Source organism: Triticum dicoccoides, chromosome 3A (genome assembly GCF_002162155.2).
Source record: "Triticum dicoccoides isolate Atlit2015 ecotype Zavitan chromosome 3A, WEW_v2.0, whole genome shotgun sequence".
NCBI classification, from domain to species: domain Eukaryota; kingdom Viridiplantae; phylum Streptophyta; class Magnoliopsida; order Poales; family Poaceae; genus Triticum; species Triticum dicoccoides.
In genome coordinates, this window is record NC_041384.1 from 666950130 (window position 1) to 667022218 (window position 72089).

Consider the following 72089-nt stretch of genomic DNA (forward strand, 5'->3'; position numbering starts at 1 on the left):
GTGTGTTTGAGAGAGAAGCCAGTCGATGGATTAGTATCAAGATCGAGGTGTCACCCTACTCCTTCGGTGTCGGGAAGTGTGTGTGTGTGGGTGGGGGGGGGCAGTGACACTTACATATCTCTACTCTTATAAAAAACAGAGTTGGTGATGATGGTGTTCCTGCCATCCTGCAATATAGGCCATCTGATTTATATCTGACAGATAGGACGGAAACTATGACAATTTTGCAAAAAGATACCCACACCCCTCTCCACAGTTGCAAATAAGGCATTCCCTCGTTCATCCTTTTCTCCCACAAGATAAACTACTCATACAAATGCATCTTGATGTTTCGTGCAACGCATGGGCATCTTGCTAGTAGGGAGAAGGAGTTTGTGTGACACATATCTATATTAAGGGATAGGTAGATAGGATGTGTGTGAGGCATACTTAAAGCATCATAGAGATAAACAAACGGTGTGCATGCGAGTGCCGGAAAAAATGAAATGACAAACAATGTCTACGCGCGCGCGTGTGCGTATGTGTGTGTGTGTGTGTGTGTGTGAGAGAGAGAGAGAGAGAGAGAAATCTCAAAACAAAAGGTGCTCTGCTGGAATCCCATTGTATGTATTCATATGGTTCCGGAACTCGAGTTAACCTTAGGCATATGTATGAGAGACATAATTATCCTTTGAGACATTAGTGGCTGTGGGTGGGCGGAATTAAAGGGGTGGGTGTGTTCGATGGACAGAGCGTGTGTGTTTCTGTGTGAGAGACTTGTAGGACGGGGTAGAAAGATGAATTCTAACCTTGATGGAGGGAGAGAAATACACGAAGTGCGCGTGTGTGATTTTGATGCCCACGAGGAAATGAGATATGTATGCGTGTGTGAAAGTGCTAGTGATCGACTAGAGGGGGGTGAATAGGCGATTTTTATGAAAGTCTTCAAAACATGGAAGTTTCGAAGACAGACGATAAAAATGAACCTATTAACATGCAGCGGAAAGTAGACTACACTAGCCAAGCCAGAGTCAAGTATTCAATGAAGTGAAAGCACAAAGACTAATACCAGCTAGGCAGTATGGATCAGGATGGAAGATAGTATGAAGCCAATCAGAACAAGCAGTCACACAGTGAAGACAAATAGATAATGCAAACAGGCAATGACTTCACAAGGACCAATCGGCAAATAAAGAGATGGGAAGGATAGAACCAGTGGCTCGTTGAAGACAATGATTTGTTGGACCAGTTCCAGTTGCTGTGACAACTGTACGTCTAGTTAGGGAGGCTGAGATTCAACTCAGAAGACCGCGTCTTCACCTTATTCCCCTTGAGCTAAGGACACCCAGTCCTCACCCAATTACTCTGGTAAGTCTTCAAGGTAGACTTCCAAACCTTCACAGACTTCGTTCACCGGCGATCCACAATGACTCTTGGATGCTCAGAACGCGACGCCTAACTGGCTGGAGGATTCACAGTCCTCAAGTGTAATAAGTCTTCAGATCACACAGACAGGAAGACTTCAGTGATGCCTAATACTATTTGGCTCTGGGTGTTTAGGGCTTTATCCTCGCAAGGATTTCTCTCTCAAAGGCTTCGAGGTGGGTTTCTCTCGAACGACAAAAGCTGTGCACTAACTCTGAGCAGCCAACCAATTTATGGTGTAAGGGGTGGGCTATTTATAGCCACTAGGCAACCCGACCTCATTTTTCCAAAATGACCCTGGGTCACTAAGGAACTGACGCATGTTCCAACGGTCAGATTTCAAACACACACGGCAAATTTACTTGAGCTACAAGCAAAGCTGAATTATCTAGCTCTGGATAAGATTTGCTCTCATTGTCTTCGCTCGAAGACATAGGATTTTGGTTAAGCATCACTTCAGTCTTTCTGACTGGTTCACTTGGACCCCACTTAACAGTACGGTGGTTCCTATGACTCAACAAAGAAGAAAAAGAACGACAAAACAACTAAGTCTTCGCGCTCCATAGTCTTCACGTGATGTCTTCTCTTGTCATAGTCTTCAATGTGAATGTCTTCACATACCACCTTTGACTTCAATATCTTCATACATTTTTAGGGGTCATCTCCGGTAGGAAAACTGAATCAATGAGGGACTTCTACCTGTGTTATCCTGCAATTCTCACAAACACATTAGTCCCTCAACCAGGTTTGTCGTCAATACTCCAAAACCAACTAGGGGTAGCACTAGATGCACTTATAATCTCCCCCTTTTTGGTGATTGATGACAAACTGGTTGAAGTTTTCAACGGGGATAAAAGTATGTGAAATTGTAAAGGATTGAATTATTGTGTTCGTAAGTAGCAGGAAGGCTCCCCCTGACGATGTGCATCTAAGTATTTGCTTTTGAATGCAAATGCACATGGCAGGTTGTACTTGCGGAGCTCCTCTTTTACTTATGAAGACAATTCATCATGCATGAAAGGATATATCGAAGATAATGACATGCATAATGGAAAATGGACGTCTGCCAAATGACTTCGTGCGAAATTTATCGTCGCACATGCGGAATTTATCATCGCATCACATAGTGTCGAAAAAGTAGCAAACGACCATCAAGTTTAAGTGTTACAACTCAAAAACGAACCAAATGTTTCAAAAGCGAGAGCTGTAAGCACTTTGCAAATGTAGCAAAAACTAAAGCAACCACCCATATGGACCCGCTTGAAGACTATCAACTCATATGCTTCTCCCCCTTTTGTCAGTAAGGACCAAAAAGGTTTGAATACATAGAGCTTCTACTCGTTCCCATGAGGTGCAGGCGAAGCAGCAGGGTCGTCGTTGAGGTCCGTGGTGCAGAAGAACTCGATGCAGTGTCGACACGCGCTGAAGTTGGAGGTGGTGTAGTGGCATCATCTTGGTCATCAATGACTTTGGCATTCACCGTTGCAGCTGAGGACGAATAGTCAGAGTCTTCAAGTGAGGGAGTCCGACGCAAGTGAGAATTCCTTGGAGGAGTGGAGTCAAACTTGAATCTTTCTGTGAAGCCATCGTCTTGAAGATCTTCTTCAGCAGTGAGCAAAGTCAAACTCTTCCAAGACCTTCGACAGGTTTCATGTGTAACAAAGGCATTCTTGGTGGCAAGATTGTGAATGCGATTGACGTCCACCAAGAGGCTTTGCATATGACGCTTAAGCCAGTCATGATGCTTATCCTGTTTATGATGTAGCACGACGAGAAGCTCTCGGTCATTGAGAACACGAGATCGCTTCCGAGGCCTTTGGGCAATGGTGCTTCCAGTTGCGTCATTTTGGGCGCGAGGGGCACGTGTGTTACCATCGAATGGATAAACACGAGATACTACCTGAACTCCTTCAATGGGCTGGGTGAAGCTTTGATGATCAACGTTGTGAAGATAGATTGGATCCTTAGCAGTCTCTAAGTAAATAGCTTCAACAGACAGATCAACCTCTGGCAAGAATACAAGATGATTGCGCACATACGGCTGATAGTTGAAGGCAGAGTGAAGCTTGATAAGGCGCATGACCCATGGAGCATAGAATTTCATACCAAAAATGTCGGAGCCAGATGCAACCAACTGCCTAATGAAGAAGTCTTGAGCATTGAAGCTTATGCCATTGAAGATATAGAAAACCAAAGTCTTCATTGCTCCATCAAGCTTCGCTGTAGATGAATGTCCTTTGACATGCCATAGAGTTTTTCTGATGATATGGTAAATGGTGCGGGGCAGATACTCTAGGTCTTCAACAAGGAATTCGGTTGGGTATTCAGCGTCGTGAGGTAAAGGCTTCATCATGCTCAACATTTGGCTCATGTTGGGTTCTGGCTTCTGGAAAATGCTCTCCAAAGCATTCTGGTGTTGTTGACAACCTGGTTCATAATATTCGCCAAGAATGGGCAAGGCTGTGAGCTCAATGATGTCTTGGGCTTTAACTTCATGATGAACATTGCCTGTCATCCACTCAAGGATCCAAGTCTTCGGATCCCTGTTGTATCCACGAATGTGGAGGGTAGCATAGACTTGAAGCAGAAGTTCTTCATTCCAGTGTTCCTTTGTAGTCACAAAGTTGAGCAAACCCGCATCACGGAAGCAGTCAAGGGCTTCTTCAAGACATGGCAGTCCAGCAATGGCTTCACAATCAAGATGCATATGAGGGAAGATGCGTCCCTGATTGTACAAGATGCATGAATAATAGCTTCGCTGCTGATAACTCCAGAATTGGTCCAAAGAGATTCTTGGCCTTGTGTAGGGGTTCTTATCACTGTCGAAGAATGTGTTGTGTGCCTTGAATCTATTTAGATTAAATGATCCTGGTGAAGTTGCAGTACCTGGAAACCGTGGTAGCCTTGGCTTTGGCTTCTGGACCTGAGGCCTGTGCTCCACATGATAGGCAAATTGAGGTCCGGGAGTAGGCGGAGGAACCAGAATTGGCCAGCGGACGGTAAGAAGCTGTCCATGATCATATGCTTTCTCAATTGTGGGTGGCCTTGGAGGAGGTACAGGAGCAGAGGCATTGGCTTCAGGCAGCGGATTTGCTTCGGGTGCTGCACTGGCTTCAGGTGCATTCACTTCTGGCACCACATTAGCTTCAGGTGCCACATTAGCCTCAGCCATGACAACGTCATTGGCTTTAGTGTTGATGTTGGTGGCCGCCTCAGTATTGGTAACCTCCACTTCAGGAGCTAGAGGGTCGGACACGTTCTCCTCGAGAACAACTTCAGGGTTGGACGGGGGTGTACCAGAACGTTCTTCTTCATAGTCATCGGCTGATGCAGCCGGAATATCTTCAGCCGTTTTGGCTTCAGATTCAGGGATGTTCGCAGTAGGAGTGGCTTCAGGAAAGACTTCGCGTGAAACGGATTGGCGCTCTTCTCCTTCTAGAACACTTGACAATGTAACCTGTGGCCTTGGTCCTTTGCGAAGGCTGCGAAATGCTGGCGATGCCTATGGAGATGGAGTTGGTTGGGCCTCAAAGTCTTCACTGTCAATCACCGGAGTGGTGACCTGAGGTGGGGGAGTGATTGGTGTTTCTTCAGCACGAGGGGATTCTTGAGGGTGATCGGCCCATGAGTCACCCTGAGCAATTGGCATCAATGGACGACCAATGCTGATGAGTTTGCTGTTCGTGAGAACAGGCGATGATACCAAATTGTGCTTGATCTGAGGAAGGACTTCATCATCTTCAACATTATTGTGAGGACCAATGTCTTCAGCTGTGGTGGGGTCAACAGCTGGATTCTCTTCAAATTCAGGAGCCTCTGTGAAAGCAGGCTCATGAACTAACAGACGACGTTCACGATGTTCAGATGCAGGACGAGCAACAGAAATTGGCTCGACAAGAAGGGGCTTTGTGGAAGCAGCTCGATCTCTCTTCTTTGTTTTCCTTTTCTTGGTTGGGGGAGCATCATCAGTGGTGGCTTTGGTCTTACGCTTTCTGGCTTCGGCTTCAGCTGCTCTAGTTTTCTTGAATTCTGAAGCCATTGTGGGGACCTTAGGCTTCGAGCCTGTCATATTGGCTGGGAAGACAATGCGAGGTTCTTCCTGCCTTGATGCTTCTGGTTCTGCCACAGCTGGCTTCTTCTTCTTCTTGGCAGCCATTCTGGGGTCGATGCTTGGTCGCCCCAAAGCCTTGCATTTTTCAGCTTCATTGTTGCCTTGAACACATTTGGCAGCAAGATTCTTCATGCGACCACGAGGACATTTTGCTTCTTCTCATTTCTTGTGGAATGCCTCCTTGAGCTCATGCATCATGACCTTGAAGTTTTGAATGTCTTCAACATTGAGCTTGGCCATGTGCTTCTTGAACTGAGCCTTTTCATAGTCAATCTTGTGCTTTAGCTCAACAATCTTCTGGGCAAGAGCCAGCTCAGGAGCAATGGCTCTATGGAAGGAGACGCCGAGGCCAATTGGAAGCCGAAGATCATCAAAACTGACATCTGGGTTGTCAAACCACTCATAAATAAACATGTACAGGATCTCCACATCAAAGAGAGGAAGATCATTGAAGATTTCTGCCTCTTGCTAGCTCTTTATCAATTGCTCTAGAGCGTCATCGCCAAGATCATCGTCGCTGGACAGATCAATGGCGTCATTCTCGTTTCTCAAAATAGCAGCAGGAGTCAGTGCTTGACCAGTGGGTTGCATGGGCTTTTTCAACTTGTTAGACTTGGAGATGTGTGAGAGATCTTCAGACTGCACACCTGACTTCAGGAGGTGCAGTGGCCAAAGGCTTCGCCCGTGAGACCTTTGGTGGAGAAGAGGGCTTTGAAGCCTTTGGTTTCTTTTGCTTCACAGGCTTCGGTGGTGTAGGTGCTTCGTGAGAATCAGTGTCATCTGCAGAGTGGTCCACGGCTGCCCCTTGAACCTGAATGTGAGTGATGAGACCTTCTAAGTTGTAGAAGGGCCCAATAATATTGGGTTTAGCTTCGCGTGTGCCGTCAGCTCGTGGTGCAGAGGGGCCTGGGTTGAAGTCTAATCCCAAAGACTTCTTGTTTTCCTTGGATGAGTTCTCGCAGCCTGATAGTTGCGCTTGAACAGATTATCTTCACGACACCATAACAGAGAAGATGGGTCGGCATTAGCAGGCTGAGGTCCACGAATCATGCAGGGGTAGAAGCTTTGAGCAATAGCTTTGGACTTTGACTTGGGCTGAAGACCTTAGTATATTATATCTCCCCAGGGTCCCTTTAAGGCATTCTTCTCAGGATACTCCTTGGTGACAAATCTGTACTTGAACCATTCCTCTGCCCAATGTCTTCGAATCCATTGGATTCGGTTCTTGCGCTCTCCATAGGTTTCTTCTGGATCTGACTTGTATAACTCATAGAGATCCGGTGGCAGGTCCTTAGCAGTGTTTCCACGGCATTGTCTGCCGCCCTTTCTGACTGATTTTTGAGTTATCATGAAGTTTAGACTGAAAGGCTTCAACACTGTCAAAGTCTTCCGTCTACTGGTCAGACAGGAACTGGCTTCAGGAGAATTTATGTGACGCTATAAGAACTCTTCAAATGAATGCAGACTATGAGAACCAAGGGATTCTCCCACGGACATGTACCTGTGACAGCTTTAGAGATGCGAGGGAAGGGGAAGAGGTCATATGCATTCTCAGATGATTTTGAAGATAAATCAGTTTAGAAGACATTGACCTCATAGTGTGAAGACATTCACTCATATGTAGAGAGTTGGTTCTAGATTTGTACGAATCCATGAATAAGTACAAGTGAGGAATCTAACTACTTTGTGAAGCATAAGTGAACATACTAGGCATGCTATAAGATGCAGAACGAGATAGATCCAACTTGTAGGAACAGAAACCACTTGGGGTTGAAAAGGATGAATCTATCGGATCAAAAGGACCGTAAAAAGAGTTTTAGTTTACCACACCAGGAACTGCTAGACAGAGTGGGAGAGGAGGCCGAGCAGTTTGATCTTCCGTGCCCTAACTTGGCGATGGAGGACACCTACGGCGACGGCGGAGAAGACGATGTCCGCGGCCGGCGTGAGGATGACGTTGGTGAAGTCACGGCAGCAAAGCGCTTCGTCGCCGGCATCGTCGAGGGATAGCGGTGGCGCTAGGGTTTGTGCGAGAGTGGAAGAAGAGATAATGACTGGGGTGAGGCGTGTATTTATAGGGACAGGGACGGCATAGTGTTATTACACAGGTGCCCCTGGAGGTTCACATCTGAAGGACACGTGGCGATCATGCAACACATTGGAGGTTGTTCCACGTTCCCACGCATGCCTGGATTGTCGGGTGGTCGTTCCCGCTTTTCCGGGCAGGCAAAAATGATTAAGCATTTAAAACAGGTTTAATGTTTGTCTCTGTATGTTCTGCTGCCAAGGACGCAGCGAAGACATTCGACAGTTTCAATAGAATGCATATGATTTGGATAGATAGACTTAAGACAGGAGCATAGAAAGGTCAGGGTCCGATCACATTCACTCAGTTCAAAAGATTCAACTAGAAGACATAGCTATAAGTGAATGCTGTAGAGGACAGAAACCAAATCAGTACATTGAAGATAAACATGAAGCCATGTTAACAATGAAGACAAACCAAATGCGAAGACTTTGCAAATGCAACACCAACAGAAAGTATTCCAAACAAAAGTTTGGTGGTGGTGTTACCCACCGTATAGGAAATATTAGACCCAGACACGGCGCACAATTATCGCGGCACTTCCGAAGTCGAATTCCGCATTGATGTATTCACACTTAGAGTGTAAGTCTTCATTAGTTGAAGATATATGTTACTTTGTGTGTTTGCACATCTAAGTCATCAACATGCATTAGTGTTAGGATGTTTGCATGATCACAGGACATTTGAGGATTCCATGATATTTAGCTCTGACCACAACTTGCAAAACCTTTTCTCATCCAAGGGCTTTGTGAAGATATCTGCCAGTTGCTCTTCAGTGCCGACGTGAATGATATCAATATCTTCCTTCATGACATGATCTCTGAGAAAGTGATGACGGATCTGAATGTGCTTTGTCTTCGAGTGCTGAACTGGGTTGTTGGCGATCTTGATGGCGCTTTCATTGTCGCAGTAGAGTGGCACTTGCTTCAGATGAATGCCATAGACTTTGAGTGTTTGCTTCATCCATAGAAGCTGAGCGCAGCAAGATCCAGCAGTAATGTATTCAGATTCGGCAGTGGAGAGAGATACACAGTTCTGCTTCTTTGAAGACCAACACACAAGTGATCATCCCAGAAAGTGACATGTGCCTGATGTAGTCTTGTAATCCACCTTGTCACCAGCATAATCAGCATCCGAGAATCCAACTAGATCTAACTCTGAGCCCTTTGGATACCATAATCCTAGTGTTGGGGTGTGAGCCAAATATCGAAGAATATGCTTCACAACTAAGTGATGCAATTCCTTTGGTGCCGCTTGGAATCGAGAACACATGCAAACACTAAGCATGATATCTGGCCTAGATGCACATAAGTAAAGCAAGGAACCAATCATGGAGTGGTATACCTTTTGATTGAACTCTTTACCATTGGCGTCAGAATCTAGATGACTGTTGGTAGGCATTGGCGTCGTGTAACCTTTGCAGTCTTGCATTCCAAACTTCTTCAGGCAATCCTTGAGGTATTTCTCTTGAGATATGAAGATGTCGTTGCGTTTCCGTCGTATTTGAAGACCAAGGAAGAACTTCAGCTCACCCATGATGGATGAAAGTGCGTTATATCGACTAGAGGGGGGGGGTGAATAGGCGATTTTTATGAAAGTCTTAAAAACGTGGAAGTTATGAAGACAAACGATAGAAATAAACCTATTACCCTGCAGCGGAAGGTAGACTACACTAGGCAAGCCATAGTCAAGTATTCAATAGAGTGAAAGCACAATGACTAATAGCAGCAATGTAGTAAGGATCAGGTAGGAAGATATTGTGAAGCCGCACAGAACACGCAGTCACTCAGTGAAGACAAAAGATAGTGCGAACATACAATGACTTCACAAGGAGTAACAGTAAGTAAAGGGAAGGGAAGATGAAACCAGTGACTCGCTGAAGACAATGATTTGTTGGACCAGTTCTAGTTGTTGTGACAACTGTACGTCTGGTTAGGGCCGCTAGGTATTTAAACCTTAGGACACACAGTCCCGGACACCCAGTCCTGAACACATAGCTTAGGACACCCAGTCCTCACCGTATTCCCCTTGAGCTAAGGTCACACAGACCTCGCCCAATCACTCTGGTAAGTCTTCAAGGTAGACTCCCAAACCTTCATATACTTCGTTCACCGGCAATCCACAATGTCTCTTGGATGCTCAGAACGCGACGCCTAACCGGCTGGAGGATGCACAGTCCTCAAGTGTAATAAGTCTTCAAATCACACAGACAAGAAGACTTAAGTGATGCCCAATTCTCTTTGGCTCTGGGTGGTTAGGGCTTTATCCTCGCAAGGAATTCTCTCTCAAAGGCTTTGAGGTGGGTTGCTCTAAAACGACAAAAGCCGTACTCTGAATCTGAGCAGCCAACCGTTTATGGTTGTAGGGGTGGGCTATTTATAGCCACTTGGCAACCCGACCTGATTTGTCCGAAATGACCCTGGGTCACTAAGGAACTGACACGTGTTCCAATGGTCAGATTTCAAACTCACACGGCAACTTTACTTGGGCTGCAAGCAAAGCTGACTTGTCCGACTCTGGACAAGATTCTCTCTCATAGTCTTCACTCGAAGACATAGGTTTTGGTTAGGCATCACTTCAGTCATTCTGACTGGTTCTCTTGGACTCCACTTAATAGTATGGTGGTTCCTATGACTCAACACAAAAGAAAGAGAACTACGAACGATCTAAGTCTTCGAGCTCCATAGGCTTCATGTGGTGTCTTCTCTTGTCATAGTCTTCAATGTGAATATCTTCATATACCACCTTTGACTTCAATGTCTTCATACATTTTTAGGGGTCATCTCTGGTAGGAAAACCGAATCAATGAGGGACTTCTACTTGTGTTATCCTGCAATTCTCACAAACACATTAGTCCCTCAACTAGGTTTGTCGTCAATACTCCAAAACCATCTAGGGGTGGCACTAGATGCACTTACAATCTCCCCCTTTTTGGTGATTGATGACAAACTAGTTGAAGTTCTCAATGGGGAATATAATCTATGAAATTGTAAAGGATAAGGAATTGTCTTCATAAGTTGCAAGGGCTCCCCCTGAAGATGTGCATATAAGTAATTTGCTTTTGGAATGCAAATGCACATGGCAGGTTGTACTTGTAGAGATCCACTTCAACTTATGACGACAATCCACTATGCATGTGAAAGTATATGAAGATAATGACATGCATAATGGAAAATGGACGTCTGCAGAATGATCTAAGTGCAGAATTTATCGTCGCACATGCGGAATTTATCATCGCAAAACAAGGTGGCAGATAAGTAGCAGACGACCATCGAGTTTAAGTGTTACAACTCAAAGAAGCAAATGTAGCAAAACGAGAGTTGTAAGCACGAAGCAAAATATAAAGCACCCACCCATATGGACCCGCTTGAAGACTATCAACCTCATATGCTTCTCCCCCTTTTGTCAGTAAGGACCAAAAAGGTTTGAAGACATAGAGCATCTACTCATTCCCATGAGGAGTAGGTGAAGCAGCAGGGTCGTTGGTGGTGTTTGGCAGTGCTGAAGAGCTTGGAGCAGAGTCGAAGCGTGCTGAAGGAGGTGGCGGTGAAGTAGCATCGTCTTCATCCTCGATCACTCTGGCAGTCACAGTTGTAGCAGAGGAAGAGAACTCAGAGTCTTCAAGGGATGGAGTTCGTCGCAGCACTGCCCTTCGAGGAGGTGTGGAGTCAAACTTGAAACACTCAGTGAAGCCATCCTCTTGAAGATCATCTTCAGAACACATCAGCATTAGCCCTTTCCATGTGCAGCGAGAGGTTTCATGGGCAACAAAAGCATTCTTGGTGGCAAGATTGCGAATGCGATTAACATCCACCAAGAGGCTTTGCATCTGACACTTCAGATAGTCATGATGCCTATCCTGTTTCTGATGAAGAGCCACAAGAAGCTCTCGGTCGTTGAGAACACGAGTGCGCTTCTTGGGTCGTGGAGCACTTGTACTGTCAGTGGCTTCAGTGAGAGCAGGATGTGGTGCACGTGTAGTGCCAGCCAACGGATACACACGAGTGACTGCTTCAACTCCTTCAATGTTCTGAGAGAAACTCTGATGCTCTGCATTCTGAAGACTTAGATGTTCCTTGGCAGGCTCAGGATAGATGGCTTCAATAAACATATCCACATCAGGCAGAAAATCCGATGATTGTGAGCAGATGGCTGATATGAGATAGCAGAGTGAAGTTTGATCAGCCGCATCACCCATGGGGCATAGAACTTCAAGCCAAACAGATCAGAGCCTGATGCAGCAAGTTAGCGAATGAAGAAGTCCTGTGCATTGAAGCATTTTCCATGAAGAATATAGAAGACCAAAGTCTTCATTGCACCCTCAAGCTTGGCATGTGGAGAGTGCCCTTTGATGGGCCAGAGAGTTCGCCTGATGATGTGATAAATGGTTCTTGGCAGATATTCAAGGTCTTCAACGAAGAACTCCGTGGGATAAGCAGCATCTTGGGGCAATGGCTTCATCATACTGAGCATCTGACTCATATCAGGTTCAGTCTTCTGAAAGATGCTCTCAATAGCTTCACTATGAAGCCGACAGCCATGCTCGTAGAGATCGCCAGGAGTGGGCAAACTAGTGAGCTCAATGATGTCAAAGGCTTTGGCTTTGTGATGAACGTTTCCTGTCATCCACTCCAGGACCCAAGTCTTCGGATCTCTGCTATACCCGCGGATGTGAAGTGTGGCATAGAATTGGAGCAGCAACTCTTCATTCCAATGCTCTTGGTCAGTAACGAACGGCAGCAGTCCAACTTCCTTGAAGCAATCCAGAGCTTCTTCCAGACAGGGCAGACCAGCTATAGCTTCAATGTCAAGGCGCTTGTGTGGGAAGATGCAACCTTGGTTGTAAAGAATGCATGAGTAATAGCTTCGCTGCGGATAGCTCTAGAACCGATCAGATGATATCCTTTCCCTTGAGTAGGGGTTCCTAGAGCTATTGAAGAATGAGTTGTCTTCTCTGAAGCCATTGATATTGAAGGAGCCAGGTGCTGATGCAGGACCTGGGAATGTTGGCAATCTTGGGATTGGCTTCTGTACCTGAGGCCTATGCTCAACATGATAGTCGAACTGGGGACCGGCAGCAGACTTAGGAACAGAAGTGGCGGGATCAGTGGCTTTGCTGACTTCTTCTTCCGTTGGGGAGGGCTCCACATTAGCTTCAGCCTCCACTTGACGAGCTGGAGGGTCGGTCACAATCACGTTCTCCTTGAGAACTGCTTCTTGGTGGGACATGGGAGTGGCAACTTGTGGGACTTCTTCTTCCGCGGCTGACGCAGCCGGATTGTCTTCAGCAGAGACTTGAGGCCTTGGACCATTGCGAAGCCTGTGCAATGCAGGAGACGCCTGTGTAGTTGGAGTTGGCTGGGCCTCAAAGTCTTCTTCCTCTTGTGGGAGATCCACCCATGAAGCATCCTGTGCAATTGGCGTCAGTGGACGACCAATGCTGATGAGTTCGCTGTTCTCGAGCTGAGGAAGGACTGCACCATCTTCTACATGGTCATGTTGACCAATGTCTTCAGCAGCGATGGGATCAGCTGCTGGAAAGTCTTCAGCTTCATGAGCCTCTATGAAAGCAGGCTCATGGATTGTCAGTTGGCGTTCAGCGTCAGGATAAACCATAGAAATGGGTTCAACTATCAAGGGCTCTGTGGGAGCAGCCCGATCTTTCTTGGTCTTCCTCTTCTTCTAGGAGGGGGCAGTAGGAGAGGCTTCAGGATGTTTCCTCTTCCTGGCTTCAGCCTCAGCAGTCCTCGTTTTCTTGAGCTCTGAAGCGGTTGACCGGCTTTTTGGCTTCGAGCCAGTCATTCTAGTTGGGAAGACAATGGGAACTGCTTCTTGCCTTGGTGCGTCGAGTTCAGCCGTAGCGGGCTTCTTCTTCTTCTTTGCGGCCATCCTGGGTTCAATGCCAGGACGCCCAAGGGCCTTGCGCTTCTCAGCCTCATTGTAGGCTTGCACACATCTGTCAGCCAGAACCTTCATGCGCTCACGCGAACCCTGAGCTTCTGCATGTTTCTTTACAAAGGCTTCCTTGAGCTCGTGCATCATAATCTTGAAGTTCTTCACTTCTTGCACGCTGAGCTTGGCCATATGCTTCTTGAACTGAGCCTTTTCATAGTCAATCTTTTGCTTCAGTTCAACAATGCGCTGGGCGACAGCTAGTTCTGAAGCAATGGCGCCTTGGAAGGCGACACTGAGGCCAATGGGTAGTTGCAGATCTTCAAAGCTGATGTTTGGCGTGTCAAACCACTCGTCAATGAAGTTGTGGATAATGGTTACATCAAAGAGAGGTAGATCATTAAAGATTTCTGCTTCTTCTTTGCTCTTGATGAGTTGCTCAAGAGCGTCATCTCCTAGATCTTCATCACTTGACAGATCAATGGCATCATTGCGCAGAATGGCAGCAGCTATTAGCTCTTGGCCGGTGTGTGGCAGAGGCATCTTGACCTTCTGGGGCTTGGAGATGCGTGATAAATCTTCAGACTGCACATTGTCTTCAGGAGGTGCAGTTGCCAGTGGCTTCGCCCGTGAGATTTTTGGTGAAGGGGCAGGCTTTGAAGCTTTAGGCTTCTTCAACTTCTTTGGCTTCGGCGCTGCAGGCGCTTCATCTGATTCAGCGTCAGCTGCAGGCTCATTCACTACAGTCCCTTGAACCAAGATATGGGTGATGAGGCCTTCAAGGTTGTAGAAAGGACCGATGACATTGGGTTCTGCATCTCGTGTGCCATCAGCCCTTGGAGCTGAGGGACCAGGGTTGAAGTCTAGTCCCAATGTCTTCTTGTTTTGCTTCGCCGAGTTCTGGGCAAACTGGAAGTTGCGCTTGAACAGATTGTCGTCACGACACCATAGTAGTGACGATGGGTGTGCATCAGTAGGCTGTGGCCCACGGACCATGCAGGGATAGAAGCCTTGTTCAATGGCTTCATCTCTGGACCTGGGTAGAAGATTCTTGTATAGGATGTCTCCCCATGGTCTCTTGATGGCATTTTTCTCAGCATATTCCTGGGTTACAAATTGGTATTTGAACCATTGTTCTGCCCAATATCTTCAAATCCATTGGATTCAGGTCTTGCGCTGATTGTAATCCTCTTCAGGATCTGTCTTGTACAGTTCTAAGAGGTCATCTGGCAGATCTCTAGATGTTTGTCCACGACGCTTTCTGCCACCCTTCCTTGCTGATTTCTCTGAAACCATGAACGTTAAATTGAAAGGCTTCAACACGTTCAAAGGCTTCAAAGGTTTTCGCTTGCTGGACAAACAGGAACTGGCTTCGGGAGAATTTATGTGATGCTGTAAGAATTCTGCAAATGAATACAGACTATGAGAACCAAAGGATTCTCCCACGGACATGTACCTGTGACAGCATTAAGGTGCGAGGGAAGGGGAAGAGGTCATATGCATTCTCAGAAGATTTTGAAGATAAATCAGTTTAGAAGACATGGACCTCATCGTGCGAAGACATTCACTCATAGATAAGGAGTTGGTTCCATATTTGTATGAATCCACAGATCAGTGCAAGTGAGGAATCTAACTACTTTGTGAAGCATAAGTGAATATACTAGGCATGTTATGAGATGCAGTATGAGAGAGATCTAACTTGTGTGAATAGAAACTGCTTGTGGTAGAAAGTGACAAAGTCATAGGATCAACGGTGCCGTAAAAAGGAAGTTTTATTTACCACACTAAGAACTGCTAGACAGAGTGGAAGATGAGGCCGAGCAGTTCAATCTTCCGTGCCCTAACTTGGAGATGGAGGACACCTACGGCGACGGCGGAGAGGACGATGTCCGCGGTCGGCATGAAGACGGCGTCGGAGAGGTTGCGGCAGCGAAGCGCTTCATCGCCGGCGTCGTCGAGGGCTAGCGGTGGCGCTAGGGTTCATGCGAGAGTGGAAGAAGAGATAATGACCGCTGTGAAGTGTGTATTTATAGGTACAGGGGCGGCACTGTGTTATTACACAGGTGCCCCTGGCGATTCGCATCTGAGGAACATGTGGCCATTATGCGGAATTTTGGGGTTTGTTCCACGTCCCACGCACGCCTGGATTGCCGGGTGGTCGTTCCTACTTCTCCGGGTTTTATGTGGAGGAATGAGCATTGAAAACAAACTTAATGGTTGTCTCTGTATCTTCTGCTAACAAGGACGCAGAGAAGACATTCGACAGTTTCAATAGAATGCATATGATTTGGAGAGATAGAATTTGAGATAGAAAGCATAGAGAGGTTAGGGTCCGATCACATTCACTTAGTTCAAAAGATTCAACAAGAAGACATAGCTATAAGTGAATGCTGTAGAGGATAGAACACTAGTATATATATATCTATATAATCAACATAGTGAAGATAATCATGAAGATATGTTGAGATTGAAGCCAAACCAAATGTGAAGACATAGTAAATGTAACGCCATGAGTGAAATACTTCAAAATAGAACATTTGGGGGTGGCGTTACCCACCGTATAGGAAGTATTAGACCCAGACACGGCGCACAATTATCGTGGCGCTCCGAAGTCAAATTCCACATTAATGTATTCACACTTAGAATGTATGTCTTCATTGATTGAAGATATACTTTACTCCGTGTGTTGCACATCTAAGTCATCAATATGCATAAGGGTTAGGATGTGTGCCTGATCACAAGACACTTGAGGATTCCAGGATATTTAGCTCACACCGTAACTTGCAAAATCTCTTCTCATCCAAGGGCTTGGTGAAGATATCTGCCAATTGCTCTTCAGTGTTGACGTGTATGATATCAATATCTTCCTTCACAACATGATCTCTGAGAAAGTGATGACGAATTTCAATGTGCTTTGTCTTCGAGTGCTGAACTGGGTTGTTGGCAATCTTGATGGCGCTTTCGTTGTCGCAGTAGAGTGGCACTTGCTTCAGATGAATGCCATAGTCTTTGAGCGTTTGCTTCATCCACAAAAGCTGAGCGCAGCAAGATCCAGCAACAATGTATTCAGATTCAGCAGTGGAGAGAGATACACAGTTCTGCTTCTTTGAAGACCAACATACAAGTGATCGTCCCAGAAAGTGACATGTGCCTGATGTAGACTTGCGATCAACTTTGTCACCAGCATAATCAGCATCCGAGAATCCAACCAGATCAAACTCTGAGCCCTTTGGATACCATAATCCTAGAGTTGGGGTGTGAGCCAAATATCGAAGAATTCGCTTCACAGCTAAGTGATGCGACTCCTTTGGTGCCGCTTGAAATCGAGCACACATGCAAACACTAAGCATAATATCTGGCCTAGATGCACATAGATAAAGTAAAGAACCAATCATGGAGCGGTATACCTTTTGATTGAACTCTTTACCATTGTCGTCGGGACCCAGATGATGTTTGGCTGGCATTGGTGTCGTGAAGCCTTTGCAGTCTTGCATACCAAACTTCTTCAAGCAATCTTTGAGATACTTCTCTTGAGATATGAAGATGCCGTTGCGTTGTTGTCATATTTGAAGACCGAGGAAGAACTTCAACTCTCCCATCATGGACATCTAATATTGCTCTTGCATCATATATCCAAACTCTTCACTGTACTTCTGATTGGTGCAGCCGAAGATAATGTCATCCACATATATTTGGCACACAAACAGTTCACCATCATATGTCTTCGTGAAGAGAGTGGGGTCTAGGGAACCAGGTATGAAGACTTTGCTCTTCAGGAAGTATTTGAGTGTGTCATACCAGGCCCGAGGGGCTTGTTTGAGGCCATATAGTGCCTTGTTGAGCTTGTATACCATGTCAGGATGTTTTGGATCTTCAAAGCCAGGCGGTTGTGCAAGATACACTTCTTCTTCAATCTTGCCATTGAGAAAAGCACTCTTCACATCCATTTGATATAGAAGTATGTTATGATGATTTGCATAGGCCAGCAGTATGCGTATGGCTTCAAGTCTAGCCAAAAGAGCAAATGTTTCATCGAAGTCAATGCCTTCCACTTGAGTATATCCTTGAGCAACGAGACGAGCTTTGTTTCTGACAACTTGACCATGCTCATCTTGCTTGTTGCGGTATATCCATTTGGTGCCTATTATATTGTGCTTCCGTGGATCAGGACGCTTAACCAGTTCCCATACATTATTCAGCTCAAACTGTTGAAGCTCTTCTTGCATAGCTTGAATCCATTCAGGTTCCATGAAGGCTTGTTCAACTTTCTTGGGTTCTATTATTGAGACGAATGCGAAGTGCCCACAGAAATTTGCCAGCTGAGTCACCCTTGAACGAGTGAGTGGACCGTGTGCATTGATGCTATCAATTATTCTTTCAATCTGCACTTCATTGGCAACGCGAGGATGTACAGGGTGAAGATTTTGCTCTTGTTGATCATTGTCGTTGTTAGAAGGAATGTCTTCAGGCTGAGCATTGTCTTCATGTTGATCAGGTGCTGAGATGATAAGTTCTTCTTCAGGATGAGCTTCAGAAGGTATAATTTCTCCAGTTCCCATTAGCTTGATTGATTCACTGGATGGAACTTCATCTAGCACATTTGGCAGTTGCTCTCTTTGTGAACCGTTGGTCTCATCGAACCGCACATCCATTGTTTCAACCACTTTGTAATGAAAGAGATTGAAGACTCTGTAGGAGTGCGAATCCTTTCCATATCCAAGCATAAAACCCTCATGTGCTTTTGGTGCAAACTTTGAGGTGTGATGTGGGTCCTTGATCCAGCACCTGGCTCCAAATACTCTGAAGTAACTGACATTTGGCTTCTTGCCAGTAAGGAGCTCATAAGATGTCTTGTTCAGAAGCTTGTGAAGATAACACGATTGATTGTATGGCATGCAGTATCAATGGCTTTAGGCCAGAATTTTCTTGGAGTCTTGTATTCATCTAGCATCATTCTGGCCATCTCAATGAGTGTTCTGTTCTTGCGTTTGACGACGCCATTCTGCTGTGGCATGTACGGGGCCGAGAATTCATGTGTGATGCCCAAGGTATCAAGATATGTATCAAGGCCAGTGTTCTTGAATTCAGTGACATTGTCACTTCTGATGTGCTTTATCTTGGCGCCATAATTGTTCATAGCTCGATTGGCGAAGCGTCTGACGACATCCTACACTTCAGTCTTGTAAAGGATTATGTGCACCCAAGTATATCTAGAATAATCATCAACAATAACAAAGCCATAGAGGCAAGCAATAGTAGTAAGAGTTGAGTAATGAGTGGGACCGAAAAGATCCATGTGAAGCAGTTCAAAGGGTCGAGTAGTGGTCATGATTGTCTTCGAGGGATGTTTGGCCCTCGTCATCTTTCCTGCCTCACAGGCACCGCATAAGTGATCTTTCTTGAACTTGACGCCCTCGATGCCTATGACATGCTTCTTCTTTGCCAGGGTGTGGAGGTTCCTCATGCCAGCATGCCCAAGCCTCCGATGCCAGAGCCAGCATTCTGAAGCTTTTGCTAGAAGACATACGGCAAGCTGTGGTCCTGCTGAGAAATCTACCACGTACAAATCATCTTTTCGATAGCCTTCAAATACTAGAGACTTGTCTGATTCCATTAGAACAATGCAACGATATTTTCCAAATATTACGATCATGTTTAAATCGCAAAGCATTGAGACAGACATTAAGTTGAAGCCAAGGGATTCAACAAGCATGACTTTATCCATGTGTTGATCCCTTGAGATTGCAACTCTACCTAGACCCAATACCTTACTTTTACTAGTGTCAGCAAATGTGATGTGGCTCTTGTCGGATGGACGTAAGGTTGAGTCCATAAGAAGGCTTCTTTTGCCAGTCATGTGATTTGTACACCCACTATCAATAATCCATTCTGAAGACACTGGTGTCGTACCCTACAGTGCAGTTAGGGGGATAGGCTTCACCAAGAGCATTGTGAAGCAAAAACATTTGACGAACCAGTGGGTTATGAAAGCTTAGATCCAGATTAGGACTAATAAGGAGAGTAGCAAGTGATTCAGGAACGAAGTACATAGTAAGACCATTTGGGCATTTGATCTTGCGCCCTACAAGATGTTTAAGGTCCCCAGCAATAGCGTCAGACGATTTTGGTTTTTTGTTGGAGACCTTTCCCTGCAAAAGAGAGTTAAGCTTTCTTAGCCACCCACATCTTCAAGGGTGGCTTAGAAGCAATAAGTCTAAGTGCAGCATCTGAGAACTTTGGCTTTGGAGCCCTAGCAAACAGTCTTGCAGGCGGATAATAGTACTCATAAGAATAAGCAGAATAGTTCTTGGTCTTATGAACATGGCGGTTTGATGAACCGCTCTCATATTCATATGCCTGAGTATGGTTTCCCTGCAAAACATTTGCGTTAGTGCGACTCAGGTGAGTCCTCTGTCTGTATGAAGCCTTTGGACCGTATGAAGCCTTTGGTCTGAGGTTTGTCTTCTTCATGTGAGGTGTCATGATGAAATTCATAGGAAGATTCTCCAGACACCTTTTCGGAACCCAGATTTTCTTCATAGGCGGTCCATTCCTGCAGTTAGTACCAATGTACCTGGCAAACACTTCACCATTCTGAATCTTAAACAGTTTATAGTTTGCATCAAGGGATTCATCAATGATAATGGGGTTAGCACAAGTGAAGCCAGATAGATTGGATGGATCTGCTGAAGGTTCCTTTGCAGCAACCCACGTGGTTTTGGGGTACTGCTCAGGTTTCCAGTAAGAGCCATCAGCATTCATTTTCCTTACGAACCAAACACCCTCTTTCCTCAGGTTTCGGTTCAGAATCTGCTTTTTGAGGACATCACATAGTGTCTGATGCCCTTTAAGACTTTTGTACATCCCTGTTTCAAGCAATGTCTTCAACCTAGCATTCTCATCAGCAATAGTGGTGGTATCCTCAGCAGAGGGGTTAGTTACCACATCAACAGTTGAAGATATTGCAACAGCAGTGGTAGTAGAACATTCAGCAACAGAAGTAGCATTATCACGCTCAATGCATTTAAGACATGGTGGTTCAAATCCTTCCTGAGCGGAACTGATCTGTTTGGCGTGAAGTGACTCGTTTTCCTTTTGAAGATCTTCATGAGCCGCTCTTAATTTCTCAAGATCTTGCTTCCTTTGAAGACAATCATAGGAAAGCTTTTCATGAGTTGTTGAGAGAGTTTCATGACGACTTTCAAGTTCCTGATACTTAACGTGAAGATTTTTTATGTCTTCAATTAAGGATTCAGATCGAGTCATTTCAGCACCTAATAGATCATCGCTTCTGTCTAACAGTTTTTGAATATGTTCCATAGCTTTCTGTTGTTAAGTTGCAATTTTAGCAAGTGTTTTGTAGCTGGGTTTTGAACCACAATCAGAGTCATCGTCACTAGATGTTTGATAGTGAGTAGTGCGTGGGTTTACCTTGGCACCGCATGCCATATAGCAGTAGGTAGAAGCGGAGTAGTCCTTGTCATTTGCATCGGTATCGGTGATGAAGTCATTATCTTCAGTGTTGAAGATGGACTTGGCAATGAAAGTTGTAGCCAGACTTGCGACGCCTGAATCGGACTCCTCCTCAGACTCCACCTCCGCCTCCTCAGAAGCGGACTCCTCCTCTGAATCCATTTCCTTGCCAACAAATGCACGTGCCTTGCCAGATGAGCTCTTCTTGTGTGATGAAGACTTTGAGGAAGACTTGGAAGAAGACTTTGAGCATTTCTTCTTCTTCTTGTCGTCAGAGTCATATTCCTTGCTCTTCTTCTTCTTTTTGTTCTCATTGTCCCACTGTGGACACTCAGAGATGAAGTGGCCAGGTTTCTTGCACTTGTGACATGTTTTCTTCTTTTAGTCGTGAGCAGAAGCTTCATCATTCCTTGAGCTTGATCGGGAAGACTTTCTAAAACCTTTCTTCTTGGTGAATTTTTGGAACTTCTTCACAAGCATAGCAAGTTCCCTTCCAATGTCTTCAGGATCATCCGAACTGCTGTCAGATTCTTCTTCAGATGAGGAGACAGCTTTTGCCTTCAAGGCACGAGTTCGCCCATAGTTTGGACCGTAGATATCTCTTTTCTCAGAAAGCTAAAACTCATGTGTGTTGAGCCTCTCAAGTATGTCAAACGGATCGAGTATCTTGAAATCAGGACGTTCTTGAATCATCAGGGCTAGGGTGTCAAACGAACTATCAAGTGATATCAGTAGTGTCTTGACGACTTCATGTTTGGTGATCTCAGTAGCGCCGAGGGCTTGAAGCTCATTTGTGATGTCAGTGAGTCAGTCAAATGTGAGCTGGACATTCTCATTGTCATTTCGCTTGAAGCGGTTGAAGAGGTTGCGAAGGACACTGATTCTCTGATCTCTCTGGGTTGAGACGCCTTCATTGACCTTGGAGAGCCAGTCCCAGACCAGCTGTTTTCAAAGCACACGGCCATACTGTAGAGTCCAGTAGAGTCCACAGATGATATTCTTGGCAGTAGAGTCCAGTTGAATGAATTTCTTGACAATAGCAGCAGTGACACCTTCTCCAGCCTTGGGAACTCCGTTCTCGACGACATACCATAGGTCGACGTCAATGGCTTCAAGATGCATGCGCACCTTATTCTTCCAGTCGGGATATTCAGTTCCATCGAAGATGGGGCACGCAGCGGAGACTTTAATTATCCCTGCAGTCGACATAGCTAAAACTCCAGGTGGTTAAACCGAATCACACAGAACAAGGGAGCACCTTGCTCTGATACCAATTGAAAGTGCGTTATATCAACTAGAGGGGGGTGAATAGGCGATTTTTATGAAAGTCTTCAAAACATGGAAGTTATGAAGACAAACGATAGAAATAAACCTATTACCCTGCAACGGAAGGTAGACTACACTAGGCAAGCCATAGTCAAGTATTCAATAGAGTGAAAGCACAATGACTAATAGCAGCAATGTAGTAAGGATCAGGTAGGAAGATATTGTGAAGCCACACAGAACACGCAGTCACTCAGTGAAGACAAAAGATAGTGCGAACATACAATGACTTCACAAGGAGTAACAGTAAGTAAAGGGAAGGGAAGATGAAACCAGTGACTCGCTGAAGACAATGATTTGTTGGACCAGTTCCAGTTGCTGTGACAACTGTACGTCTGGTTAGGGCGGCTAGGTATTTAAACCTTAGGACACACAGTCCCGGACACCCAGTCCTGAACACGCAGCTCAGGACACCCAGTCCTCACCGTATTCCCCTTGAGCTAAGGTCACACAGACCTCGCCCAATCACTTTGGTAAGTCTTCAAGGTAGACTCTCAAACCTTTACAGACTTTGTTCACCGGCAATCCACAATGTCTCTTGGATGCTCAGAATGCGACGCCTAACCGGCTGGAGGATGCACAGTCCTCAAGTGTAATAAGTCTTCAGATCACACAGACAAGAAGACTTAAGTGATGCCCAATTCTCCTTGGCTCTGGGTGGTTAGGGCTTTATCTTCGCAAGGAATTCTTTCTCAAAGGCTTCGAGGTGGGTTGCTCTCAAACGACAAAAGCCGTACTCTGAATCTGAGCAGCCAACTGTTTATGGTTGTAGGGGGTGGGTTATTTATAGCCACTTGGCAACCCGACCTGATTTGTCCGAAATGACCCTGGGTCACTAAGGAACTGACACGTGTTCCAACGGTCAGATTTCAAACTCACAAGGCAACTTTACTTGGGCTGCAAGCAAAGCTGACTTGTCTGACTCTGGACAAGATTCGCTCTCAATAGTCTTCACTCGAAGACATAGGTTTTGGTTAGGCATCACTTTAGTCATTCTGACTGGTTCTCTTGGACCCCACTTAACAGTACGGTGGTTCCTATGACTCAACACAAAAGAAAGAGAACTACGAAAGATCTAAGTCTTCGAGCTCCATAGGCTTCATGTGGTGTCTTCTCTTGTCATAGTCTTCAATGTGAATATCTGCATATACCACCTTTGACTTCAATGTCTTCATACATTTTTAGGGGCCATGTCTGGTAGGAAAACCGAATCAATGAGGGACTTCTACTTGTGTTATCCTGCAATTCTCAGAAACACATTAGTCTCAACTAGGTTTGTCGTCAATACTCCAGAACCAACTAGGGGTGGCACTAGATGCACTTACAATGGACATCTGATATTGCTCTTGCATCATGTATCCAAACTCATCACTGTATTTCCGATTAGTGCAGCCGAAGATAATGTCATCCACATATATTTGGCACACAAACAGTTCACCATCATATGTCTTCATGAAGAGTGTGGGATCTAGGGAACCAGGTTTGAAGCCTTTGCTCTTCAGGAAGTCCTTTAGTGTGTCATACCAAGCACGAGGGGCTTGTTTGAGGTCATACAACGCCTTGTTGAGCTTGTAGACCATGTCAGGATGTTTTGGATCTTCAAAGCAAGGCGGTTGTGCAACATACACTTCTTCACCAATCTTGCCATTGAGAAAAGCACTCTTAACATCCATTTGATACAGAAGAACGTTATGATGATTTGCATAGGCCAGCAGTATGCGTATAGCTTCAAGCCTAGCCACAGGAGCAAATGTTTCATCGAAGTCAATTCCTTCAACTTGAGTGTATCCTTGAGCAACGAGACAAGACTTGTTTCTGACAACTTGACCATGCTCATCTTGCTTGTTGCGATATATCCATTTAGTGCCTATGATATTGTGCTTACAAGGATCAGGACGCTTGACCAGTTCCCATACATTATTTCGCTCAAACTGTTGAAGCTCTTCTTGCATAGCTTGAATCCATTCGGGTTCCATGAAGCCTTCATCAACTTTCTTGGGTTCAGATATTGCGACGAATGCGAAGTGCCCACAGAAATTTGCTACTTGTGTTGCCCTTGAACGAGTGAGTGGGCCAGGTGCATTGATGCAATCAATTATTTTCTCAATCTGTACTTCATTTGCAACACGAGGATGAACAGGACGAAGATTTTGCTCTTGCTGATCATTGTCATCGTTAGAAGGATTGTCTTCAGTCTGAGTATTGTCTTCAGGTTGATCAGGTGCAGAGATGATGAGTTCCTCTTGGGGCTATGCTTCAGACAGTATGATTTCTCCAATTCCCATAAGCTTGATGGATTCACTGGATGGAACTTCATCTAGCACATTTGGCAGGTACTCTCTTTGTGAGCCGTTAGTCTCATCGAACTGCACATCCACAGTTTCAACCACTTTATAGTGAAAGAGGTTGAAGACTCTGTAGGAGTGCGAATCCTTTCCGTAACCAAGCATAAAACCTTCATGTGCTTTCGGCGCAAATTTTGAAGTGTGATGTGGATCCTTGATACAACACCTGGCACCAAATACTTTGAAGTAACTGACATTTGGCTTTTTACCAGTGAGGAGCTCATAGGATGTTTTTTCATAAGCTTGTGAAGATAAACATAGTTGATGACATGGCATGCAGTATCAATGGCATCAGGCCAGAACTTTCTTGGAGTCTTGTATTCATTGAGCATCGTCCGGGCCATCTCAATGAGTGTTCTGTTCTTGCGTTCCACGATGCCATTCTGCTGGGGCGTGTATGGAGCTGAGAACTCATGAGTGATGTCCAAATTATCAAGATATGTGTCGAGGCCGGTGTTCTTGAATTCAGTGCCATTGTCACTTCTGATGTGCTTGATCTTGACGCCATAGTTGTTCATGGCTCGATTGGCGAAGCGTCTACAGACATCCTGCACCTCAGTCTTGTAGAGGATTATATGCACCCATGTATATCTTGAATAATCATCAACAATGACGAAGCCATATAGACAAGCAGTAGTAGTAAGAGTTGAGTAGTGAGTGGGACCGAAGTGGTCCATGTGTAGCAGTTCGAAGGGTTGAGTCGTTGCCATGATTGTCTTCGAGGGATGCTTGGCCCTCGTCATCTTTCCTGCTTCGCAAGCACCGCATAAGTGATCCTTCTTGAACTTGATGCCCTCGATGCCTATGACATGCTTATTCTTTGCTAGAGTATGCAAGTTCCTCATGCCAGGCATGCCCTAGCCTCTGATGCCAGAGCCAGCATTCTGAAGCTTTTGCAAGAAGAAATACGGCAAGCTGTGGTCCTGCTGAGAAATCTACCATGTACAAATCATCTTTCCGATACCCTTCAAAGACTAGAGACTTGTCAGATTCCATTAGAACAAGGCAACGATATTTTCCAAACATCACAATCATATTCAAATCACACAGCATTGAGACAGACATTAAGTTGAAACCAAGGGATTCAACAATCATCACTTTATCCATGTGCTGATCCCTTGAGATTGCAACTCTACCTAGACCCAATACCTTGCTTTTGCCAGTATCAGCAAATGTGATGTGACTTTTATCAGATGGACGTAAGGTTGAGTCCATGAGAAGACTTCGCTTGCCAGTCATGTGATTAGTACATCCACTATCAATAATCCATTCTGAAGCAGCTGGTGTCATACCCTACAGTGCAGTTAGGGGGATAGGCTTCACGGAGATAATTGTGAAGCATAAACATTTGACGAGCAAGTGGATTATGAAAGCTTAGATCGAGGTTAGGACTGATAGGGCAAGTAGCAAGCGACTCATTGACAAAAAAACATAATAAGACCATTTGGGCATTTGATCTTGCGCCCTACAAGATGTTTAAGGTCCCCAGCAATAGCTTCAGATGCATTTGATTTTCAACTGGAGACCCTTCCCTGCAAAAGAGAGTTAACCTTTCTTATCCACCCACATCTTCAAGGGTGGCTTCGAAGCAATGAGTCTAAGTGCAGCATCTGAGAACTTTGGCTTTGGAGCCCTAGCAAATAGTCTTGCAGGTGGACAAAAGTGTTCATAAGAATAAGCAGAGTAGTTCTGGGTCTTATGAACATGGCGGTTTGATGAAACACGCTCATATTCATTGGCCTGAGTATGGTTTCCCTGCAAAACATTTGCGTTAGTGCGACTCAGGTGAGTCCTTTGTCTGTATGAAGCCTTTGGACCATATGAAGCCTGTGGTCTGGGGTTTTTCTTCTTCACTTGTGGTGTCATGCCGACATTCACAGGAAGATTCTCCAGACACTTTTTCGGCACACAAACTTTCTTCATAGGTGGCCCATTCCTGCAGTTAGTACCAATATACCTGGCAAACACTTCACCATTCTGATTCTTAAACAGTTTATAGTTTGCATCAAAGGATTCATAAATGACAATGGGATTAGCGCAAGTGAAGCTAGATAGGGTGGATGGATCCACTGAAGGTTCCTTTGCAGCAACCCACGTGGTTTTGGGGTACTGCTCAGGTTTCCTGTAAGAGCCATCAGCATTCATTTTTCTTTCGAACCCAACACCATCTTTCCTAGGGTTTCGGTTCAGAATCTGCCTTTTGAGGACATCACATAGAGTCTGATGCCCTTTGAGACTTTTGTACATCCCTGTTTCAAGCAATGTCTTCAACCTAGCATTTTCATCAGCAATAGTAGTGGTATCCTCAGCAGAGGGTTTAGTTACCACATCAACAGTTGAAGATATTGCAACAGTAGCAGCAGTAGAACATCCAGCAACAGAAGTAGCATTATCACGATCAATGCATTTAAGACATGGTGGTTCAAATCCTTCCTGAGCGGGACTGATCTGTTTGGCGCGCAGTGACTCGTTTTCCTTTTGAAGATCTTCATGAGCCGCTCTCAATTTCTCAAGTTCTTGCTTCCTTTGAAGATAATCATAGGAAAGCTTTTCATGAGTTGTTGAGAGCATTTCATGACGACTTTCAAGCTCCTCATACTTAACATGAAGATATTTTTATGTCTTCAATTAAGGACTGAGATTGAGTCATTTCAGCGTCTAACAGGTCATCGCTTTTGTCTAACAGTTTTCAATATGTTCCATAGCTTTCTGTTGTTCAGTTTTTGAAGTGTTTTGTAGATGGGTTTGGAACCACAATCAGAGTCATCTTCACTTGATGTTTGATAGTGAGTGGTGCGTGAGTTTACCTTGGCACCGTGTGCCATGAAGCAGTAGGTGGGAGCGGAGTTGTCCTTGTCATTAGCATCGGCATTGGTTACGAAGTCATTGTCTTCAATGTTGAAGATGGACTTGGCAACGTAGGCTGTAGCCAGACTTGCAACGCCAGAATCATATTCCTCCTGAAACTCCACCTCCGCCTCCTCAGAAGCAGACTCCTCCTCTGAATCCATTTCCTTGCCAACAAATGCACGGGCCTTGCCAGGTGAGCTCTTCTTGTGTGGTGAAGACTTTGAGGAAGACTTGGAAGAAGACTTTGAGTGTTTCTTCTTCTTCTTGTCGTCAGAATCATATTCCTTGCTCTTCTTCTTCTTCTTCTTCTTCTTCTTCTTCTTCTTCTTCTTCTTCTTCTTCTTCTTGTTCTCATTTCCCACTGCGGACACTCAGAGATGTAGTGACCAGGTTTCTTGCACTTGTGGCATGTTCTCTTCTTGTAGTCATGAGAAGAAGCTTCATCATTCCTTGAGCTTGATCGTGAAGACTTTCTGAAGCCTTTCTTCTTGGTGAATTTTTGGAACTTCTTCACAAGCATAGCAAGCTCCTTTCCAATGTCTTCAGGATCATCAGAACTGCTGTCAGATTCTTCTTCAGATGAGGAGACATCTTTTGCCTTCAAGGCACGAGTTCTCCCATAGTTGGGACCGTAGATGTCTCTTTTCTCAAAAAGCTGAAACTCATGTGTGTTGAGACTTTCAAGTATGTCAGACGGATCGAGTGTCTTGAAGTCAAGGCGTTCTTGAATCATCAGGGCTAGGGTGTCAAACGAGCTGTCAAGTGATCTCAGGAGTGTCTTGATGACTTCATGCTTGGTAATCCCAGTAGGGCCGGGAGCTTGAAGCTCATTTGTGATGTCAGTGATTCGATCAAACGTGAGCTAAACATTCTCATTGTCGTTTCTCTTGAAGCGGTTGAAGAGGTTGCGAAGGACACTGATTCTTTGATCTCTCTGGGTTGAGACGCCTTCGTTGACCTTGGAGAGCCAGTCCCAGACTAGCTTGGATGTTTCCAGAGCACACACACGGTCATAATGTCCTTTGGTTAGATGACCACATATGATATTCTTGGCACTGGAATCCAGTTGAACGAACTTCTTGACATCAGCAGCGGTGACACCTTCACTAGCCTTGGGGACGCCATTCTTGACGACATACCAGAGGTCGACATCAATGGCTTCAAGATGCATGCGCATCTTATTCTTCCAATAGGGATATTCAGTTCCATCGAAGACTGGGCACACAGCGGAGACTTTGATTATCCATGCAGTCGACATAGCTAAAACTCCAGGTGGTTAAACCGAATCACACAGAAGAAGGGAGTACCTTGCTCTGGTACCAATTGAAAGTGCTAGTGATCGACTAGAGGGGGGGTAAATAGGCGATTTTTATGGAAGTCTTCAAAACATGGAAGTTCAAAGATAGATGATAGAAATGAACCTATTAACATGCAGCGGAAGGTAGACTACACTAGCCAAGCCATAGTCAAGTATTCAATGAAGTGAAAGCACAAAGACTAATACCAGCTAGGCAGTATGGATCAAGATGGAAGATAGTATGAAGCCACACAGAACAAGCAGTCACACAGTGAAGACAAATAGATAATGCAAATAGACAATGACTTCACAAGGACCAATCTGCAAATAAAGGGATGGGAAGGATAGAACCAGTGGCTCATCAAAGACAATGATTTGTTGGACCAGTTCCAGTTGCTGTGACAACTGTATGTCTGGTTAGGGAGGCTGAGATTCAACTCAGAAGACCGCGTCTTCACCTTATTCCCCTTGAGCTAAGAACACCCAGTCCTCGCCCAATTACTCTGGTAAGTCTTCAAGGTATACTTCCAAAACTTCACAGACTTCGTTCACCGGCGATCCACAATGACTCTTGGAAGCTCAGAACGCGACGCCTAACTAGCTGGAGGATTCACAGTCCTCAAGTGTAATAAGTCTTCAGATCACACAGACAGGAAGACTTCAGTGATGCCTAACACTCTTTGGCTATAGGTGTTTAGGGCTTTATCCTCGCAAGGATTTCTCTCTCAAAGGCTTCGAGGTGGGTTGCTCTCAAACGACAAAAGCCGTGCACTAACTCTGAGCAGCCAACCAATTTATGGTGTAAGGGGTGGGCTATTTATAGCCACTAGGCAACCCGACCTGATTTGTCTGAAATGACCCTAGGTCACTAAGGAACTGACATGTGTTCCAACAGTCAGATTTCAAACACACACGACAACTTTACTTGAGCTACAAGCAAAGCTGACTTATCCAGCTCTGGATAAGATTTGCTCTCATTGTCTTCGCTCGAAAACATAGGATTTTGGTTAAGCATCAGTTCAGTCATTCTGACTAGTTCACTTGGACCCCACTTAATAGTACGGTGGTTCCTATAACTCAACAAAGAAGAAAAAGAACAATGAAACAACAAAGTCTTCGTGCTCCATAGTCTTCACGCGATGTCTTCTCTTGTCATAGTCTTCAATGTGAATGTCTTCAGATACCACCTTTGACTTCAATGTCTTCATACATTTTTAGGGGTCATCTCCGGTAGGAAAACCGAATCAATGAGGGACTTCTACCTGTGTTATCCTGCAATTCTCACAAACACATTAGTCCCTCAACCAGGTTTGTCGTCAATACTCCAAAACCAACTAGGGGTGGCACTAGATGCACTTATAGTGTGAGAGAGATTGCACAATTCATTCGCATATCACTATCTAGCGATCATGGACGTGCATCGCTTGAACATAAATCAATATCTACTTTGTATCCTGGCCAAAGGTACAATATCGATTTAATGCTATAAAGATTGGACACTCACATATCACATTTTTTCTATCTAAATAAAGCTTTTTAATTGTGCATGCCAAAGTTACAGTGATGTTTCTTCTAACAACCAATGCAACTATCATCACTACTAGGGGAAAAGCTAGCAGCAGCGCAGGTTTTAGGTGTATCAGTAGCACGGGGACCGGCGCTACTAATAAGGCACTACCGCTAACACGTAGCAGTAGCGCGTGCTCACCAGCTCTACTGCTACACAAGTGTAGCAGCAGCGCGCTTCATGGAAGCTCGCTACTGCTAATAGCTCTAGCGCGCTTTGCCTGGACGCGCTACTGCTATCATGGCGCTGCTGCTAGCTTTTCTCCACTCGCTACTGCTAATTTTAGTAGTTTTTTTCTGCATATTTGTTTTGTATTTGAACATGATTTATAGAAGAATCTTTAGCAGATACAAATGTCATCATGATACACATACCAATGGCTGCGAGACCAGAAATTTAATCATAGCATAAACATACAAATAGTCTCATCATAATCACCATCCAACACAAAGTGGTATCTTGTCATCATCTCGAAAATAGCGATACATGCAAGTCTTGAATACTTGCAACTACAACGTCATCCATCTAAACAATGGTATATGCGAGAAGAGCTATCACTGTGAGTGAGAGCGGAACTATGCAGTACATGAGGCGGCGGTTACAAGTCCTCTCTCGCGCTAGCGTGAACCTCAAGTAACTAGCTTCTCCTTCTTGTCTTCTTTTGAAGCCTTCATGGCTGGCGCCCGAGACCCCATTCACTTGCGCCTGACACTCAAGCCACTCGTTGTGCACCCCTGGAACCTTCCCTTTGTACACGACATAGCACCGCCATCTCGCCATCAAGAAACTAGGTACCTGTTAGAGATGCATGTTCATCAAGAGGATGTAAAAGCATATGCAACAAAATATATTAGAGGAATTCGAAAAAGAAAGGGTTAATTAGCAACTAGATGCAACATACAGTACGCAAACTAATTAACTAGAGGTACGCAGGTCATCGTACCCAAACAAACAAAGTAGCGTTACGCAAGTTCGGCAAGGACCGTGGACATCACAAAGTTTCATCGCTACAGAAAGTATAGAAGTTCAACTGACACATATCATCATCATCGGCATCGTAAATCACTAGAAGTTCCATCCTTCCATATCATCAAGGATGGACCCTAGCTTCTTGAATGGCGTGAGGTCTTGATGTTGATGCCTATGTGAGTTCGGACATCAGCTCGTGATATAGGGCCGTGGTGGAACATCCCCTTCCCATCGTCGACTTCTTTCATGATGATCGTCGCAATGTCCCTTTGTATGCGAAAGAAGTCATCTCAAAGTTTATAATCCGCTTCTCCATGAGAGTCTATCCACTTGTGGATATGTTCATCATTTCTGCTTGTCATGCGAAGCTTTTGGTGATCGGTGTTGAACTCAATCATGAGATGGAGGATGTACAATCCATCCTTCTTGCTTGGTTTTAGGACATGGATGCAGCAGAAGTTAGTTTTATGCGCGAAGCCCATCTTCTTGTTCCTTTGTTTCCTGATCTGCATGTGTCTACCTCTAATGTTGAAGCCTTGGAGAGCATCATCCAGAATATTCATTATGTGGGTGTAGTCCTTCTTCTCGTAGCCTCTGGAAGGGTCGAAATACACGGCGTGGGAGACTTGCGGGTAAAGAACGATAAGGACAGCGCACCCGTTGCTGCGGGGAGAAGATACCTCAAATTATTCTTCGTATGAGCGAGATGGAATGATTGAAATGTACAAAAGGGTAGTCCGGAACTGACTTACTTTGGATGATAAGGCAGGAGGACAATTTCCTGGTCCTTATTCTGTATCATGAAGTTTTGGAGGTAGTCCCTAGCAGTTTCACACTCAAAGTCGCCGAGACTCAATAAAGACTCGTGCATGTAGTACGGATCCACCACACAGATTTGTGAGACTTCTTCTCTCTTCATGACAGAGCTCATATGTAGCGCAAAAAGGCGGACGATTGTAAAATGGAGCCACCTTGTCAGAAACATCTCAAAGATATGGTCAAACCATAGGAAGAACACCTCCGTGGGCCGTGTGTCGACGTAGCACTTCCCCTCGGGCACACGAGTCACGTATGTTGGATATCCTGGATCCTTCGAGGCTAGTAGGCTTTTCTCAATCGGCAGCATATGGTCATGCAGTCTCCTGAGATCCCCTGATAGTGCCTCCAGTGGTTTCGACGGTAGCATCGGCTCGCTCGTGAGATGGAACATGGCCGCACCTTTCACGGGTACACGCTCTTCAGAATCCATCATCTGGCTGCTATGTGCTCTGGCTTGTTTGGAGGCAGCTATCTTCCCCGATCTCTTCCTCTCCTTTTTCTTGGGCACACCTTCCAGACCCTTCCTTAACCCCTGCCCCAGTGTTCTCGGGCTAAGCACTGTATGGCCCTCAGCTAGTTGAGCTTGTGTTGAGGCGACATCTTCAGGCATGTCCTGTGAGGATTTCATGAATAGAGACTTTTTGCAATCCCTGCTACGATCTTCTGCCTAGGCAGATCATCCATATCCTCATTAGCATGCTGATAGCCCGATTCGTCAAATGGTTGACTCATCATATCTATGTCACAGTCATCCGCATTTGTATTGAGGAAACCCATTGGGTCGACCTCCGTCTCTTCATCCATTATATGTTCTACATGACCAATTAGATCAGCCAGTACTATTGTACCCCCTTCATCACGTCGTCTGCCGCTCTCACCCGACACTACATGAGCTGGTAATTGCGCAGGCGGGGTGGTGGTCTTCGCACCTGGTTGTTGATGTGTGGTTATTGGTGTGCTCTCGGCCGGCTCCAAATGAATAAAATTCTTCGGCCATAGCAGCACCCAACCCTTGCAGTTTCCAATCTGCGGCGGGGTCTCGTCGTCCTCTCCCACAGGATATACTGGAGGAGGCAAATGCTCGTGCCCTGATTTCACGCTAGACAAGCTAACCCGGAAGTGCCCAGCGGGGATCGGCTGGTTGTGGAACGTGGGTTGCAAGGGGTTCATTATCATCCCCTTTCCCATGTCCACCTAAGGATGGCAATTTTATCCATGGACATGGATATCCATGGATATCCGACCCGAATGGATAGGGTTTGGATATGCTTTTGTGTCCATGGGCGGCGCCCAAACCCGACCCGATTGTTTGTGGATAGGGCATGGACATAATCTTGTACCCATGGATACACCCAAACCCGACCCGATATTATGACTTAATGGGGGAAAATCTGCTATCCCTGCCCCACGGTCGTATGTCCCACAACAATTTTACACTTTTTTTATCTAAAACATGCATAAGAAATTACACAATCCCCATCGTAACTTTTTTTAGTTGACATTCAATCCCCTCTGTAACATACGCCAACACCCCTTCCCTTATTTATACCTCCTTCTTAAATGACTCGTCATTCTCATCTGTTAGAAAAATACTAAATGATCTTAGGTTGTTAGTGGATGTTGATTTACCATAAGTGAAGCCTAGCCTACCACGAGGTGGAGAATGGAAGAGTTTATGTTAATATTGTGTTATGTCTTATTTATATGTCTTGAGAGGACCCAATCGATATCCAATGGGTATGGATATCCATCGGATTTGGACATGGACACAATTTTTCACCCATGGATTTTTTCATGGGCGGGCAAAGACTGTCTTCATGGACATGGATGTGGATTTGAGATTGTTCAACCCGATCCAAACCCGACCCATTGCCATCCTTATGTCCACCTTCTGGCCTTTGATCAAGTAGAGTATGGTGCACGGGGTTTCTTTGGCCTGCAAACACATATGTCTGTGGCGTAAAACAACTGAAAGGCAACGAAAATGGAATATTCTATGTTGGTGTGACATGTAATTACCGTGATGGCGTCGAGCTCAGCCAAACACGAAGGCCCACCTAGCACGCCAGAGACTAAGGACATGCTTCTATAAGCGGGAGCGACTGCAAGAGGAGGCCCGGTTGCGTGAGCAAGTGATGGTGCGGTGGTGTTGTTGTTCACGGAGTTGCTCCCGACGAAACTGGGCAACGGGAAATCATGTACCGTCTTGTCTGGATTTTCCTTCGTCTAGTTGATGATAGCTGGAACCAAGTTAGTAGCGAAATCATTTCTGCACGCAGTTACAGCTGCATTGACTGCTTGCAGTAGCAACTCATTATTCTCCTCGGCTGTTTTTTTCGCGTCCTCAGCTGTTTTTTTCTCGACCGCAAGATTCACCTTCTCGTCGATGTCCGCCTGACTAAACTTCTTTTTCTGCTTCTTGGCCTCTGGGCCCTCATTGTAAAACACCTTCCACGTGGCGCCGTCTCCAGCGCCGTGCACACGACCATATTGCGGCCGCTGGCCCAAAGGGAGTCCCTTAAGTTCGTTCAAGGCCCGGTTGAGAGGGGTATCCCACTTGGGCCTCATCGAAGAAGTAGGGCTTTCGGCTGCAAGCTAGTGTTGCTTCTCTTGCAGAAGGAGCGTGAACCGTTTAGGAATTTGTAGTCGACTAGATCTAGAGCTAAATGTAAGGTGGTAAAATAATAATTACCAGTAGTCTAATCAATTTCCGCGTGATCTGGTCCATGTAAAGAACCTTCTTTTCCTTGTCCCACTTGTAGCGGGCCCTGATGAAGTCACGCTCCAAGGGGTTGGTGAACTTCGTGAAGGGGTCTGGGAGACCCACTGCTTCATGTTTCGCATCCTCCTTATTCCATATGGGCCTTTTACCGAGGTAGCCATGGCTTCTGAGGCGATGTTTCCCCGTGTTCCTTTACTGAAGGCTCTTTAATTTCATAGCCTTAGACTTGGCTGCCTCGGTAGCGCAAGTGTCCTTGAAATTTTCGAACTCCTCTACCGTAAGTGTCGGATTTTCCTCCAGAATCTTGGACAGGGGTTCCTCAGCCTCAATAGCTCATTTCACCCTCCCTTTCCAGGAGGCCAAATCATTGCTGAACATGCCCATGGCGTGATTGTTAATCTTTTTCATCTTCGGATCATCCCATGGTTCTTCTATGTTATCATCCCGGTCGGGGAACTTGAATCTCTTATGCAACTTCGTCAGGAGCAACTGCGTCAAATGTTCTTTACTCCTTAAGTCATCATCGTTGATGCTCGCGCATTCCCGTAGGATGCATCCTACTTGGTTCCCATAGCACTTGCGAGGTTCTTCCAACTCTAATGGCTCAAACTTGCTAGGTGCCATCTTTGTGATCACTAGTCATCCAATCCCTAGTTTGTTAGGTTTTCGTATCCCATGCTTCTTCTGCTTCTTATTTTTGGTAGCGGCATCGGTACCTTCCCCGCCGGTCTCGGCGCCGCCATCGGTGCCGGCACCGTCGGTGTCGATGTCGGCGTCAGTACCATCATCGAGGCCGACCTGCAAACCTTGAATTTGCATTTTCTTAGCAGTCAAATAGTCGAGGTACTCTTGTTCACCCTCATAATCCATCTCGTCTGCATCTTGGTCAGAAGGCCCAGTTTCTTCGTTGTTCGACATGTTTCCTATGATTAAGTATCCTCCTTTAATTCTAAAACTATGAAAAAAAATGAGAAATGACATAAAAAAGAAATCTATGTTTGCCAGAATGTTGTTTCCGAGCACTCGATATGCCTATTATCTAGCACAAATCATGCCAAAATTCACGGAAAATTTCGTCATGACCTTTGCTAAAAAAATGGACATATCGAGCGCCTAAAATTCACTGGAACGGAAATGAATCAACATTCCGGCGTAACATCAGCCACTCGGATCATTTACCCTGCACATAATCATCATGTCCAAATGACATGTCCAAATATCCAAATATGACATGTCTAAAACATCACATGTCCACATATATAACCTAATTAACCATTTGCCCTAACTAAAACCCAACTAAATTAACCAAAAAACCTAACTAAAACCTTACAGAGGGTGCAGGCCCGACGACGGCCAAGGTTGGGAGGGGTCGGGGTCGGGGTCGAGCATCGGGGACGGAGCCAGGGTCGGGGCCGGGACCGGGGCCGTGGGCGAGCGCCGGGGTTGGGGTCGGGGGCCGGAGCCAGCGCTAGGGTCGGGGGCGAGGGCAGAGGCGCGGCAATGGCTCCGGCGGCGCGACGGGGGGAGGGAGAGTGTGGGGATTTGGGGGAAAAAGAGGCGGGATGAAGAGAGGAGTGGGGATTTTGGGGGTTAAGTGGGCATAGTAGTAGCGCGTTTAGGAAAGACGCGCTATAGCTACTCGAGGTAGCTATAGCGTTTTCCTGTAGAAACCACTACTGCTACCTTGACTAGCTGTAGCTCTTTTCTGAAAAATGCGCTGCTGCTATAACCAGTACCTATATGATAGTTTTCCCATTTGTTTCCTTCTGTTTTCTTTTCCTTTATTTTCTCTCACTTTTTTTTTCTGAGAGCAGTTAACTAAGAGAATTGAAGGCGGTATATATTGCATCATTTGACGGTTAAATATGTATACAAAATAGGAACATATATATTACATCATTGGACCCATGCATAATAATGGCTAAGTGTGTATACAAAAGAGGAACATATATATAACATCATTTGACCGATAACATACGATTCCTCAGCGTTGACGTTTTCGTTTTTGAGTCAGCTTCTTTCCCTTCTTGTTCGTTGAAGAATAATTGAGCCCCTCATTGTGACTTTTCCTTTTCCATGGAGTATGATTTTTCTTTGGTAATGTAGTATTGATTCTTCTTTTGACGTATACTTTTTTCATCATCATCATCTTCCCTCATTGGGTTGCCGTACTGATCGTAGTCTTCCTCATTGGCGACTCCATCCATTCCAATGATGTTCCTTTTGCCTCTCCTCATGACAACATGGTTGGGATTGCGCGGGTCGGTTATGAAGAAGCATTGTGTCACATGCTTAGCTTGTACCCATGGCTCATTTTTTGCGATAGCGTTCACGGTAGCGCTCTTGGCGTCGGGTAATGTCATGGTAGTGAAATTCCGGTTTTCTCTTTTTACATTCTTAGCCCATCTAACACGGAACATCGTCGTGTTCTGCAGTCCAAAGTAGTCAAGCTCCCAGATCTACTCGACCCTTCTGTAAAATCTTTCAATTGCGCCGTTGTCGCTGTCGGTCATGCATTCCATCGTCACCCCTGAGTTCTGATCATCACTGAACATATCTTTGGCCTCCGTGTAGAACGTGTATCCGTTGATATCGTATGCCTGATAGGTTAGGAGGTTGGGTGAGGGGCCATGTGCTAAGGCGTATATGAGAAATCTGTCCTTACAGCCCTCCTCCGGGGGATTAGCAATAATATGCTCTTTGAACCAATGCATGAAAGTGCAGTTGTGCTCTCTAGTAACTTCGGAGTTCGTCCTGCATACCCCCCGGTCACGATACTTCTTTGCGATAATTTCTTTGTGCAGTGCCACGAAAGCATCTACCTCATCTAGGTGTTGTAGCACTACCAAGTTTGCCATGTCAAAGTCACTGCGTCGATCTGAGTATGCCACGTGCAGTTCCCTATGACCGTTGGAGTGACCTTCTCCTTCGAGCCTCCCCTCATGCTTGTTAACGGGCAAACCAACACTAACATCAGGCAGCTGGTCTGCGCCATATAGAAAATTCTCGCAGAAAAAGATGCACTCTTGTATTAGATAGCCCTGGACGATGCTTCCATCCGGACGGGACATGTTATGAACGAATCCTTTGATGATCCCATTCATCCTCTCAAACGTCATCATGTTGTGCAGAAATGACGGCCACAAGTCTATTATGTCGTCCACAATATGGACACACAGATGCACCATCACGTCAAAGAACGCGGGCGGGAAGTACATCTCAAGCTCATTCAGTATCACAACAATCTCTTCTTGTAGCCTTCGGAGTTGCTTCACACTGATCGACTTTCGAGAGATGACGTCGAAAAAGTTACAGAGACCAATAAGCGTCTCATGGACGTGCTTGTCCATTATCCCTCTAAGGTCAATAGGTAGTATCTGCATCATCATCACATGACAGTCATGGAACTTCATCCTGCTGAACCTTTTCTTGTCTGTGTCTAGATATCTGCTTATCTTGCCACAGTAACTAGAACTAACTTTGACTCCGGTAAGGGACTTAAAGAATTGATCGATCTCAGCCTGACTTAAGGTGAAGCAAGAATGGGGGCAATAATCCTCTTTCTTTATTTTCTTGCCCTTCTTCTCCCGCGCCTCTATCTCCGTCTCTGTCTCATCTGACTGTTTATGGGGCGGCATGTGCAGATCTTCCCTGATTTTCAAATCTTGCAAGTCTTTTCTTGCCTTTGGCCCATCCTTGGTCTTATCCAGCATGTTCATCAGTGTCATGAGCAAACTCTCAAGGACATTCTTACAGATGTGCATTTGATCAAGGTAATGAGGTGTATCGAGTTTGTGCCAGTACTCCAAGTCCCAGAACACAGACCTCGTCTTCCATACCTTCAGCAACGGCTCCGGCGCCTTTTTCATCATCTTTCCGGCGTGGCGCACTCCTTCCAGTTTTTCAACACCTCATCGATTTCGGCACCGCTCCTCTTACGTGGAGGTCCTAGATGCTCAGCGTGACCATTGAATAGATCTCCACGGTTTCTCCACGGGTTGTCCTGTTCGAGCCATCTTCGATGCCCCATGTACACGATTTTCCCAGACCCGCCATCTTTCCTTGACGTTAGCTGCTGAGACGTCGTATCATCCATGCACCACGTGCATCCGCAATATCCATGGCACACCTGGCCTGCGACATATACGTAACCGAGATAATCATGCACCGTCGTGATCAGGCTCTCATGTAGAAATACTCGCCTTTGCTGGCGTCCCATGTCTTGGCCGGTGTTTTCCATAAAGTGTCTAACTCCTCTTGAAGTAGCCCCAGATACAAGTTAATATTATTTCCTGGTTGTTTCGGCCCTTGAATAAGCATGCTCATGTGAATGTACTTCGACTTCATGCACAACCAGGGGGGAGTTTGTACATCCATACAAACACGGCCATGTGCTATGGTTGGTGCTCTGGTTGCCAAATGGATTCATGCCGAGCACGATGTTCCTTGCATCTCATTCAAAATACCGATAGAAGCTGTTCAACACTCTCCACTGGCTTCCATCCTTAACGTGTCTCAGCTTCGGATCATCTCCATCGTCGGGCTTCTTCCTCTCCGCGTGCCAGCGCATTAGCTTTGCTTCCTTGGGATCTACGAAATACCGCTGGAGACGGGGAGTGATCAGTAAGTACCAAACAACTTTCTGGGGACATTTCTTCCTGGCCTTCTTGTATCGAGAAGCATTGCACACTGGACAACTTGTTTTTTCTGCATGCTCCTTACGATAAATTATGCAATCATTGATGCATGCATGGTATCTAACATGCGGCAGATCAAGAGGCCACACGATCTTCTTGGCCTCATCAACACTACTAAGACATAGATTCCCCACGGGAAGAACATCCTTTAGGTACTTGAGATGCTCATCGAGGCTAGTGTCGGTCCATTTGTTTTCAGCCTTCGTCTTCAGGAGTTGGAACGTGAAACTCAAGCGGGTCACCTCAGGATTGCAACCATCATACAATGGAGTGTTCAAGTCTACCACCAGTTGCTCCAGCTTAGCCTCCTCTCTAGAAGAAGCTCCCTCAGTACTCATCTCCTTGTGAAGCAGTGCTTGAACATGAGGGCCCCGCACGATTGAACTTAGTACTGACGAACTCTGCTGCGTGGAGTCCACGTTCTCTCCACCGACATGTCCAACCCCTTCTTCTCCGCCATGTCCGGCCCCTTCTCTGCCGCCATGTCTGGCCTCTTCCCCGCTGCCATTATCAATCATCTCTTCATCTTGCCCAGTGTCGTCATTGGCTGCCCTGTCGGCGTCCTCAACATCATCATCCTCATCTTCAATTATCCACCGAGTATAGCCATCCATGAAACCAGTCATGAGAAGGTGCACTTCGACACGACCTTCATCATAGGGGTCGAGCCAAACTATTCCTTTGCATCTTCGACACGGACATAAAACCTCTGTCAGGTTATTTTCTTTCATGTCCTGCACCGCCGACCACAACCACCTGTCCACCATCGTTCCGCTGACCATCACGAACACCTGCACGATAGTAATAAACAAATTGATTATAAAAATGCGTGCATCCATCAAAGTCATACAAAAATTCGACACAACCTTCCCTAAAAATAGGACATATATAGATCTAGAGTTTGCCCGAAATTCGCCGAAACGGAAATAAATCGACATTTCGGCAAAACATAGGCAACTCAAAAGCACAATTTGGCGTCAACTCATGCCACACACACAATTTCCATCATATTTCCCAATTATCATATCACACACACACACACACACATATTTCCATTTTGCAAAAGCATGAAATTTTAATCACCTCTAGCTACGAGATCGAGCACACGGTGTGGATGATGATGTAGGGAGATCAAAAGTGCACAAAGCTCTTCTTGACAAAGAAAGATCTAGTTAGGGGGCAAATAGGTCACTTAACTAAATGCTACATCTACCTAGCTAGCTAATTTGGGAGGAGACAACTTCAACTAGTGGAGGGGGAAGGAAAAAAAGAAAGGAGATGCATTAATGGAGGTGGTGTAGTTAGCTAGGAGTAATGAAGAGAGAGAAAGGTAGGTAGAAGTGGGAGAGTAATGGGGGGAGAAGTATTGAGGAAGAAGAAGAGTGAGAGAGGGAGGATGTGGGAGGTAGGGGAAAGGGAGGAGAGGAGATGGGGAGGGGAGGTGGAAAAAGGTGGTGGGTGGTGCGTCTTAGCAGCAGCGCGGGAGCAAAAACGCGCTACTGCTATGATCGTAGCAGCAGCGCGCTTTCCTATCATGCGCTACTGCTAAACGGGCCAACCGTGTGTACAATTTCAAAATTAGCAGCAGCGGCGTGACTAAAAAGTGCGGTACTACTATGGCATTAGCAGTAGCGCGCTTCTTGACGGTCGCGCTGCTAGTAAAGTTAGGTCGTTGTGTACTATCGGTGGATTTTTGTAGCAGCGCGGTTTAAACATCACGCGCTACTGCTAAATTTACATCAATAGCATGCTTTCCCTAACCGCGCTGCTACTAATTAGCAGCAGCGCCTCTTTTTGTGCCGCGCTACTGCTAAGATTCTGTGTATAAGGTTTTCCCTAGTAGTGCATGTACAATCACCATTGTTACTCTTGCATTCAAATTCATTAGTCTTGGATGATTTAAGGTTCTATTATGAAGTAATATATGTAATATTCATATATGAATTCAACAGGTACGTAATTTATGAAATGGAGGCTATGTAATCATATGAGGTAACAGTTTTAAGTAGCGGACTACAATATCCATTTCTTTCGTGGGACTACAATATCCATTTCTTTTTGTGTGCCTCTACACTAACACCTCAATGCATTATGTTTATAGTAAATAACCAATGGCACTAAATTATCTATAGACAAGAAATACATAGGTTGAGTGTTTGATCCCTTTTTTGTGAACGCGCCTCTACGCACGTACGATTGGCCGCTCCCGTGTGAACGTCCAAGTTATCGGCGCATCATCCCGAGTTATTCTATTTTTTTTCTGGGGTGGAGTTCACACTAGTTATTATCTGCTGACGCGTGCCCCGTGTACACAGTCTCGCATGACCTTCCCGCTAGCACGGTCCAAAATTAGTTGAAACTGGATACGAAACGATCCCGCGGGCGGCAAAATCTCCCGCCTCCTTCTAAAATTTCGGCCACCTTGTCTTTAGCATGCGAAATTCCCCTTTTGTCCTTGGTGCACAGAGAACAATAGTAACAATACCACCCTCATCTACATAATAGGTCGGGGCTGCTTTGGTAACTTCCGGTTATCCCCACCACATGGCACCCCCATTTCCTCTTCCCCTCCCGCAAAAACCGACTAACTCCACAGCACCAGAGAATCTTACATCACGCCATCCGTACTTCATCGGCCTTTCTTCCCCTCCCCTCTCAAAACCCTAGACTACTCATCCACCGGCGTACCAGAGCCCATTCACTGCCAGCGGTGTCCACCTCGCCCGATCTGCTTCTGCGACTGCATCTACCCCTCCCGCCTCCACTAATAACAAGTAGACTACTCATCCACCACTATACCATAGCCCATTTAGTGATGTCCTTGTCCATGGTGCCGGATCTGCTTCGCCGGTACTCTCGTCAACCATAGCGCATCTGCAGCGGCTCATTCGTACTCCCCACCGGAGACGCTTCGTCCACACCCCCCCGGAGTCGCCCCACCGACGCCCCCGTCGATGGCCTCTGATCCTCTTCGCCGACACCTTCCTCAACCCTACCAGAGCCACTTCACCAACACCATCGTCAACCCTACCGGAGTAACTTCACCTATACCATTCTCTACCCTACCAGGGCCGTTTTGCCAACTCACAAGTCCACGGCCACAGATCCGCTTCGTCGCACCCTCATCCAACCTACTGGAGCAGCTTCTGACGCCCCATCCATGACCGTAGATCCGCATCATCGACACCATCATTAACCCAACCATCGGAGCAGCTTCACCGACGCCCTCGTCCATGGCCACAGATCTACTTCGCCCACACCATAGTCCACCCTACCGGAGCCGCTCCACAAACACCCTACTCGGCGGTTCTAGATCTCCTTACCGGACCCCGACAGCCAACGCAGCGTCATCACCCTTGGTGTTTCTAACCTGATTCCCACCATCTGGCAAGATGCCAAGCACCCGCCACGGCCTAGGTACTTCACCTTTAAACCCATCCAACATCACCTGCCCGATGTACTCCAAATATACTAACATGTCACTACTAGGGAAAACATTATACACAGAAATTTAGCAGTAGCGCGTGTCAAAAATGGGTGCTAGTGCTAAATAGCAGTAGCGCATGTCCGTAAACCGCGCTACAGATACAATACTAGCAGTAGCGCGTGCGCATGAAAATGCACTACCACTAATATCCCCTTTGCTAAATCGATAGGCTACGCATAGCAGTAGCGGTCTTGAGGAAAGCGCGCTACCGCTAGCACATAAGTTGCAGCGCGTTTCGCGCGGAGAGCGCTACTGCTAATGGACATAAAATAAAATAAAAAACAAATGGAAAAGTAAATGAAAAAGAAAGAAATAGAAAAAGGAGAAAGGAAAAAATAATATCTAGAGCAAAATAAATGAGAAAGCAAAAAAGAGAAAGACGTAGCAGTAGCGATTGTTCGTAAGAGGCGCTATAGCTAACATAGCTGCAGCGCGTTCCTAGACCCCTGCTGTAGAAACAGAAAAGGAAATAATAAAGATGAAGGAAATTACATAGCTATAGCAGTAGCGCGTTTTGTGAAAATCGCTATAGCTAACTTAGCTATAGCGCGTTTCGCGAAAAGCGCTACCGCTAAGTTTGACTTAACCAAAAAACCGTTTCCCCCTAGCCACCACTTCTCCCCCAAATCCATCGACCCACCCCGCCGCCGTCTGCCCGATTCACCGTCGCCCCACTTCGCCGCCGTCTCCTACTGACGTCGACTCCCCCGGATCCACCAGAGCCACGCGCCATCAACACCACCGGAGCCGCCCCCAACGCCACCAAAGTTGCACGGCCTCATCAACGCCATCGGAGCCGCAGTCGACGCCACCGGAGCCGGAGTTGATGCCACCAGAGCCACAGTTGTCGCCACCGGATCCACCCTCACCACAACTGCCTCCCTCGCCGTCAGCGGAGACGCCCCCGCCTCCCTCGCCACCATTGCCTCCCGCGCCACCACCGGAGCCATCCTCTGTAAGCCCCCACCCTCCTCTCTCTCTATCTCTAAATTATTTAGGTTAATTTAGTTAGGAAAAGAATTTAGTTAGGTTAATTTAGTTAGGTTAATTTGACAAAGATGCCCCTGCCTCCCTCGCCGTATGAAAAAATTGTTTATGCTTAACTAGGGCAGGTGGGTTAGGGTTGTAGTGTTTAATTACAAATGTTAGGAAAGTAAGGTTTAACTAGATGTTAACTAGGGTGGTAGGATTTAGTTTAGAAAAAAATCTATATAAAAATATAAATTTCTATTAGTGTTGCAAGTCTAGTAGGTTCTTAATTTTTAGTGAATTTTTATTAGGACAAAAAAATTGGACATAATTTGAGTTCTAGGTTCATAATTTGAGTTCTAGGGTTCATCCATCTATATTTGGTTTTTGAATTGAGTTTCAGAGAGCATGAGATTTGTGTAGATTTTCTTGAAGTGTCAAACACTAGGAGATGCAAATTTGAAGTGGTCATGATATATGAAAAATCCTCAATTGTGTTTGCTCATTGATCATAATCGACATTGAAGTGGTTCGATTGTGCCCAAGTGGCCTTTTGTTGTTTCCAGGGAATGAAGCCGAGTGGCCTATGTTTTGCCAGAATGTTGATTCATTTCTGTTCCGGCAAAATTCAGGTTCTTGATTTGTCCACTTTTTAGCAAAGGTCATGCTGAAATTTTCCGTGAATTTCGGCATGACTTGTGCTACAAACTAGGACATATCGAGTGCCCGGGATTTACCGCACCGGGAAGGAGTCAATGTTCCTGCAAAACAATAGGCCTTTTTTATGTAATTATTCATTTTGCTAGGTCTAGAATTAATTGACTAGATTTAATCGTAGGAAACATGGCTAGCAATGATGAAGGACAGGGTTCTGGTGATTGTGACGACGTCTACCGGGCGGTAGATGAATTTTTTAGCCTTGCCAACATCGAGACTGGTGCATAGACTCAGACCGGCATTGAGACTGAGACTGAGACCGGTGCTGGGACTCAGACCGGCATTGAGACCGGCGCTGAGACTGAGATCGGCGCTGCCTCAGGGAGCGGAGCCGGTGTAGAACCAAAAGCAAAGAGGCAACGGCCTCCTAACAAACTCAGGACTACTAGACTGGTGGTCACGGAGGTGGACGGCGGCAATTTTGAGCCAAAGGCGCCCGAGGAAGCGCGTCGATGCTACGGCAATCAGATAGGCTGCATCGTACGGACAACCGCCACCATCAACGATGAGAAACTACAGAAGATAGAAAATATGAGGAGCTCCCTCCTAAAGAAGTTTCACCAGATATTCTTGTTCCCGGGCCGGAATGAGAAGGATTATAAAGATCCAGATGAGGACCCGACAATGAAAAGATAAACAAACACGCCATGACCAAGTTTAGTGACGCGTTGGCCGCCTGGAAAAATCGAGTGAAAGCAAAGATCATCGACAAGAAGGAACCCTACTCCGAGATTGTAAAGGATAATCCGACAATCACGGAAGAGCAGTTTCAAATATTCAAGGAGGCTTGCGAGGCCGAAGCTGCCAAAAAAAGTCTAAGTACATGAAGGGGCTTCAAGAGAGGAACATTGGGAGCCACCACCTCGGAAGCCGTGGTTACGGCGGAAAGAGGTCCAAATGGGCCAAGGAGGACGCGGAAGCCGCGAGTCTGGGCATCCCAGACCCCTTGGCGGATTTCACCGTCCCGCAGGAGCGTGACGTCGTTAGGGACCGGCACCATTGGGACCCAATGAAGAAGGTTTACGAGACAAAACCGGTCATTACGGAGTTCATGAGACTGATGGTAATTTTAGTTTCTGATCAATTCGACTGCACACATTAGTCATATTTGTAAACAATCCTTGTGCATTTTGCAGAGAGAGCAGCACCGGATTGCGGCCGAAAGCGACTCGCCGGGTGAGGCATTGGCGAGGCCCAAGTGGGACACTCCATTCAACCGGGCGTTGAACATATTGAAACGACAACCGGTGGATACTCGACCATCGTATGGACGCATGCACGGTGTCGGAGACGGCGCCACGTGGAAGAAGTACTACCGTGAGACCACAGAGGAGAGAAAGGAAAGACGGAGGTTAACTGAAGAAAACATCGACAAGAAGGTTGAGATTGTGGTTGAGAAGAAATCATCTCAGACAGTCGCAATAGCGGTAGCTGCCGCAAAACATGTGGTTGCAGATTTGTCTACTTCCTTGGTGACGGGCGTTTTCACTTGGACAAGGCAAAATCCAGAAAAAAATGCAGAGGACTTTCCCCTTGCTGACTTCTTGGGGAGCAGCTCGACTAGCGTTGCACCAGCACCTGCTCCCGCACCGGCTCCCGCACCTGCTCCCGCATCGGCTCCCGCACCTTCTCCCGCATTGGCTCCCGCACCGGACGTGCTCGGTGGTGCTTCGTCTTTGGCTGAGCTCGACACCCTCACGGTATCTGTCACACCGGCCCCCTTCAATATAAATGTATAATCTCCCGTTTTCGTTGCCTTTCAGATGTCTCACGTTGCAAACTTTTCTTTGCAGGCCGACGAAACCCCGTGCACCATATTGTACACCATCGGTGACCAGAAGGTGGACGTGGGGAAGGCGATGATAATGAAGCCAAAGGAACCATTGTTCCACAGCCGGCTGATCCCCCCGAACGTCTTCAAGGTTTTCGTGGCTAGTGTCAAACCGGGCCATGAGAATTTGCCTCCTCCAGTACTAGTGGGGGATGACGACGAGACACCGCAGCGGCTTGGTGATTGTTGCAATGGGTGGGTCCTGTTGTGGCCAAAGAGTCTGCTTCGTCTGGAGGCGGCCGGGAGCACATCCACGAGCACGCAGCCTCAGCAAGGTATGAACATCAACACCCCACCTACCCAATTAGCGTCGGGTGTCGGGTTGGGTGATAGCGGACGGGGTAAGGAGGAGGCTCCATTAGTCGCTGATGACATCGCCATGGATGAGGATGAGGACGAGATGGTGCTGTACTGTATGTCTATACTGGCGCCTCCTCAGGGTTTGAGCGTCATTAGTCGGTGCCTGAATTGCCGTCTCAACGTATTATGGACGACCTTCTGGTAGTAAAGAAGTCTAGGAAGAGAGCGAGGAAAGGCAAAAAAGCTGATTCTATGATCCAGCCGCCTCAGCAGCCTTGGCTTCAGGACCGTATAGATATCCCCGATGCGGATAAATGGCATATCCCCGGTCAACCAAGCCTACCTGCAACAGCGCTACGGGCCAGATTCGGCGATCTAAGGAGAGTTCATGACGATGTGCTGCGGGTAGAGAAAGGCCCCATCGCCTCGAAAGATCCAGGATACCCACTCTACATGGTTAACGTTCCGCGGCAAATGTCATACGTCGACAGCTTCCCCGCGGATAAGTTCTTCCTCTGATTCGATTACATACTCAACATGTCTCACGTGAAGAAGCTAGATTTGATGTTTGTCCGCCTTTATGCCTTGCACATGAACTACATCATCGCGGTTGAGCAGATATCTCATATCTGTGTCGCTGACCCGTACTACATGCAGGAGGGCTTCTTGGGAGTCTGCGCAAAGCACCGTGAATACATGAGGGATTACATCATTAGTTTCATGCTTGCCAATAAGGACAAGGAGGCGATTCTCGTGCCTTATCATCCCGTGTAAGTCATACGCGCTGCTATCCTTCCTTCGATTTCAATCATTCATTTGCATGGTGGAGGCTAATTAATTTGAGGTGTACTTATTTTGCGCAGCGGTGGGCGTGCTGTCCTCATCATCCTCTACCCCCGATTAGCCCACGCTCTTTACTTCGACTCATCGAAGAACATTCACAAAAAGGATTACACCCACATCAAGGATGTTCTCGACAGTGCTATGTTTTACTACCAAGCAGGGGGTGGAGAGGTCAGGGACAAGAAGAGAAGGGGCGGCAGGGTCGCCTTCGGCCATAAGACCGACTTTTGCTGCATCCAGTAACCGAACGATTCTCTTAATGATGGATTCTATGTCCTAGACCACATGCTGGAGTACATACGGGATCACTAGAACCTTTGCATGTCACCTAGATCCAGCGATGCCCATATTCTGCAATGGGCAAAGGACATAGGAGATATCGAGGATCATCGACTTCGAGCCGAGTTCTATAACATCTAGCGCGAACTTGCCCAAATCATCATGAAGGAGGTCGTTGGAAAAATAGGGATGTTCTACGGAGAAGGACAAATGTCGCGGGAAGACGTACGAACATGGATAGCCTCTCAGCGTCTCGACATGAAGCCTTTCACTAAGCTCGAGGACTATCTCCTTGACTTGGATGTATGCAACGACATGTTGGAGTGATTTTCGATATATGACAATGTGTCCGTTTAGTCCATACTTTCTATATGACAAAACTTTGAGTTATGCATGGTGAAACTTGATTTGTGATGTAATTAAACCGTCCTCCTCCTCGACTAGCGAAAATCACTCTAGTTAGGGAATTTTGGGGTACGATGAACTTTGTTATTTATGCTTATGATATGTTGTTTCTATTTTTGCCAAGTCTGTCTCTTACTGTTGCTCAACTATATATGTTGCATATCATCGACTCATGTGACGATGCAGGTGCATAGATCATAGATGGCGAAGAAGTGCTACGCCAGGAGTATATATACGACAAGTGGCCAGAGTGTCAGGCCCAGGTGTACTGGTTACCGGTTTCCGAGCGACAGGCAGTAGTTAGTTTAGGTTCACGCTAATGCAAGAGAGGGATACGAACTCATGTACTCAAAGTGATAGCTCTTCTCGCATATATCATTGTTTAGATGGATGACGATGTATTTGCAAGTAATCGAGACTTGTATCGCTATTTTCGAGATGATGACGAGAGACCACTTTGTGTTGGATGATGATTATGATGATGACATGATTTGATGAGACTAATTGTATGTATATGCTATGATTACATTTGTATGTGTATGATATGCTAAAGATTATTGTATAAAGCCTATTCAAATACAAAAAATATGCAGGGAAAAAACTAATAAAACTAGTAGTAGCAAGGGGGGGAAATTTAGCAGTAGTGCCGCCTTACCAGTAGCGCTTCCCAGTAAACAGCGCTGTAGATAATATCAGCAGCGCCCTTTTCTAAAGAGCGCTATAGCTATTCATGTATAGCAGTAGCGTGGGACAACAGGCGCTACTGCTATACGTTAGCTATAGCGCCTTATTAGTAGTGCCGGTCCCCGCGCTACTAATAGGCCCAAAACCCGCGCTGTTGCTAGGCTTTTCCCTAGTAGTGTGTCGCTGTTACCTGTTATGTAGCTGGCAAAAACTACAAGGACGATGTTTCTTCTAGATCTAACAGCTTGGCCAACCATGATCCTGGACTGAGGCATTGCTATGATCTTGTAAGTGCGTCTCTCTCTCTTGTATTGTTGTGTGCCTGCCAGCGTGCTTTGCTAGGATTTTCAACCAATAGTCCCTTTGTGCAGACAACAATTTCTACTACTGGCTGCTAATTTAGATATGTAGAGGTCATACATGATACTACCTCATACCTCCGTTCCTAAATATAAGTCTTTCTAGAGATTCCACTATAGGCTACATACAGAACAAAATGAGTGAATCTACACTCGAAAATGCATCTATATACATATGTATGTGGTCCATACTGGAATCTCTACAAAGACATATATTTAGGAACAGAGGTAGTACATTACACAAAATCGTAGGTGGCATGTAGGAATTCCAGCGCACTACATTAGGCTCCCTTAGAGTGCCTGCTAGTCCAGCACACAGAGTCATGGCTAGTTTATGCTATGCACACAATCGTTAATTGGTGGTTTAAATCTGCACAAGGGATACGCAATGAATTATTATGTAGAGATGTCTGAAATTAGCCGTGTCAACTTGGATATAGGGTTACACAATGAAAAAGTACAAGATGTATGTGGTAGTTTCAAGGAACATCACAAAAAAAGGAGAGGCAGCAGTGAGCCTATACAGTGTGCTTTGGTAGGTCACTCCTTCATTGCAATCATCGTGAAATGTTATTTGTATGTCAGTTCTATTGGCCAAGTTTCTTAGGGACAATTATTACGAGTTATCCTAAGAAAATAAGCACATGTGAATATAAGCTCCAGGTAATAAGCCAACCAGTTCTTTTCATTGCCTTCCTTTTCAGCTTATCTTTGGTATGATCACTGAAAAGTCTAGATTGCATTATATTTTGTCATTTTTCTGCCCATATGAAAATTAATTTGACTTGCAAACATCACAAATTGAACCCACTACATTATTAATATGATAGGAAAACAGACCATGACTATTTGTTCAGAATGCAAATACAAAGATACCATCTACTTGGCACAATCTACTTTGGTTAATGTCTTCCATAGAGATCCCATTGCCTAATTTAAATGAAGAACGCATGACCCACATTTAAATTAAGAACAATTATTTATTGAAATTCGATGGTCCAAGTGGCTGGTTATTATCATATAGCAGTAGCAGCTCATAAAAACTCATCATACAGCAGCAGTAGTGTGCAATTCATCATATACCAGCAGCAGCTCATAGCAATCTATTATATAATTAAAACAAAAGACAAATAAGCCATCATGTTTGTCCAGGTGGATTAAATTATCTCTACCATTAATTTTTTATATAAACGGCTGAGATTACAAGATATAACGTTACATACAAATATTGAGTACACGCATATATTGTGTTGCACCTGAAAAGTCTGTCACGTATATATATGTGATTGGAAAGTGCAATCTCGGTCATGTGCATTAGAAGGACACGTAAATACAAGGTCACATATAATCTTACTTTAATCATATATTCATCTAAAGAGTCCGGTCTGTATTCTAATACTTAGAAGAGAAAACAGTAGCCAAGTTACGCACGGGCCAACCTAACAAGCCTAGTTTCCTGATCGCTCCGAGGCCCACTACACGGGCAACGCTGCGCTTTGGGGAACTACAAAGCGCGAGGATGCGGCAAAGGGATGATGACTCGCCGCTGCGAAGGGATCTACCGGATCTCAACGGCTCCAGGCGGCGAGGCGCGCGTGCGGCGGTGCAGAGGCGCGGGCGAGGAGCAGAGAAATTGCAGAGCGACAGAGGTGCTCCCCATGCAGCTTGATGCAGAGCGGCAGAGGAGCTCCCGGCGCTGCTTGATGCCCATCCATAACAACTCTTTCATGTCTTTACTCTTTTAGGTCTCTCCATGACGAGTCTAGCAGCTGCCTCTCTTCTCTCCAAACATCAGTGCAACATCTAGGTTCGATCGCCCTTTGGATTTCACTATTCATACTATATGTACCTGCCGGCCATGCATTGACCTACCGAATAGACCATGAAGCACTGTTTACTAACCACTGTACAAGTGATATTTGATTCGCAAGATTAAATATGAGAGAGCCCGAACAGAGCACAAAAGCTAACTCGATTACGTTTGGAGTTGATCGGACGCGACAAAGATACACAAGTAAACAACGGCCATCTGATTTATTTTCCATGGTTGCAAGCATGTACAAAAATGTTAGGTCTTTCGACTCTAGCATGTTGTATTTCACATGTGTTATTACAGGTGGATTGATCAGGTTGGCCAACTTTTTATGTGAATATTAATTCCAGCAACAACATCACGTTATTAGTAAGTTAACCAAGCAAGATTTTTCAGGTCGCGCTGGGCAAAAAGTATCCGGCAACTCATCGGATTATCTTAGTGAAACTAAAGCCAAATCCGGAGCTAATACCTACATTATTTTCTATAGTCCATGGTCCACCATGGATCCATGTTGCTGATGCTCATGGTGATGGATGGTAGTCATGGAATACTGAGATTACAACATGCATGGTTTGGTCTAGCCACTAGTGCAAGCTTGCCAAATTGGTTGCCCAGGCACAGTGAGGACAATTTGATCCCTGTAGTAATACGTACATGGCAGCAATTGTCCCAATGTTCCAGGTAACAAGCTCGACGAAACCATAACCCATCATTTTTTGAGTCAACATTCTTATTGATATGTTTGCCTTTAATTCCTTCATATGTTGAATTGCCGAGAAGAAACTGCTTACTTCTGTTATCACCACAATCAGCACTCATTACTCCCCTCTCCTATCCATAGGCAAAAGCTTGAGATGTGCCATGCATAAGGGTTAATCAAGGCGGTGTGAGATGGCAGTGAGGGAAAGATCAGCATTGCTGCAACCACGGCAAGAAGCCCACCATGCAAAGCAGCAGCAGCAACCTCACTTTGCCATGGATGACATGATGATTACGAAATATTCAATCATCCCTGCTGCGTAAACATGTTGGAAACTTGCACCTGCTCATATGTTTGAGGTAGTGCTTACAGAAAATAGCAATGCAAATTGTAATTTCTTTTCAGATGAACGTTGAGAAAATATCAATGCTATGGTTGTTTCTTTGCAGAAAAGTTGAAAACGGGATATAATTCTATGTGAGAGATGACGCCAAAGGTAGTAATCATAGCTAATGTTGTGTCCAGATTTCTTTCTATAGGATGCAGGGTGCAAATTCTTATTGTTGAAATGATACAGTAGCTACAGCACAGTGTGGAGTTTCATTTAGAAGATACTATGTGCAGATCCTTATCTCTGTAGGTGATTCTCCTTTACTTTGGCAATGAAAAGTTAGTTAGAGTTGGTCTCAATCTCCAATTTATCAGTTGGAATTTAATTTCGAATATTTTCCTAGGTGACACTCATGAGTTAACATAGCCCGAAAGTCGACATATTTTTACTTCCATATTCAGTCCTTGCATGCATTTTCTGAGTAAGTTCATGATTAGTATGCAGGTTATTTTTTCCCCAAGAATTGACAAAGACATAAGGAAAGATTAGCATGCCTTCTACTTAGGAGAAGCAATCCAGCGAGAATGGTACTAAAGTTTCACCCGTAAATTGATATGTATGCACAAAAGATAATATCTCTATGGCATGTGTGCACAGTTTCTTTTATTCCATACATGAACATTAACTTTGAGATAAATTATTTTTAAGTCGTTATCTTGTAGTACATGTGTTGTTCAGTTATGAGATATCTAATACGAATGCCTATAATTCAGGAGAAGTCAACAATGTAATTCTATCTACTCGATCACTATTTCCTTAAGACGTTGCCATTGTCTTAATACATAAAAAATTTGTTTCAGATCTACTTAATAACTTACAACACTACTATATGATGATAAAGCTACAAAGCATTTCATGTTTAAGTACGAACATAAATTTTTGTAGAAAATGACTATATTAGATGCATGTTTTAAAATTTGATACGTTAGAAATATCTTATATTCAGATGCCTTTTTCTTCATGTAATATATTTACAATATTTTTCAAGCATCAAAGAGTATCACTCGGCAAAACGGAAGCTCTGGTATATGACACAACAAGCATAGTTCTGTTAAGCATGGTCTGCTTCACATATTATCTTTTGTCAATAGAGATCCATGTCTTTATGTGTACTTTTTTTTTCAATTTTGGTGCAGCAACTCATCTCAGTTATTTATGAATTAGTGATAGTTGAGGTGTTGTTTTCAAATGTTATGAATTGCATGTGCGTATATTAACCTAAGAATGTGCTGCTTTGTTCAAGGAAAAAAATATTGGGACATGCGGTATAGCTTTATCATGATATGATAAAATAATACTAACTCTTTAGTTCACATAGACAACATGAATGGTAGACTACTATTAGTGTTAACAAAAATGATTAAGTTGAAAGTGGAAGAGTTGTCATGCAATGAGACTACACAAAAACTATTTTAGGAAAATTGTACTAACTTTGTACTTTCATTCAAGGAAAATAGGAAATATCTTAGGAAGCAATAGATGGTAAATGTACATTATCAATTCCAAAAATAGATAATGAAGCTTTAAAATATTTATATAGGATATTTTGGTAGCACCAACTATTTTAAGAAAATATAAAATAACTCGACAAAAAACGCAAATCTAGCCGCGCAATTGCACGGGTAACTCTGCTAGTTCATCATATAGCAGCACCAGGAGCAGCTCATAGCAATTCATCATATAGCAGTAGTAGAAGCAGCTCATAGCAATTCATCATATAGCAGCAGCAGGATCAGCTTATAGCAACTCATCATATAGCAGCAGCAGATCGTCTTAATTCATCATATAGCAGTAGCAGCTCATGGCAATTCATCATTTACAGCAGGAGCAACTCATAGCAATGCATCATATCGCAGCAGCAGAAGCAACTCATAGCAATTCATTGTATAGTGGATCAGAATGAAAATTTGGCAAAAAATCAGGGGAGATCCTCGCCTTGTTGGATGAGCTCATCCTTCAACAGCACCTCAAGGCCACGACCTGGGAGGAGAGAGGGGGAATAAGGTGCCTTCTGTCGCAGTGTGGCATCAGCCATAGTTGTGCGTTGGACAGACCATAGTCGAGTAGCTGTTGGAGACCATGAGAATGAGGGGCGGCGCCAGAGGGAGGAGCAGCCGGGGAGATTTGGCCCTACCCACCGGCCATGTAGCCTAGCTGGACAAAGCATCGTCAAGGACCAGGCCAGATGGGACCAGTGGCGATGGCTCGCTGGAGGAACCCTATCGCTGCAGGCAGGGAATCGAGGTAGAGGGAAAGGGGAGAGGAGATGCAAGCAGGCAGGGCAATTGCATTTTGAGTGTAATATAGGCAGACAATAGAGTCATTTCACTATTCCCCTTCCCTTCAATTTTTAGTGAGCTTCTACCCGAAACACCCCCTCCAAAGCGAAATCAGTTAAGCCCAAGCCCATAACTCAAAAGTGACTTCTTTACATCTTTTATGGCTTATTTTGACAATAAGCTCTGAAAAGGCGGAATAGAACTGGCCCTTAACCTGCAATTCAATTGTGCGTGCAATAATGAATCACTCCTGCCATTTATAGTGTACATTTAGGCATCATCATACATGGCATAACCTAATACATGTGCATTCCATTGTAGAATATGGAATATGCAATGTTTATGTTAGTTCATACATTGCACATGATGTTTAAATGCCCCTTAAATTTGGTCAGTCAAGTGATGGTCTTTAAGCCTCCTTCTTTGCTTCTTTTCTTGATACATCTGTTCAATGGCTTGTTTGCATTATCAAGCCATACAAGAACTGTTTGCTTTGATTACTTGTTGTTCTTGACCTAACACTCTAACAGAGCTTGTCAAAAATTTACGAACTACGGGTTGCTATAGTGGGGGCTTGTCTAACTCATAGGTGACATAAAGGTTTGGCTGTACACTGAAGTAGGCTCTCCAAGAGTACCTGGAGATCCAGTTCAAAGGTATGCCTAGTTTTTGTACATAGTGCACACATAGTAAATGCTCATTTCATTGTGTGCAAGTGCAAGAGATGTGGCATGTTTCATTATGTGGTGTTGTTTTGTTATAATCTCATCCTTTTGTGTTGTTCACAGACTGAAAAGCATGCATATTTATCTTCCAAGGAGACGAGTAACTAGTTTGTGTCACCTTGCGGAGGGGGTGCAATGAGGATAAGATTGAGGATTTCCATGTACAAGATGTTAGGAAGGAGCCTTGCAAGAGAAGTAGGAGCAGTGCTAGGCCTATTCAACCAGTTAAGGTAAGTCACTGTATCCAACTCAACAGTTCAATTCCTTGTTTGTTTCAGCCATAGTTAATTTGCTCTTTTCAATTGCTTTATTTGTCCTCAGTTAATGAGATGTCCAAATAATGATGCCTGATGTTGGGTACTTGTATAACTATTAGTTGACATAATTAAAGGCCTTACCATTTAATTACTCTGGCGAAGTGTGCCTGAAGCTTTGAAGTCTATTAACCAACTATTACCGCATGAGGCTCACAATCTAGTTTATACTAGGATAGTGATAGCATAGCTTTGCTTGATGTAGTAGGTTTGTATGAATCCCTCTGCTGTTCATTATGATCCCTAAGACTTTAATTGAGCTACAGAATGGCCAATTGCTTGCTTACTTATACGCAACGTGCTGTCTAAATTTGTAACCTGTCTGTGTTTTGGATTTGACCCCAACATCATGCTCCTCTGGTGAGCTAAGAGAGATTTCTGTATGCAGGCTACACAGACTACCATTTTTATAATTTTTAAAATATCACTTGCTTTACCATGTACAAAATAGTCTGTCTTGCTCGCTTCACTATTGTAACTATATTTTTGCCCTAGTCACGTGTACATACAGAAACATTTCAGGATGGAGTGACATCAACACAAAGATCTGCGAGCAGTGCGGCATGGCTGTTACCGAATGATTACGGATTGGAATTGGAATGTGCTGATGTTCTCGATCATCAACTAGAGGTGGCAAGACAATGTGTACATGATTCTCAACGTACAATCAACAAGTTGAGACTGGACATGCACGTATTAGATGCAGGAGTCAAAAAAATGAAACAAGACACTGAGGTAACCACGAAGGAATTGGAGATTTTGCAGATGTGCTATCTAAATCCGACCAATCCTATTTTTTGAAGAGATTATAGTTCAAATGGTAAGTTCTATTGATGTGTGTCCATGATGTATGAGCTTTATTTGTCCAGTGTATGTAATTTGTTGTTTGTATATGCTTTATTATCACTAGTGCCGAACTATAATGCCCAGTGGGTATATTCGGCTGTAATTCCTTTATTGTATAGTGTAGGATTATTTTCTGTTTCTATGCCTTAGTCTTTTTACTGTATAGTGTATGTTTTTAGAGGCGATAGTATACAGTAGGATAATTCTTGAATATGCTATATCATTGAAACAGGGGCCCACATGCCCAAACATTCCCCGGACGCCATACAAATGAACAAACATATGTAGTCAAAGCGGGACTTAATTGGGCTGGTCAAAATAATATTAAGTGGATCCCAAATGATGTGGCCCACTGTAACAATGGCTCTTAGCAGGCCGTTAACAGGCGAAAAGCTTGATAGGGCCGTATAAATGGAAATGGCCCGCGGGCCTCTAGGAGGCTGAAATAGATGTCAATTTTGTCTCGGACTTTTTACTTTACGGGCCAGTAAGAGGCCGAAAGTGTTATGGGGCAGAGGAGGCCCAATTTGCAAACTAGGCTTTTAACAGGCCGAAAGTCGCGCTGGGCTGGAATGATGCCCTGTGGAACGTGGGACCCCAATGGACCTAAAGTCAAAGGACCAACTGTTGTGCGGGCCGTTGATGACCCACAAGTGTAGGGGATCTATCGTAGTCCTTTCGTTAAGTAAGAGTATTGAACCCAATGAGGAGAAGAAGGAAATGATAAACAGTTTTCAGTAAGGTATTCTCTGCAAGCACTGAAATTATCGGTAACAAATAGTTTTGTGATAAGGTAATTTGTGACGGGTGATAAGTAATGAAAGTAAATAAGGTGCAGCAAGATGGCCCAATACTTTTTGTAGAAAAGGACGAGCCTGGACAAACTCTTATATAAAGGAAAACGCTCCCGGGGACACATGGGAATTATCGTCGAGCTAGTTTTCATCACGTTCATATGATTCACGTTTGGTACTTTGATAATTTGATATGTGGGTGGACCAGTACTTGGGTACTGGCCTTCCTTGGACAAGCATCCCACTTATTATTAACCCCTCTTGCAAGCATCCGCAACTACAAAAGAAGTATTAAGGTAAACCTAACCATAGCATGAAACATATGGATCCAAATCAGCCCCTTACGAAGCAACTCATAAACTAGGGTTTAAGCTTCTGTCACTCTAGCAACCCATCATCTACTTATTACTTCCCAATGCCTTCCTCTAGGCCCAAACAATGGTGAAGTGTCATGTAGTCGACGTTCACATGACACCACTAGAGGAGAGACAACATACATCTCATCAAAATATCGAACGAATACCAAATTCACATGACTACTCATAGCAAGACTTCTCCCATGTCCTCAGGAACAAACGTAACTAGTCACAAAGCATATTCATGTTCATAATCAGAGGGGTACTAATATGCATAAAGGATCCGAACATATGATCTTCCACCGAATAAACCAACTAGCATCAACTGCAAGGAGTAATCAACACTACTAGCAACCCACAGGTACCAATCTGAGGTTTTGGGACAAAGATTGGATACAAGAGATGAACTAGGGTTTGAGATGAGATGGTGCTAGTGAAGATGTTGATGGAGATTGACCCCCTGCCGATGAGAGGATCGATGATGAGGACGATGGTGATGATTTCCCCCTCCCGGAGGGAAGTTTCCCTAGCAGAACAGCTCCACCGGAGCCCTAGCTTGGTTCCGCCAAGGTTCCGCCTCGTGGCGGTGAAGTTTCATCCCGTAAGCTTGCTTATAATTTTTTCCAAGGCAAAAGACCTCATATAGCAGAAGATGGGCACCGGAGGCCTGCCAGAGGGCCCACGAGGCAGGGGGTGTGACTAGGGGGTAGGGCACGCCCCCACCCTCGTGGACGGTGGGTGGCCCCCTTTTGGTACTTCCTTCGCCCAATATTTCATATATATTCTGAAACGTGCTCCCGTGAAGTTTCAGGACTTTTGGAGTTGTGCAGAATAGGTCTCTAATATTTGCTCCTTTTCCAGCCCAGAATTCCAGCTGTTGGCTTTCCTCCTCTTCATGTAAACCTTGTAAAATAAGAGAGAATAGGCATAAGTATTGTGGCATAATGTGTAATAACATCCCATAATGCAATAAGTATCGATATAAAAGGATGATGCAAAATGGACGTATCAACTCCCCCAATCTTAGACCTCGCTTGTCCTCAAGCGGAAGCCAAAATCGAAAAATATGTCCACGTGTTTAGTGATAGAGGTGTCGATAAAATAAAATACGGACATGAGGGCATCATGATCATTCTTATAATAGCAACATATATATATTGTCATATGATCTCTTATGCTAAAGTAACAATTCATTCACAGTTTCAAGTATGAATCATAAACTTCATTGAAAACTAACAAACTATAATCTCAGTCATTGAAGCAATTGCAATTTATCATAACATTAGAAAGAGTCAATATAAGAGATTTTCAGCAAGTCCACATACTCAACTATCATTTAGTCTTTCACAATTGCTAACACTCACGCAATATTTATGGGTATGAAGTTTAATCGTACATAGAGAAAGATAGGGGCTTATAGTATTGCCTCCCAACCTTTTACCTCAAGGGTAATGTCAATAATAATAGTTCATGAAAACTCACATCCAATTAGCTATACATATATCAGGATCTTTCCAACACATTATGCTTGCCAAAGGATAAAATGTAAAAAGGAAAGGTGAAAATCACCATGATTCTTGTATAAAGTATAAGACAAGAATGAAAGATAGGCCCTTCGTAGAGGGAAGTAGAGGTTGTCATGTGATTTTATGGTTGGATGCACAAAATCTTAATGCAAAATAACATCACTTTATATTGCCACTTGTGATATGGACCTTTATTATGCAGTAACTCGCTTTTATTTCTTCCACATCACAAGATCGTATAAAGCTTATTTTCTCCACACTAATAAATCATACATATTTAGAGAGAAATTTTTATTGCTTGCAACAATGACAACTTACTTGAAGGATCTTACTCAATCCATAGGTAGATATGGTGGACTCTCATGGCAAAACCGGGTTTAAGGATATTTGGAAGCACAAGTAGTATCTCTACTTGGTGCAAAGAATTTGTCTAGCATGAGGGGGAAAGGCAAGCTCAACATGTTGGATGATCCATGACAATATAATTTATTTTGGATGTAAGAAAACATAACCCATTACATTGTCATCCTTGTCCAACATCAACTCTTTAGTATGTCATATTTTAATGAGTGCTCACAATCATAAAAGATGTCCAAGATTGTATATTTATATGTGAAAACCTCTATTTCTTTATTACTTCCTATTAATTGCAACGATGACCAAAACTATGTTTGTCAACTCTCAACAACTTTTATTCATCATACTCCTTATATGTGAAGTCATTACTCTCCATAAGATACATATGATCTCTTTATTTCTTTTTATGCTTTCTCTTCTCTTTTATTTTTATTCCCTCAAGATCATAGCAAGATGGAAAAGCCCTAGACTCAACACTAATCTTTATTATGTATATCTCACGGACTCGATTACATAGAAGGATCATAAAGCAAAACTCAAAACTAGATCATACTAAAACTTTATTCTACTAGATCAAGATATTACCAAAAGGATTGACCTAAGAAAAATGGTAAAGATCAAAGTGTGATGATGATACGATACCGGGTCACTCCCCCAAGCTTGGCAGTTGCCAAGGGGAGTGCCCATACCAGATACTCAGTTCTTGTTTGCTGGTGATGGTGATGATGATGACAATTGTGCCTTCAGCTTTTTCATGTTGTAGCTAAGAAGAGAGATCTCCTCCTTTAAATCATCAACCTCCGATTCTAGCTTCAAGATCTTGTCACATAAATCTCCTTTGCTTTTCTCCTGAAAATGAGAAGGAATAGATCGGTTGTTAGATACTTTAGCCCTCTTGGGAAGATTAGACTTCTTGAACTTCACGTGCATATCCCCAGGTTGAGGTAGAGAGACATCCTCCTCCTCCGAACTTGAATCATTGATCATCCTCAAGTGAGCATCCTCCTCATCATCCGTAGTTCGACCACAAGGAGATAGGTCTCCATAGGTCTTTGGATCGGCAATGAGATGTGAGACATAGCTTTCTTCGTCAGAGTCTTGAGACGACATCTTGCTATAAATCTGCGGCGGAAACAGCTCGAAACAAAAATAGAGGATATTTGCATGGTACGGTGGTCAAAACCTTCGGGAGATTATATAATGAATTTTTACCGAACAAAAGAAGTATCGTGCAAGAAAATGGAGTCCGGAGAGCACACGAGGTGCCCACGAGGTAGGGGGCGCGCCCAGGGGGGTAAGGCGCGCCTTCCACCCTCGTGGAAGCCTCATGTCCTTCCTGGACTGCTTCTTATTTTCCTATTTTCTTAAATATTCCAAAACGGAGAAAATTGCTATTATAACTGTTTTGGAGTCGGTTTACTTACCGTACCACATACCTCTTCTGTTTCAAAGTCAAAAACGTTCTAGAAAGTGTCCCTTATGTATTCCTCCGGGGTTACGGTTTCAATAACATTAGTTTCAACATTTATAGGATTACCTGAGATATAATGTTTGATTCTTTGACCATTCACCACCCTCGGATTTGTGCCTTCGAAGTTGTTGATTTTTATAGCACCGGAAAGATAGACCTCCTCGATGACGTAAGGTCCTTCCCATTTAGAGAGGAGTTTTCCAGCAAAAAATCTTAAACAAGAGTTGTATAACAATACATAATCACCTACATTAAACTCACGTTTTTGTATCCTTTTGTCATCCCATCTTTTAACTTTTTCTTTAAACAGTTTGGCATTTTCATAAGCCTGGGTTCTCCATTCATCAAGTGAGCTAATGTCAAAAAGCCTCTTCTCACCGGCAAGTTTGAAATCATAATTGAGCTCTTTAATGGCCCAATATGCCTTATGTTCTAGTTCGAGAGGTAAGTGACAAGCTTTTCCATAAACCATATGGAGACAAACCCATAGGATTTTTATATGCAGTTCTATAAGCCCATGATGCATCATCAAGTTTCTTGGACCAATTCTTTCTAGATCTATTAACAGTCTTTTGCAAAATTAATTTAAGCTCTCTATTACTCAGTTCTACTTGACCGCTAGACTGTGGATGATATGGGGATGCAATTCTATGATTAACATCATACTTAGCAAGCATTTTACGAAAAGCACCATGAATAAAATGTGAACCACCATCAGCCATTAAGTATCTAGGGACTCCAAACCTCGGAAAAATAACTTCTTTAAGCATCTTAATAGAGGTGTTATGATCAGCACTACTAGTTGGGATAGCTTCCACCCACTTAGTAACGTAATCAACAGCAACTAAAATATGTGTGTACCCATTAGAGGAAGGGAACGGTCCCATATAATCAAAGCCCCAAACATCAAATGGTTCAATAACAAGTGAATAATTCATAGGCATTTCTTCACGTCTACTAATATTACCAATTCTTTGACATTCATCACAAGACAAGACAAACTTACGGGCATCCTTGAAGAGAGTAGGCCAATAAAAACCGGATTGCAATACCTTATGTGCAGTTCTATCTCCAGCATGGTGTCCTCCATAAGCCTCAGAGTGACACTTGCGTAGGATCTGTTCATGTTCATGCTCAGGTACACAACGTCTAATAACACTATCTACTCCTTCTTTATAAAGGTGTGAGTCATCCCAGAAGTAATGTCTTAAATCATAGAAAAACTTTTTCTTTTGCTGGTATGTGAAACTAGGTGGTATAAATTTAGCAACAATGTAATTAGCATAATCAGCATACCATGGAGCAGTACAAGAAGCATTTATGACAGCTAATTGTTCATCAGGAAAGCTATCATCAATGGGTAGTGGGTCATTAAGAACATTCTCTAACCTAGACAAGTTGTCTCTAACAGGGTTCTCAGCTCCCTTTCTATCAATAATATGCAAATCAAATTCTTGTAGCAAGAGAAACCATCTAATAAGTCTAGGTTTAGCGTCTTTATTTTCCATAAGATATTTAATAGAAGCATGATCAGTGTGAACAGTTACTTTAGAATCAACAATATAAGGTTTGAACTTATCCCAAGCAAATATGACTGCTAAAAATTCTTTTTCAGTACTAGCATAATTTCTCTGGGAACTGTCCAGAGTCTTACTAGCATATTGGATAATATTTAATTTCTTATCAACTCTTTGTCCTAGAACAGCCCCTATTGCATAGTAACTAGCATCACACATAATTTCAAAGGGTAAATTCCAATCAGGTGGCTGAAAATGAGGTGCAGAAATCAAGGCTTTCTTAAGTATTTCAAATGCTTCTACACAATCATCATCAAAGACAAATGGAACATCTTTTCATAAGAGATTAGTCAGAGGCCTAGAAATTTTAGAGAAGTCCTTAATGAACCTCTTATAAAAACCAGCATCACCAAGAGAACTTCTTATACCTTTGATGTCCTTAGGACACAACATCTTTTCAATAGCATCTACCTTAGCTATATCAACTTCAATACCTCTTTCAGAAATTTTATGACCCAAGACAGTACCTTCATTAACCATAAAGTGGCACTTCTCCCAATTCAAGACAAGATTAGTTTCTTCACATCTCTGCAAAACTCGATCAAGGTTGCTTAAGCAATCATCAAAAGAAGTTCCATATACAGAGAAATCATCCATGAAAACCTCAACAATCTTTTCACAAAATTCAGAAAATATAGTAGTCATACATCTTTGAAAGGTAGCATGTGCATTATATAAACCAAAAGGCATACGTCTATAAGCAAAGGTACCGAAAGGGCAAGTAAAAGTTGTCTTTTCTTGATCCTCTTTTGAAACGGGTATTTGAGAGAAACCAGAATAACCATCTAGAAAGCAAAAATGTGTTTGTTTGGATAATATTTCTAGCATTTGATCAATAAAAGGTAAAAGGTAATGATCCTTTTTAGTAGCTTTATCTAATTTGTGGAAATCAATTACCATTATATAACCTATAACAATTCTTTGTGGGATCAATTCATCTTTATCATTAGGAACAACAGTAATACCTCCCTTCTTAGGGACACAATGGACAGGACTCGCCCACTGACCATCAGCAACGAGATAAATTATACCTGCCTCCAGAAGGTTTAGTATTTCTTTTCTTACCACTTCTTTCATCTTAGGATTTAACCATCGTTGGTGATCCACAACCTGTTTCACGTCTTTCTCCAATTTTATTTTGTGCTGGCATAAAGTGGGACTAATGCCCTTAAGATCATCAAGAGTATATCCAATAGCAGCACGATGTTTCTTCAGAGTTTTCAATAATTTCTTTTCTTCATGCTCTGAAAGGTTAGCACCAATAATAACAAGATATATCTCTTTCTCATCAAGATAAGCATATTTAAGAGTACCAGGTAAAGGTTTAAGCTCAAACACGGGATCACTCTTGGGTGGAGGAGGATCCCCTAGGATTTCAACAAGCAGGTTGTGTTTCAAAATAGGTCCATGTTTAAAGAATACTTCATCTATTTCCCTTCTTTCATCCATAAACATGTCATTTTCCTGGTCAAGCAAATATTGTTCTAAAGGATCATTAGGAGGCACGGCAATAGAATCAAGACCAATAATTTCATCTTTACTAGGCAATTCTTTATCATGGGGTTGTCTATGAAATTTAGCAAAATTAAAGTCATGAGACATATTCCCCAAACCAATAGTAACAACATCCTTTTTTCAATCTATCCTAGCATTAACAGTATTCAAGAAGGGTGTACCAAATATAATGGGACAAAAGTTATCTTGTGGGGAACCAAGGAAAAGAAAATCAACATGATATTTAACTTTCCCACACAAGACTTCAACATCTCTAACAATCCCAACTGGTGAAATAGTGTCTCTATTGGCAAGCTTAATTGTAACATCAATTTCCTCTATCTCAGCAGGTGCAATATCATGCATAATTTCTTTATATAAGGCATGATGTATTGCACTTGCACTAGCACCCATATCACATAATCCATGATAGCAATGATCTCCTATTTTAACAGAAATAACAGGCATGCCTACAACAGGTCTATGTTTATTTTTAGTGTCAAGTCTAGTAATTCTAGCAGCTTCATCACAGAAGTAAATAACATGCCCATCAATATTATTGGCCAAGAGATCTTTAACTATAGAAACACTAAGTTCAACTTTAATTTGCTCAGAAGGTGTAGGTGTTCTAGTATTACTCTTACGAACCACAGTCCAAACTTTAGCATGATCCTTTATTCTAACAGGGAAAGGTGGTTTCTCAATATAAGCAGTAGGAACAACAGAATCATTAAAAGTGATAGTCTTTTCTTCAACTTTAATAGGTGCAACTACTTTTACTTCAATGGGAGGATTATATTTAAACCACTTCTCCTTAGGGAGATCAACATGAGTAGCAAAGGATTCACAAAAAGAAGCTACTATCTCAGAGTCAAGTCCATATTTAGTGCTAAATTCACGGAAAGCATCGGTATCCATTGAAGATTTAACACAATCAAACTTAGGTATTATACCTAACTCCTTACCTTCGTCGAGATCCCAATCTTCAGAGTTGCGTTTATTTCTTTCCAACAAGTCCCATTTGAATTCAATAGTCTTCATCATAAAAGAACCAGTACAAGAAGTATCAAGCATGGAGCGATTATCGAGAGAAAGCCGAGCATAAAATTTTTGAATAATAATTTCTCTTGAGAGCTCATGATTGGGGCATGAATATAACATTGATTTAAGCCTCCCACAAGCTTGAGCGATGCTTTCTCCTTCGTGAGGCCAAAAATTATATATATATATAATTATGATCACGATGAACAAGATGCATAGGATAAAACTTCTGATGAAATTCCAATTTCAATCGGATGTAGTTCCATGATCCCATATCATCACATAGCCTAAACCATGTCAATGCCTTTGCCTTCAGACATAAAGGGAAGACCTTCTTCTTGATAACATCCTCGGGCATACCTGCAAGCTTAAATAATCCACAAACTTCATCCACATAGATTAGGTGCAAATCAGGATATAATGTTCCATCACCTGTGAAAGGATTAGCTAGCATTTTCTCTATCATACCCGAAGGAATTTCAAAGTAAACATTTTCAGTAGGTTCAGTAGGTTGAGGAGAAACTCTTTGCTCTACTGGTCGGGGTGAAGATACCCCGAACAAGCCCCTCAAAGGATTATGTTCCATAGTGACAAGTGACAGTAAATTTCAGCACACTATATAAATTTTTCCTTACCAAATTCCACCTACCGAATGCGCTTCACTCCCTGGCAATGGTGCCAAAAAAGAGTCTTGATGACCCACAAGTATAAGGGATCTATCATAGTCCTTTTTATAAGTAAGAGTGTCGAACCCAACAAGGAGCAGAAGGAAATGATAAGCAGTTTCCAGTAAGGTATTCTCTGCAAGCACTGAAATTATCGGTAACAGATAGTTTTGTGATAAGGTAGTCTGTAACGGGTAACAAGTAATGAAAGTAAATAAGGTGCAGCAAGATGTCCCAATCCTTTTTGTAGCAAAGGACAAGCCTGTACAAACTCTTATATAAAGGAAAATGCTCCTAAGGACACATGTGAATTATCATCAAGCTATTTATCATCACGTTTATCTGATTCGCGTTCGGTACTTTGATAATTTGATATGTGGGTGGACCGGTGCTTGGGTACTACCCTTCCTTGGACAAGCATCCCACTTATGATTAACCCCTCTTGCAAGCATCCGCAACTACAAAAGAAGTATTAAGGTAAACCTAACCATAGCATGCAACATATGGATCCAAATCAGCCCCTTACGAAGCAACTCATAAACTAGGGTTTAAGCTTCTATCACTATAGCAACCCATCATCTACTTATTACTTGCCAATGCCTTCCTCTAGGCCCAAACAATGGTGAAGTGTCATGTAGTCGATGTTCACATGACACCATTAGAGGAGAGACAACATACAGCTCATCGAAATATCGAACGAATACCAAATTCACATGACTACTTATAGCAAGACTTCTCCCATGTCCTCAGGAACAAGTGTAACTACTCACATAGCATATTCATGCTCATAATCAGAGGGGTATTAATATGCATAAAGGATCTGAACATATGATCTTCCATCAAATAAACCAACTAGCATCAACTCCAAGGAGTAATCAACACTACTAGCAACCCACAGGTACCAATCTGATGTTTTGGGACAAAGATTGGATACAAGAGATGAACTAGGGTTTGAGATGAGATGGTGCTGGTGAAGATATTGATGGAGATTGACCCCCTCCCGATGAGATGATCGATGGTGATGATTTCCCCCTCCCGAAGGGAAGTTTCCCCGGCAGAACAGCTCCGCCGGAGCCCTAGATTGGTTCCGCCAAGGTTCCGCCTCGTGGTGAGTTTCGTCCTGTAAGCTTGCTTATGATTTTTTCCAGGGCAAAAGACCTCATATAGTAGAATATGGGCACCGGAGGCCTGGCAGGGGGCCCATGAGGCAAGGGGCGCGCCCAGGGGGGTAGGGCGCGCCCCCCACCCTCGTGGATGGTGGGTGGCCCCCTCTGGTACTTCCTTCGCCCAATATTTTTTATATATTCTAAAACATGCTCCCGTGATGTTTCAGGACTTTTGGATTTGTGCAGAATAGGTCTCTAATATTTGCTCCTTTTCCAGCCCAGAATTCCAGCTGTCGGCATTCCCCCTCTTCATGTAAACCTTATAAAATAAGAGAGAATAGGCATAAGTATTGTGACATAAAAGCATGATGCAAAATGGGCATATCAGCCATTAGCAGGCCGAGAGACAAAACAAGCTAGGAGTTGGCCCATTTACCGAATGGGCCGTTTACAGGCCTAATGTCACGGCGGGCTAGAATTGGCCCAACTGTAGAATGGGCCGAGAAAAGGCTGAAAGACATTCCGGGCCGGTAACGGGCTGGAACTGACGATGGGCCGCTAACAGGCCGAAAGAAGCTCGGGCCACAATTAGGCCCAAGGATGTAGCGGGCCGTTAACAGGATAAAATAATGATGGGCTGGAAATTGTCATATGTAGAATGGGCCTTTGATGGGCCGATTCTGTGTAACTTCTATGGGTCGTGCTTGTAAATGGGCCTGACTCAAGTAGGCCGCTAATGGGCCGGCCCGCTTATTTTGATAGGCCCAACCTTTTAACCTGAATGGGCCACTGTTGGGACGGTCCACGTGTCGACATATCATAGGCGCCTCATGTCCAATGAATGGATGACATCTGTCCCAACGGTGAGCCAACACGTGTTTCCTCAGGCCAATGAGAATTTTACACGTGGAAAATCCTCATTGGTCCGGGTTGTTATCATGTTATCGGATCCAAAACCGGACCCGGTAGCTTAACAGCGACCTGTTATGGTGGATGCCACATGTCGGTCACCCTTGACGAAACCACTTCCATGATGCGGCATTTATTATCATGGAAGTGAACACTTCCGTGATGATAATTTTGGTAATGCCATGGAACACTTCTACGACAGCACAGGTATGACTATCTTGATTCCATCATAAAATCGTCATGGATGTACATGCATGACAGAAAACGTGACCTACTGTGACAAACACGTATCATCATGGAAGTGTCTTTTTTGTAGCGGGGGGTAGGTGCACCCCCACCCTTGTGGGCCCCTCATAGCTCCACTGACGTACTTCTTTCGCCTATATGTACTCTTATACTCTAGATCGACCGCAGAGAGCCACAAAACCACTTTTCCACCGCTGCAACCTTCTGTACCCGTGAGATCCCATCTTGGGGCCTTCTCCGGTGATCTACTAGAGGGGGAATCGATCACGGAGGGCTTCTACGTCTCTCCGATGAAGCGTGAGTAGTTTACCATAGACCTTCGGGTCCATAGTTATTAGCTAGATGGCCTTTTCTCTCTCTTTGATTATCAATACAAAGTTCTCCTCGATGTTCTTGGAGATCTATTCGATGGAATATGCTTTTGCGGTGTGTTTGCCTAGATCCGATGAATTGTGGGTTTATGAACAAGATTATCTATGAATGTTATTTGGTTCTTCTCTGAATTCTTATATGCATGATTTGATATCTTTGCAAGTCTCTACGAATTATCGTTTTAGTTTGGCCTACTAGATTGATCTTTCATGCAATGGGAGAAGTGCTTAGCTTTGGGTTCAATCTTGCAGTGTCCTTTCCTAGTGATAGTAGGGGCGGCAAGGTACGTTGTAGCGACCCGACCTTAGACGGTCAAGTCTCTATGCTTAGTGTCATCCCTGGACTGGTATTGCTGACACACACAGTACTCGAGGATTTATAACAAAGTTCAATCACACACTTATTACATCGAATATCTCAAGAGAGAACTTATTACAATAATATGGTTGAAGGCCATCTAAATAAGATAACAGTGCAAGCTTCGAAAGTAGAAAAGTCCATCCAACTCCACGGCAAAACTGAGTGCATGACAACGACCTAGTGCACCTTACTCTTTGTCTGAAAACTTTGCAACATAATACGTTGCAGCCTGTGTAGGTCATCACATGGAATATGCTGGCAAAATAACACTATAGAGCAATGAACAAATAACAGCTATCACTACATGCATATATGGCTGATGTAGGCTATATGGTTATCATTTGCATAAAGCTAGTTTTTCCCTACAACAATGGAATATATTTTATTTAACTACCAAGTTGGTTGAAAAACATTGAGAAGGTAACCCCAACTCAAATTCCAATTAAAAAAGTTAACAACCCAACAAATTAATTAAGTAAAGTGATGAGATCAACATAATAATTCAAGTACCAGATACTCAAGATGTCCATAACTGGCGACACGGCTAACCAAGATTAGTTTGTACACTCTGCAGAGGTTTGCGCACTTTTCACCACAAGACTCGATCTCCTCCGTTTTATTTCTCTCATTGCATGATGTTTGAGAAATGGATGACTGAGACACAGTCTTTTAGAAGTGTTAGCTCGTTACGACGGGTAGACAGTTCCACCTACATCCACTGCATCTGCTAGTCTACCACTGTAAGAGGTCACACAACATACTCAACTATGCCAGAGCCCATAATGGCTTGTGGCTTCACACGGGAGTTTCCAGCATGAATAACATAATGATCCCTTTGAGCCTGGGTGGCGAACCATAGGATGATCACACGGATTCCGCGGGATCTCTCCTTGGACAACACTGGGTTCCCAGGTGCCCACAAACCAATCCACCCAGATGTGTATTAAAGTAAACACCTTAAGTTAAACCTTAGTTAACAATAATCTCTCAGATCTTTCATGAATTCTTTCAAACAAAACCACATCTACGAGCATAGCATAGCAGTATAAGCATACATAGTTAAACACCCAGGGTTTGACATAAGACAATAGGTGCTACCTCATCAACTACTTCCCAAATACCGACATGTTATCAGTCCTACTCATGCAATGTTTGGAGGGTTGAAACTAATGCATAAAAACTGGGTAATAAGGGATATGATCAAAGTGTTACTTGCCTTGCTGACGTTCGAAAAACCCTAGTTATTCGTAGTAGCAAGCCTCGCACTCCGAAAACTCTATTGTGAACAAACAATAGAATACATAAGCACTCAAGCATAAGATGAAAAAGTAAAACCAAGAGAAAATATCTGAACTGAAAGTCCAAGTGAAGAGCTTCGTTTTGCAAAAAGAATCAATCGAATCGGAGATACGAAACTCAAACTACGATCAAAAGAAGTTTGAATTCAAATCTGCTTGAAACCAAATTTTAAATTGTCAAAACCATGTTCAAGTTGATTATCTGGAAAGAGGGGAACAAGACGAAGATTTTGGCATTGGTTTCACTGGATTTGGACAAACGAGTAAAAAGTAACGGGGTTTTGAAGATCAGGGAGTAATCTGTAAGAAAGGTATTCGTGGATAGGTCCCTGGCTGAAAGATAAAATTAAAAAGAAAATTCTAACAAACGAATGTTCGCTAGCAGAGGCTAACGAACGAAAACCATTCGTTAAAACGATCTAACCGGTGAACATTTACTAATTAGACAAAATGAAAAACTGATCTAAAAAATAAATAAACCAAAAAACCGAACGGTTTTATACCTTTTAATCGGAGAAAACCGGTGGCGGGATTCCGGCGAGCGCCGGCCAGGTCCGGAGGCTCCGGTGGTGGGGCGTTGGAGGCGAGGCGATGATGAGGTGGTGGCGCTACGTGGGGAGGCGGTGGCGCATGCATGCGACGGTTGTGGCTAGCGGCAGCGGCGGCAAACGGCGGCGCAGCACGGCTCGGCATGGCGGTGGGGCTCGGTGGTGGCAGTGGTAAGCAGAAGCGGGGGGGGGTGCGCTTCTAAAGGGGGGAGGGGGCGTCCGTCTTGCAGGAGGGGCAAGCGAGGCGGCGGCGGAGACCGACCCGGACTCCTCCTCACCAGAGTCCGGCATCTGCACGGAGATGAGGGCAGCGCACTGCTGGGTCAGCCCAGGAAACCTTTTTAAATAAATTTCGCCTCGAAAAAATCCTAATAAAATAAAATTTCAAAAAATACCAGAAACAATTTTCACCGTCCAAACTAAATATTTAGGACAAGATGAACCTTTTTTGGACTAAAATGCAATTTTCAAAATTGCATATTTTTCCCTAATTCAAATAAAATACAAATAAAACATTAATTTGATTTTAAAATTTCTTCTCCAATATTTCTCCTCTCTTTTTAAGAAGTCATTTTATCTTCTCTCATTTATTTTTGTTATTGAGAATAATTGGAGAGAAAAATATTAAAATCAAATTGATCCTGTTTTCAAATTTGAAATAATTCATGTGAAAATTTAGTGAAACCTCCAACTCTCCTTGGGTACTTGAGTTGCTTAAGATTTCTAGGATCACAACCAAGTGCAATTAAAATTATGATATGTATATGATGATCTATGTATAACATCCAAATTGAAAATTGGGATGTTACAAACCTACCCCCCTTAAGATGAATCTCGCCCTCGAGATTCGGGTTGGCTAGTAAATAGGTGCAGGTGGTTTTTCCGTAGGTCTTGTTCTCGCTCCCAGGTGGCTTCCTCCTCGGTATGGTGGCTCCACTGAACTTTGCAAAACTTGATAACCTTGCCGCGTGTAACCCGGCTAGCAAACTCGAGAATCTTGACGGGTTTCTTCTCGTAAGTTAGGTCACTCTCCAACTGCATTGCTTCTAGGGGCACTATATCTCTCAGAGGAATATCGGCCATCTCTGCATGGCACTTCTTCAACTGGGAAACGTGAAACACATCATGAACTCTTGATAATCCTTCGGGTAACTCCAACATGTAGGCCACTTCTCCCATACATTCCAGAACTCGATATGGTCCTACAAATCTTGGGTCTAGCTTTTCTTTAACTCCAAATCGTTTAACTCCTCGTAGTGGTGACACACGGAGATACGCTCTGTCTCCGAGTTCATAGGCTACCTCCTTGCATTTCCTATCAGCATAACTCTTCTACCTGGACTGAGCTACCTTCAATCTATCGCGAATCAACTTAACCTTCTCTTCAGACTCTCTGATTAAATCTGGTCCAAACAACTGATGGTCTCCGACTTCATCCCACATCAATGGTGTCCTGCACCTCCTTCCAT